This window comes from Polypterus senegalus, chromosome 12, assembly GCF_016835505.1.
Source record: "Polypterus senegalus isolate Bchr_013 chromosome 12, ASM1683550v1, whole genome shotgun sequence".
Lineage (NCBI taxonomy): Eukaryota > Metazoa > Chordata > Cladistia > Polypteriformes > Polypteridae > Polypterus > Polypterus senegalus.
This window is the reverse complement of record NC_053165.1, coordinates 93,030,411-93,102,499: the sequence shown is the minus strand read 5'-3', so window position 1 is coordinate 93,102,499 and position 72,089 is coordinate 93,030,411. Positions and strand designations below refer to the sequence as shown.

Below are 72,089 nucleotides of genomic sequence, written 5' to 3'. Positions count from 1 at the left end.
TGATATTGTGCCCCAGTAGACACCACGATCACCACCATAAACAATCAATCAATAATAATAATAATAATAATAATAACAATAATGATCCTCCTCTCCTCCCAGCAGCTCTGTTACACTCCCTCCCAGCTCCGGCTCAGCTTGCTGGGTTTCCCATAGTCCTTTATACAGTCTTTGGCCCAGAAGTGCTCCTGTCCTTCAGTCCTTGTGATCCAATAGCACATCCAGGTCAGATGAAGATTTATATTTTTCTTCAGCCTGGAAGCACTTCTGTTCTTCCATCCCCATGACTTGGGAGTACTTCCAGGCTGTAGGGAAAATAGAAATCCCTGTGTCTCCCTGCAGCATCAACCGATGGCACCCACAGCACCCAACAGGGCCATGAAGTTGAACTCCATCTTCCACGATGCCCTGCGGGAATCTGGGGCACCTCCATGCTGCAGGGTGGACTCCATCTGGTGGCCAGGATGTGTTGGCTAAGTTGCTGGCCATCTCTCACAGTTGTCCGATTCTGAGTTTGATGCAAGTGATCTGGAGATGGTTAATAACAACAACAACAACAACATTTATTTCTATAGCACATTTTCATACAAATGATGCAGCTCAAAGTGCTTTACATGATGAAGAAAGAGAAATAAAGACAAAATATATAAGAAAATACAATTAGGCAATACCAAAATAAACATAGAATAAAAGTAAGGTACGATGGCCAGGGAGGACAGAAAAAATAAAAATAAACTCCAGACGGCTGGAGAACAAAAAAAAACAAAATCTGCAGGGGTTCTGAGGCCTCGAGGAAGTCAAGCCCCCTCTAGGAATTCTATATAACATAAATGACCTCACAATCAGTCCTCATTGTATTTAGGCTTCACATGGAAGAACTTCATGATAATGGTTATGTGGACTTCTGGCCTTTAACCCCTCAATGTAGGGACATCATGATGCTTTGAACGGGTGGTGGTGGCACAGATCACCACCACAGAAAACCGTAAAAACAAAAGCAGATAACGTAGGGGTTAGTATGGATTTCGGAGCCACCATGAGTGATAATGATAATTAATTGTATATACAGAGCATCAGGATTAAGCTAAAATGAAGCTATGAGAAAGCCATGTTAAGGATATGTGCTCTTAGCAGTTTTTAAAACTGCTCCACCATATTAGCCTGGTGAATTTCTATCTGTAAGCTATTCCAGATTTTAGGTGCATAACAGCAGAAGGCCGTCTCACCACTTCTTTTAAGTGTAGCTCTTGGAATAATAAGCAGACACTCATTTGGAGATCTAAGGTTACGATTTGGAGTGTAAAGTGAAAGACATTCTGAAGTATAGGATGGAACGAGATTATTTAAGGCTTTGTAGAAGATCAGCAGTATTTTAAAGTCAATTCTAAGTGACACAGGTAGCCAGTCTAGTGACATCAAAACTGGAGAGATGTGCTTGGATTTTCGTTTCCGAGTTAAGATTCTAGCAGCTACATTCTGCACTCATTGCAATCGATTGACGTCTTTTTTGAGTCATCCTGAGAAGAGTGCGTTACAGTAATCTAGCCGACTGAAGACAAAAAAGTGAACTCATTTCTCAGCATCTTGCAAAGTTATAGGGTGTCTAACTTTTGCTATATTTCTTGAGTGAAAAAATGGTGTCCTAGTAATCTGATTAATATGTGATTTCAGGTCAGAGTCAATAGTTACCCGTAAATTTTTTACCTCCGTCTTGACTTTTAATCCTAATGAATGAAGTTTACTTCTAATACCCTCATTATATCCATTTTTGCCAATCACTAAAATTTCTGTTTTCTCATTATTTAGTTTGAAAAAATGACTACTCATCCATTCAGAAACACAAGTAAGACATTATGTTAGTGAATCAAGAGAGTCGGGGTCATCAGGCGCTATTGATAAATACAGCTGTGTGTCATCAGCTCATGTTATGCCGCAAGATAATCTGACCTAACGGAAGCATGTATAATGAAATCTAAAGTGAGGTAACAGCATCAGCTGATCTGTCCCCAGCTGTTTGTGGTGTTGAACACGTTTGTGTAGCCGATACGCCATCCACCTGGGAGGACCACCATTTACGATGACAAGAGGTACACACCAGATTGTGTTGCACTACCACTGCCACCATCACCCACCTGCTGTGAGAAGACAGCTAGGCAGGCGGCCCACTGTGCATTCCTGCTGGCCATTAAGCCGCCCCCACACAGCCACTCCCTTCAGAGATGTCGAACAGAGGCGCCGACAGCAGCCACAGCACATTTATGATTTATGTGTGAAACGATTGCTTTGTATGCTTTTGAGCAAACTGAGTTTTTTTTCTGTTAAAAAGGAATTAACCAGTAATTGCTTCATCCCGGGTATGACGTTAATCCACATCCAGCCCTGCAAGCGGGTCATCCAACTTACAGGGAAAACCTGGGGGTCGGTGACAGGATTGGCACTCCAGCCACCGTTAAAAAAACCTTGCACTGTTCCAGTGTAGTGCTGAGGTGTGACCCGTTTCATGGCTGCATTTGGGTCCTAATTTGGGATCCTGAGGTGGTTCATTGTGTGGTGGGTGCGGCGACATGCCATATCAGTGCATGCTCTATAGAAATCTTAATTTGTCCACATATGCTAAAAAGAAAAAACAAAACACTTCATAGGGTGAACTTACTTTTTCACATGACTGTAGGTGCACCATTTTAAAAGTCTTTATGATTTCAGCACCCTGCTCAATGCGATAAATGGAAAATTAGGGATCACATTCAAAGTCGGTAGCTGGGTTTGAACCTTTTGATTTTATATTCTGCCTTTTATAGAGAAAGCCATCCTAAGGTATTTGCAGGCCACACTGCCAGTAGATACTTCAACGGTGAATCACCAGGCTAATCTCAGCCCTTTGGCCTCTCTAATGAAGGCAGCGGTTCCTAGTTGTACACAATCCCTCTAAGCACACCTTTTTCTCTGAGGATCCCTCAGGGGCTTTTTCTATTTGAAGTGACGCCAGGGTGTCAGCGACTGAATCAAAGTTATTTACCATTGCCACAGGGTGGCACAGTGACTACACTGGAACTCTAATCTCTCGCCAGCGGCCCAGGATGGGCTACTGTCAGGACTATCTGTGCTTGTACTGGGGGGGCGGTCTGCCATCTTGCACTTTTTAAAATTTCTCTTCACAAATAAACACATGTTGCTGCACTTTCTAGTAAATGTTTTCATTCAAGCATTTTCTTAGAAGAATCCTGGGGATCCTGTTACAGGTACATAAACTGTACAATTGTGCAGCTAAAGCCCATGTCACATAATGTGACCTCCAGTTATAGGGTATGTCACATTTGTCAACTGTGGTTGCTGATTTCGTCGCCAGACCATGTCAGTCTACATGTCTGAAAATCAACGGGCGTGTCACATTTAGCAACTAATGCCCACTTTCCGGCATGGTTGTGCTCAACTGTTAGGGTTGCCAGATATCCCTTATATATGGGTTTAATAATTTTGTCCCCTGTCCCATTCTGACCTTTCAGGGACATTGAACATTAGTTCATTTTCAAATTTCGTAATAAAAATATATTTTTACTACCTTCTTACTGTACTTAGTTGTAACTTTATAAGTAATTATAGATTCTTTTCACAGATTCTCTTGATGAAAACAACCCAAATTTAACGAGGAAACGAGTGTTTGCTGCCTGTGACTCGTTCAGTTGCTATGGTTGGCTGAGGACAGCAACACTCTTACAGATTTGCTCTAAAGCCGCGCTGCTGTGCAGTTTTGGATCAGCATTGCAACATACAGCGACTGTCAACAAAGCGTGTTGTTACTATTTGCCACGGCCCACTTTTTTTCTAACTGCCTGTATTAAATAATAATAATATTTCTCTCTTGTCTGTATTAAATAAATATTTTCAAATGATTTCACTTTTTTTTTTTTTAGCTTGTATAAAATAATTTTCTAATGATTTTACTTTTGTTTTCCTCATAACCCTTTAAAATCCTTGCTTTATGTTTTTAACTTATGTCTCTACTTTTATATAATATATTGGTCTGGGTGTGTAGGGGGCATGTGTAAATTTTATATATACTCAGCAGAAAAAGAAACGTCCTCTGACTTTCAACTGTTTTTACTTTCAGTAAACTTAATGTGTAAATATTTGTATGAACACTAAAAGAGTCAACACCATAAGACATAAACTAAAAATGTTTCACAATGTGTCCCTGAATGAAGGGAGGCTCAAAATCAAAAGTACCAGTCAGTATGTGGTGTGGCCACCAGCTGCTTGAAGTACTGCAGTGCATCTCCTCCTCATGGACTGGACCAGATTTGTCAGTTCTTGCTGTGAGATGTTATCCCACTCTTCCACCAAGGCACCTGCAAGTTTCTGGACATTTCTGGGGGGAATGGCCCTAGCCATCGATCCAAATCGATCCCGCTCCAGGGTACAGGCCTCGGTGTAACGCTCATTCCTTCGACGATAAACACGAATCCGTCCATCACCCCTGGTGAGACAAAACCGTGACTCATCAGTGAAGAGCACTTTTTGCCACTCCTGTCTGGTCCAGCGAAGGTGGGTTTGTGCCGATAGGCGGCGTTGTTGCTGGTGATGTCTGGTAAGGACCTGCCTTACAACAGGCCTACAAGCCCTCAGTCCAGCCTCTCTCGGCCTATTGTGGACAGTCTGAGCACTGATGGAGGGATTGTGTGTTCCTGGTGTGACTCGGGCAGTTGTTGTGGCCATCCTGTACCTGTCACGCAGGTGTGATATTCGGATGTACCGATCCTGTGCAGGTGTTGTTACACGTGGTCTTCCACTGCGAGGATGATCAGCTGTCCTTCCTGTCTCCCTGTAGCGCTGTCTTAGGCGTCTCACAGTGCGGACATGGCAATTTACTGCCCTAGCCACATCAGCAGTCCTCATGCCTCCCTGCAGCATGCCTAATGCACGTTCACGCAGATGAGCAGCGACCCTGGGCATCTTTCACAGTCGGTAGACAAGTCTCTTTAGTGTCCTGCGTTTTTAGAACTGTGACCCTAAATGCCTACTTTCTGTAAGCTGTGACGGTCTTAACGACCATTCCACAGGTGCATGTTAATTAATTGATTAGGGTTAATTGAACATGCATGGAAAACATTGTTTAAACCCTTTACAATGAAGATCTGTAAAGTTATTTGGATTTTTAAAACATTATTGTTGAAATACACAGTCCTGAAAAAGGGACATTTCTTTTTTTGCTGAGTTTATATTGTAATATAGACAGAGATTTCTAATTTTCTAATCTGGCAACCCTATCGACTGTTATTCTTATAGACAGTTATATTCTACTGAACAAAGTTTTGCTTTATGAAGGGTTAACAGATATATATTGTCTCTTGTTTCATCATTCTGCCATATTATGTAAAACATGAGATATCAGACAGATGAACATCTCTTCTTTTTGTGAGGTTCAAAACACTTCAGCTCATTACCCCTTGGGATTAATAAAGTATCTATCTATCTATCTATCTATCTATCTATCTATCTATCTATCTATCTATCTATCTATCTATCTATCTATCTATCTATCTATTCCTGGTCATTGTGCTACTCATCAAAGACAAGCAATCTTCAGTGTTAACGTTTGCAGTGAACCAACTATTGGAACGTATTTTGTAATACATGTGTTAATAAAGTTCATCACATTTTTCATTCCAACAGATGGTGCATCATGAACATTTGTAGCAATAAAATGCATTACTACACAGGCTTGTGATGTGCCATCTGTTGGAATGACAAACACAATGCATATGTCTCTGTTATATGCCATTTGGTGTAGGATTCATAACAACAATGCTAATGTTTGTGATTGGAAAGACAAAGAATGCATTTGGCTACTACAAATGTTTGTGATGCGCCATCTGTTGTGATGACAGAGGCATAGCAACCAGATGGACCCACAGATACATCTACGCGCATCCTTTTATTAAGGTGGATTGCACTTCCAAATGAGTGCTAATTGGTGGTCATCTCTCATGAAAACAAAGCTCGGACCTACAACTAAAGACGAAATCAAAGCAGTTTGACTTCGCTGCAGCAAATTCCAGACTAGTTGGACTGAGACGCTGGGTATGGTGCCTGGCTTCACAGAAGTGTGTGACACTGCCTGCATTCAGTTCTCTTAGGTTATATAAATGGCGGCTACGACTATTAAGGTTGCAGTATGTGACATGGCCTTTAGACAGAGCAACATCAGCTCAGGTTTGTCTCAGACCAATGACAACAGTGCAATAGTAAAAGCAGACAGTGGAGTCAACACCATAAATGAAATACTTAATTAGATGAGAAATACAAAACAATGTACAAAATTTATGAGAGGTGTAACATTTGGATGTTGTAACTGCTGGTGAGTACAGCAGGATCAAGCACAGGTCAAACGCGTGCCGAAAGACATCTCTCAGTTGAAAAGTTTGTTTTTTAAAAGATTTAGCGAAAATTCAAAGCAAACAGTCCACACAAGAACAAAGAAGAAGGTTGTTACACATGTAGAGTAAAAGGCAAAAAAATGGAAAAAATGTCTCTTCTCTAAACTTGACTTTCCTTGTCAATTGTCAGTTGTTTCAATACTTAAAGATGCTTTACTTCACCTTCAGCATGGTCTGAACGTACCCTGCACATTCAATAGAGCACACTTGGCGTAGCTGGCTTGCTGAAGGCCCCAGTGCAGCACCCTAAGGTACTGTAGACCCCTCCTGTGTAGCATAACTACTAGTAAATTATTCAAAACTAGATCCTAGAGGTCGGCTGGGCAGTGACGTCTGCGACTGAGTTACTGTCATATCACACACTGGTGACAAACAAACTGGCTCTCCTAAATGAAATTTAAGTCACTTTAGTACAGCCGCTGTAAGTTAGCAAAAATAAAATAAATTGTGGGAGGTGTGGGTAGTAGTTAGTAGTACATACTGTGAACTTGAACCCGGACACAGGCAGACAGACATTGTTGGTTCCACCACACACTTGTTTATTTACAATATTTACAAAAACTGTACTCAAACCCCAGTGCCTCTTGCACCGATTTCCCCAATTGTCCAGGCCTCACAAGTTCAATGCCTTCCTGGCCACCTCCTGTCCTCTCTCTCTCTCTCTCTCTCTTTCTCAGCTCCGTCCTCTTCCACCCAACTCTCGTCCCTGACTGGAGGGAGGCGGCCCCTTTTATGGGAACCCGGATGGGCTCCAGCTGCTCCCCGGCCCTCCTCCGCAGACATGCCCTTGTGTGGCGAAAGTGCCGGCTGCGCACCCGGAAGCCGTCCGGGTGTCCCTTGTCATCTTCCCCAGATAATCAGGCACTGGGGCGCTGCCTGCTGGTGGCCACGGGTCCCTACAGGGCTGGGCTTCCAAGCCCTCTACCCGAGGCCTCCAGCATAACCAGGACGGACGCCCCCTCTCGGTCTGGAGGAGGCACAAGCCCTCCTCTGGTCCTCCTGGGCGTCCTGGCCGGGCTCCAGCCCCGGCCGGGGACCACAATACATATATGTAAAACGTGGACCTACTTACTTTTCCAAGACAATTTTTGTGGAAGAAAATGATTAAAATATAATGTAAGCTAAAGTAAAAACTATTCTGTGCTATAAAATCAAGCAAATTCAATTTATAACAAATTAAAACCACAATACCGGCTGACAGGATACTACTACACAATCGACCTGTTTTTCACAAGTTCTGAGAAGATGGACATCACAAAGTGGTCACGCTCACAAATCCTCACAGTAGTGACACTAATGAACAGGAAGCCATACTAAGGTACACAATAAAACAGATTACAGATTTGTTAAACTGTTAAAGCTTACAAAAATGGAACTCGCTGACTAGTCACAAATCATATTATTTCTAATATCAGTAGTACCTTAAAATAATTGCTTGTGTGCCTTCTATTGCGCAGAAGTCTAAACAATGTTTGACACGTCAAGTTGTCTGCCATGTTCGTTTTCAAGCCACTAGATAGATAGATAGATAGATAGATAGATAGATAGATAGATAGATAGATAGATAGATAGATAGATAGATAGATAGATAGATAGATAGATAGATAGATAGATAGATAGATAGATAGATAGATACTTTATTAACCCCAAGGGGAAATTCACATACTTCAGGAGCAGCATACTGATAAAAAAAACAATATTAAATTAAAGAGTGATAACAATGCAGGTAGAACAGACAATAACTTTGTATAATGTTAACATTTACCCCCACCCCCCCGGTGGAATGGAAGAGTCGCATAGTGTGGGGTCTCCTCAGTCTGTCAGTGGAGCAGGACGGTGACAGCAGTCTGTCGCTGAAGCCGCTCCTCTGTCTGGAGATGATCCTGTTCAGTGGATGCAGTGGATTCTCCATGACTGAGAGGAGTCTGCTCAGCGCCCGTCGCTCTGCCACGGATGTCAAACTGTCCAGCTCTGTGTCTACAATAGAGCCTGCCTTCCTCACCAGTTTGTCCAGGCGTGAGGTGTCCCTCTTCTTTATGCTGCCTCCCCAGCACACCACCACTAAGTCTGTCTTGCGACGTGGTGCTTCTGAGGTAAGTTTTAACTTGAAGAACGATCGCTCACACGCAGAAACAGTCACTGGTACAGTCAGCAATAACATGGCACTTGCAGACGTCACTGAAAGTAGACGACAGTGCACAGTGATCTATTAGCAACAGTACAACTACTCTGAAAACAGTTGACTTGGTTGACAGGATGGATAGAAAACTGAGCACAAAACGCCGGTGAAATGTCGGTGCTATAGCATTCAACGAGAAGAACAGCTGCGGCATACAATTCGTCATCAGCCATCGAGGTCAGAGTTGATGTTAACAAGACTGTAAGCAGGAGTTCATGTCAGGAAGTTGGGTTAAAGGTAATTGATGGATTATTTAAGGGAGGAGAAATTTGGTGGGTGGAGTAGAGTAGAGAGAGAAAAAAAGAGAAGTGTTCTTGGGTAGCTTAGTGCTATATTTCCACTGTTGTATTATAAAAGAAATAAAATATAACTGGCAAATAGTCCACAAACAGGGTGTGACTTTCCACACATTGAAGACTCCGTCTGCTGTGCTACCGAGGTCGCCTGCAAGCCAAGAAGAAGTGACGCTGAATTCTTGTAAGGACAGTAGCGAACTCTCAACACTCGCTCTTACAAGACATTAAATGTTAAAGCCACTGCCTCGAGACTGTGAAAGCGCTGTCTTAGTTATTAAAAAATCTGCACAATCCATTGCTACGCCAGTGGCACATTGTGTTACATTCTATTGGGCGCGTTTAAAACTGTGTGTCCTCCCTGATTTACACATTACAAGGCAGGCCACTTAACTGAGACTTATCTATAGTCAGTGTGACAAGAAATAGTTAGAATATACTGATTCAATTCAGCTGGTGGCGGTTATAATTGTACCTCCAATACACTATGCACTAATATATAAGCAAACATTTAATATTACTTAAATAACTAGCAAATGGCTCTTACAGATGTGTTTGGGGATGTAGTTGACTGGTTTGAAAGGTGAAGCACTCTTACATTCAAAGAAACACATATTTTCTTGATTAAATACTTTGATAACAATGAACCATTGAGCTGAATAAAACAATTCAGGTGAAACTGAAACTCAATGTTTCACTTCACAAAAAAACGAGTGCGATAAATTGTGCCAAAAAAATTGTGCAAAATTTGTGCTATTTACAATTTGTAAAAATGCATTTCGTTTCTGCCTGGGGGCATTTACATACATTAATTCCCAATGTGTTTACCTGTCATTTGGAATATAAATAATGATTTCCAAGGAAAAAAAATAATCTAATGACCAGAAATGTGTCATCAGCTACAATAAGGAGGTGCTAGTTAACAATGCTGGCAGGGTCACCACCAGCAGATGCCTGTTTAGTGATATTTTATATAAGTGTAAGTCGTTCGCGCCATTGACTCTATGGCCTTCTGAGTCTACATTCAGACTGCAGTATAAAGTGTTTTAATTTAATTTTGTAGTCCAAAATGACTGCATACTAATAGTTATTCTGCATCTCCAAAATACATAAAAATTAACAAACCGAATACTGTAAGCAAACATGAACACCAGCCACAAGAGGACTTCAGATTCTTTACCAGGTTGAATCTGTCAGCACTCAGTGGCAAGTGCCCAACGATGCTTCAGACCTTCTAAGAAAGATGAACATTTGAAAGAGGACATTGCAGGAAGAAAATGGGACAATTGAGCAGTTTTTTCCTTTATTGCAGTTCACATTTCTGTAAAATGATCGAATCTATGTCACATGAGTGAAAAATGTGCTATCTTCAAATGAGAAAATATATTTCTGGTTCTCTGTTTAACTCACCAGCCTGCAGGGTAGCTTACAGTGATGGTGACAGCGTTATTATATTTTTTTACTATGCTGTAGTCATTTAATTATTGAATTATTGTGTAAGATTTAAGCTAATAAGAAAATTCAATAAAACCGAATCATAATGATTATATCGCTAAACATTTCTCCATGATTCCTGTTTCAGTATCTTCAATCTTCTTTTTCTTTCGGCTGCTCCCGTTAGTGGTTGCCACAGTGGATCATCTTGTTCCATATCTTCCTGTCTTCATCAGATGGATGTTCTGTTACACCCATCACCTGCATGTCTTCTCTCACCGCATCCATAAACCTTCTCTTAGGCCTTCCTCTTTTCCTCTTACCTGGCAGCTCTATCTTTAACATCCTTTTCCCCAATATGCTAATCATCTCTCCTCTGCACATGTCCAAACAAACGCAATTTCATCTCTATGTCTTTGTCTCCCAATCGTCCAACTTGAGTTGACCCTCTAATGCAGGGGTGGGCAAAGTCATTCCTGGAGGGCCGCAGTGGCTGCGGGGTTTTTGTTCCAACCCAGTTGCTTAATTAGAAAACAATCCTTGCCAATAATTACATTTCATGGCTTGTTAGTGCTTTAACTCTGCTATGACAAGTCATTCTCATATCCTAGATTTTTTTTTTTCCATTCTAAGGTTATCATCCAAATACTTTGAAGTGTAAAACGGATAGGTAATTCTCAGTCCTTCACATTTTTCTCTTCTCTTTCCTTCCAAGTATTTAATTAAACCAAATAATGCACAATAAATACACACAGGTGTAAAGGGTAACAAGCAAAAAGGATAACTGCTGGTTTCTTTTGTCTTTTACATCTTATTGCTAATAAGGAGCAATTAAAAACCGAGACTGAAGCTGTTTAAGACTTAAATAAGCAAGAAGGGTTCAAAATCGTAATGAGGGAGACAACTAAAATGAACCAGAAGTCTTTTCTAGAGCAATAAGTGCTTCTTATTAAGCAATTGGGTTGGAACAAAAACCTGCAGTCACTGCGGCCCTCCAGGAATGACTTTGCCCACCCCTGCTCTAATGTCCTCATTTCTAATCCTATCCATCCTCGTTACATCCACTGCAAATCTTAGCATCTTTAACTCTGCCACCTCCAGCTCTGTCTCCTGCTGTCTGGTCCGTGCAACCATCTCCTGCCCATATAACATATCTGGTCTCACTACCGTCCTGTAGACCTTCCCTTTCACTCTTGCTGATACCCACCTGTCACAAATCACTCCTGACACTCTTCTCCACCCAGTCCTTCCTGCCTACACTCTCTTCTTTACTTCTCTTCCACAATCCCCATTACTCTGTACTGTTGATCCAAAGTATTCAAATGGACTTCATATCAGGTAATCCAGCTAAGATGAAGTTAAAAATGTTCGGGTCCAGCCAGTACTTGGAAGGGAGACCAACTGGAAAAAGCTTGGATTTCTGCTGAAAGAGGTGTTGGCGAAGTCAGCAGGGGGCGCTTACTCTGTGGTCTGTGTGTGGATCCAAATACCCCAATGCAGTGCCAGGAATGTTGTGTTGTAAAAATGGTGTCGTCCTTCAGATGAGATGTAAAATTGATGTCTTGACTCTCTTAGGTTATAAAAAGATCCCTGGGCTTTCCCTGTAAAGGGTAAGATTTATCCCAATATCCTGGCTTAATTGTCCATCGTGGTCTTGTCATTCTGGACTCCTAATCATTCCCCGTCTCTGAATGGCTACCTTCTATCACTTTTACCATGCAGCAGCAAACTGGTGTGATATTGACTGCTGTTGCATCATCCAGATGGATGCTACACATTGGTGGTACATTTACATTTATTTGCTTAGTAGACCCTTTTATCTAAAGTGACTTACAATGGAGGTCAACATAATGGTCGATTATGGGGACTTTTTTGAACAAGTGTAGCAGAACAGGTTACAATATTGCACATTAGTGCTGGTTGAAGTAAAGCACCGTGAGTAGTGAGAAAAGCATTATATAAACTTAAAGAATTATTACTACATTTAGGCAAGGTTAAACATTTAGATGTCATGTGTTTGGGTCCTGTCAGGAAAGAGATGACCAGCACACAAATGTTGAAAGTTGCACATTTATGTAAATTGGTTTACTCAAAAGTCATGATTTGAGTCAAAGTTGAATTGTATCATTCTTGTGTGCCTTGAGTGCACTGCAGCCAGGACAATTTTTCCCTTTGTTGATGGGACAGGGTTTAAATAGTCGTCCATTTCATTTTGTCTTTATCTGAGATGTATAGATAAACAAACCTTTGCTGAATTGGTCACAAAATATTTCTTGTTTTCTTGATTGATCTCGTGGGTTCATTACCTTCATGTTGTACTTTTTGAACTACATTTTCATCTTGTCCCTTTCTTTATTGTTTCAGTACTTGTGATCACCTGGTTTTGACCCTGCTCTTCTTTGTCTTTCTCCTGGTTTACCCTTTAAAAACCCTGTTGGTTCCCAACACCACACATATAACCATTCCACTGCCCTAATCTTAACCATAGTATCACCAGGCGTATCGTGCTTACAGCCTGACAACTGTCACTACCAGCATGCAGAATAGACTGTGACGCCTGGGAATTATAGGCGGAGTTAAACACTTAACATGACCCCTGTTTAGCCACGCCCCTTTCTGCAGGCTGCAGCGAGGTGTACTTGTCATCAAGTAATTGACAGCGGTGAATAACAGAGGATAATATTTTAAATGCAGGTATTAATAATGTAAGCCTGATGAAGCAATGATACCATTTTGTAAAATCTTGTTAATTTCTGAAATCTGTTTAAGGTGTATGTGCTTTAAAAGTCATTTAAGTTCACATGGTGCATGTTCATTTAAAAGGGCAGGCAGGCATCTTTTAGCTTGCAGGAGAATTTAAAACAGCCACACTGCTTTAGAGAAGAGTGCAGCAGGAGCAATTACAGCCGAGGTTCATATTATCTTTTTTTTTTCTTTATTTTGCCTTATACAATTTCTCGTATTAGGAATTTGTAAGTTTTCGCCTACCCCTTGGGGTCAGAGTGCAGGGTCAGCCATTGTAAAGTGCCACTAGAACAATTGAAGGTTAGGTAAGGTTAGGTTAATGGTTTTGCTCAAGGGCCCAGCAGAGTAGGATCTCTTTTCGCAGTGATGGGGATTCGAACCAGCAACCTTGCCAGCGCAAATCCTTAACCTCAGAGCCACCACTATGCCCCCATCTTAATATATTTTTGCCCGATTTTCACAGAATGCAGTGTACTGTAATTGAATTAAGTGCATCATGCCTACTGAGGATATGGTGTGGTGGGTGGTTTAGTGGGGCTGGGGGATAAGGCTGGGGAGGGGTCTTTAAATGGGCGGCAAAAATGCACCTTGCATCAGGTGGCATTTTGTAACATGCTGGCACTGCCTGTACACGTTGAGTAGGGAAAAAATTATCTTTAGAGACATATTTCTCTAAAATCAAAAAAATTCTGAAACAAGAAGCATGAAGTATAATCCATACATTTGAAATTCACATATTTTAGTACAAAGAGCTCTGTTTTGGTTATTTTATAAATCAGTACATTAGAATACCATGCTCAGTTTCAAGCTGAGACTTTTCTAATCACGCCTTGTATACACACGTGGACAAGTTTGTGGGTCCCCTTACAGCTTATTAAAAAGTGCTGTATGGCCTCTGAAAGTGATGAAGTGAACCACAGCTGTCCCCTGTACACCTGCATGCCATTGATCTGTCATAAAGTAATGCAAAGCAAATGTGAAAAGAGATCAAGTGTTGCTTATTCTACAAAGATATTCTGAAATGGTCAGCACTCGTTTGTTGGTTCCCCTAGAACAGATCCTAAGTAATTGGATTTGAGTGATTTTTCATACTCGCTGTTTTCTTGAATTCATATCACATACACGTGTCTCCAATCATCCAGTCTGTTATTCCAAGGAGAAAAGCCGTCACTCGGCTGTATGGTGTCATCGTGTGTCCCACACTGAACATGGGGCAGAGAAAGTAAAGAGGAGAGAGTTGTGCGAGGGGATCGGAAAGAAAATGACAGACAAGCATGTGAAAGGCAAAGGCTAGAAGCCCACCTCCAGGTAGCTTGATGTTCCTGTGACAACAGTAATAATATTTTTAAGACGTTTAAGGTCCATGGGACTGTAGACAACTTCCCTGGATACAGATGAAACAGGAAAATCAACCCTAGAATGGACAGAAGGGTAGGGAGAATGATAGACACAAAGCCAAGGACAACTTCCAAAGAGTAAAACTCCAAGGTCGTGGACCCCTACAAGTCCCCAAAGTCCTGACCAACTCAAAATGCCTCACTTCCTTCAGGCCGCCTCCTTGTCTCTCCTCCCGAGCTCCGTCCTTCTTCACTCCCGACTCAAGCCAACGAACGATGGCCCCTTTTTATAGTCACCCGGATGTGCTCCAGGTGCCTCCCGACAATCTTCCGCCGGCATTCCCCAGTGTGGTGGAAGTGCCGGCTGTGCAACCGGAAGCACTCCGGGTGTCCCTGCTCCTCTTCCCCCCAGCACTTCCGGGTGTGGTGGAAGTGCTGAGGTCCAGGGCTCCAAAGGCATTGGGGAGCCCCCTGGCAGTGACCACGGGCCCCCAACAGGGTTGAGCTTCAAAGCTCTGTACCCGTGGTCCCCATAGGTACCAGGGCGGTCGCCCTCACGTGGTCTGGGGGAGGCGTAAGCCCTCCTCCGGTCCTCCAGGGCATCCCGGCCGGGTTACCCCCCCAGCCATCTGCAACACCTGACACCACTGAAGTGAGCCAAACGGCCTGTGGACAGATGCACAGGACTCATGGAGAGTTCCAGGAATTGCTTGTTTGCAGTGACTAAAAACTCTAAAGGTCATGCAACAAAATATTAGGTTAAGGGTCTCATTATTCTGGTCCATGCCATTGTCATCTGTGTTATTATTTGAAATATAAGTCTAATTTTTATTAAATACGGACTAAACAATGATGGGTGCCAAATCCTGCTGAGTTATTTCAAAAACATCTGTGGGATCTTCTTTTTATGTAGAGATGTCCCATGTCTGTATGTATCGTTTGTCACCAATATCTTGTGCCAGCTTCACCAGTCTGCTGTACCAGAGTGTATTTCAGGCACAGGACGGGAGACCTGATTTGATAAATAACTTCTGTTTGTAATGAAAACAAAAAAAAAAGGTTGACAGTCAACAGAATCATTTTCATGGTTTGGGGTGGTGGCTGCTTCCTTGAAAAGTGTTTTGCATTTGTTTTCTGGTTCATCCAGTATTTAAACGACCTGAAAAGATACTTGATAAGAAGCTTGTTTCATAATGAACATTAACCAAGAACACCCTAAATGAGAAATAAAAGAAGCATAGAAAGATTTTCTAACAAAAGCAATTAATGTATAATTGAGTTCATAAAACTGTCAAATGTCCTCCACAAGGAAACAGAAACAACTTATGTGACATGGCAGGGCAGTGGATAATGCTGCCAACTCACAGGCCCAGGCTCAAAGATTTAAAATTGTCAGCATCTCTGTGGAAATTCTCTGTCAACTTGGCTTATTCTCCGTAACCACCAACTTGAAGATGTGCCCCATAATGACTCTAAAAGGTAAATCTAGATGTGCTGGCATGAGTGCACTTGGCTGCCAGAGTAAGCTGTGGCCTACATGAACAGGAACTGCATTAAGCAAAACAGCACAGGCTTGTTAGAGTATCGTGACTACACTGCTAGTGTTACATTTAATTAAATGGATCATATCAATACTTGAAAAGCAGCACTTTAACTCATGTGGCGACTCGACTCTCCTGTTGCATATCCATGCCAATCAGTATCTTTTCACTGCTCCAAATCTTTAAACAATCCGTTCCATTTTGCTCTAAAGATTCCGCTAATCTAATCACCCGACAAAGCCACCTTTTGTGTGTCTCCTCAGGGCCCAGATGGGTCAAGTTAAATATTTTTAGGGTAAGAAAGCAAATCTGCCTTGTCTGCCTCAGAAAATATGTTTAACTGAAATGAAATGAAAATCACGCAATATAAAAAATGTCTTTTTCATCTTTTCACACTTCAATGTGGAGTTGTTGTGCTTGACCAACCTTCTCCAAACAGCTCAGTCCTGCACCTCTTCAAGCCTTTTTCCTTCTGATCTTCTTTTATTTTCTTCACCCACCTCCACTTCAGCCTCCCGCTCCGGTACTTCCATTCCCATAACAACAACAACAACAACAACAACATTTATTTATATAGCACATTTTCATACAAAACAAAATGTAGCTCAAAGTGCTTTACATAATGAAGAATAGAAAAATAAGAGACACAGTAAGAAAATAAAATAAGTCAACATTAATTAACATAGAATAAGAGTGAGGTTCAATGGCCAGGGGGGACAGAAAAAACAAAAAAAAAACTCCAGACGGCTGGAGAGAAAAAATAAAATCTGCAGGGATTCCAGGCCATGAGACCGCCCAGTCCCCTCTGGGCAATCTACCTAACATAAATGAAACAGTCCTCACTCTTTTACCCATACAGAGGGTCCTCAGGTTATGACACAGTTCCGTTCCTACAACAGTGATGTAACCCGAATTTTGGTGTAAGTCGAAACACACTCTAGCCTAAGTCACTTACCTATCTTAACACATTTACAAAATCATAATCCAGAACATAAAAACACAAAATCCAAGCCTCAGAAAAAGGAAAAGGACATAAATATACTGTACTGTACACTGTACTGTAGTAACAGAAAAAATGAGTGTAAAAAAAATCCTTACCTTTATTCCTTCTCATGTCTCAATTTTTTTTAAGGTGTTATAGGAGTGAGCGTTGTAAACTGTTGTATGTCGAGACGTTGTAACCCGAGGACCTCCTGTAAATTCATTGTCTCTCCTCATCACATAATGCAAAAATATAGGATTTGATTCTCTCTGATGGAGTCTGTGCATGACCCTGTTGCAGAAATGAATGCAGTTTCACTTTTTACTTCACCAGACACTGTATAGCTGCCATACCAGTGTAAGCAGAAACTGAAAAAATTCTTAGAAAATTAAAAAAATACATAGAAATCCAGAAACTCACACTTGGCTTGAAAAATGACATCAAAAGTGTGCATCTTGTGGACTGTGGGAGCCCAGTGTCTATCCTGGCAGTACTGGGGTCAGCGCAGTAGCCAACAATGCACTGCATGGCATGGAGTTTCAGCATATAGCCAGGCATCTGTCGTGGCAGGCAGTGCAGTGTAGGGATTAAGACTTTGACTTAGGATGTGTGGTAGATAGGGGGCGCTCTCGCTCCCTTGAACCCCTGTCCACGACTCCAGACACCAGGTAAAAGTCCTCCAATTGACTTTATTAAATCTCCACAGTGTACAAAACACCCTCTCCTCCACTTTACTCATAAATCACTAACAATAATACACAATAAACCAATCCTCCAGCTCCCAGACGCGTTGCCACCCTTCCACCCAGCTCAGCTCGCTGTCTGGGAGCTCCCACAGTCCTTTTATATCTCCTGACCCGGAAGTGTTCCCAATCCCCAGTCCATGTGACTCTCAACCACTTCCGGGTCAGGTACAAGTTCTTTTCTTCACCCCAGAAGCACATCAATCCTCTTGTCCATGTGTGCTTCCGGGGCGTAGGGTAAATATCCATTACTCCTCCCTGAAGCGTCCCCTAGTGGCCCCCATGGCATCCAGCAGGGCTGTGCATAAAAACTCCATTGTCCATGATGCCCTGCTGGTCTTCTGGGGACTTCCATGCTGCAAGGAGGGCTCCACCTGGCGGCTTGGGGGTATTGGCCGGGATAAATGGCCGGCCATCCTCCACAGATGTCAAACCCTGAAGCTGTGGGTTCAAATCCTGCTACTGACTCTGCGTGACCATGAATGAGTAAGACACTTCAACTGCCTGTGCTCTAAATGAAAATACAGAACATTTATATCATCCTGGATAAAGGTGTCAGTCAAATAATAAGTAATACTGTCAGAGTCCAGACGTACTTGGCCTCAGGTGGATTGCTAGTTCTTAGTCCAGGTGGAATTGCTACAGCATATGGATCCCAGTGATGTGGACACTGTGCTGTAAAAAGTGGTGTAGTCCTTCAGATGAGATGTAAAATGTCCGGCCTCTTTGTGATATTTTTAAATGTATATGTGATATATATTGTCACACATGTGCGCATGGGGGACAGTTTACAGGTTCAAATACTGAAATTCATCAGCCATTGGCGCTCTCACCTAATCCTCTCTCCTCTTGCTCCTCTGCAGTTCACCCAAAGACCGGCCACTGTTGACGTCACCACCGGTCCACCCACTGTTGACGTCACTTCCGGCCAACAGTGATGACATAATTTCCCATACCCAGAATCCATCATAAGTTCCTGTTCCGGCCATCCCGACTCCACCTTTTCACTTTGCCCACCATATTTAAGCTCAGTTATTAACAACAACAATATTTATTTCCTGCGGTGGGTTGGCACCCTGCCCAGGATTGGTTCCTGCCTTGTGCTCTGTGTTGGCTGGGATTGGCTCCAGCAGACCCCCGTGACCCTGTAGTTAGGATTCAGTGGGTTGGAAAATGGATGGATGGATATTTATTTCTATAGCACATTTTCATACAAATAATGTAGCTCAAAGTGCTTTACATGATGAAGAAAAGATAAATAAAAGACAAAGTAAGAATTAAAATTAGATAACACTAATTAACATAGAATAAGAGTAAGGGCCAATGGCCAGGGAGGACAGAAAAAACAAAACAAAAAAAAAACTCCAGACGGCTGGAGAGAAAAAATAAAATCTGCAGGGGCTCTGAGGCCACGAGACCACCCAGCCCCCTCTGGGCATTTTAACATAAATGAAACAGTCCTCTTTGTATTTACGGTTCTCATGGAAGGACTTGATGATGATGGTCATGTAGACTTCTGGCTTTTAATCCATCAATGTAGGAACATCACGGTGCTTTGATTAGGTGGTGGTGGCGCAGAAAGCAGGGAAAAGAAACAGAAGAGAGAGGAGAGACCTGTTAGCCCGATCCATTTTGAACTCCACATGTAAAGACGTGTTTTCTTTATTTTTGCAGTATATGGGGTGTCCATCCCCAAACCGTGGATAAGTCGGGACTTGATTTTACCGTATAATTTCTGGTATTTTATAATGTTGGCCGTATAAGTCGAATGAAGAAAACTCTTGCTATTGGTCCAAGAGATTATGATTTGCTAAGCCCACCTGAGAGAGTAACCATGGAGCACACAGCCTTTTTTTTTCTATGTGGGTGTGGCAATTCGCTATATTAGCATGTCCTCCTGACCTCTCTGTCTCTATTGTGCCTATGTGACCATGTGGTCATTTCTTTTCCCAAGCAACGTTAGCACTGATTTGTGTGTTTTGTATCTCACACCCTTATACACCTATATCATAAGAGCATTCAATCAGAAGAAAATATGAAGCTGGTTTTAAATTAAACGTTGTTGAAGTAGTGAAAGAAATTGGTAACTGTGCAGCTACAGCAAAATTTGATGCGTTTGAGAAACTGATGTGAGATTGGAGGAGGCAAGAAGATATATAAAAAAAAATAATAAGTGTTGTAGTTTTGAATGGCTGTATAAGTCGGGGTCTGAATTTATGATCAGTTTTTCGGGTTTTAGGATCCGACATTTTGGTGAGTATATATGGTATACATTGTGACAGATAGGGGGCGCTATCGCTCCCTTGAACCCTGGGACAATACACCAGACACCAGATAAAAGTCCAACAGTTGACTTTATTAACTAAAAACAGTTCACAAAGCACTCTTCTCTCCACAATACTCATAAATTACTACAAAACACTAATCAATAATCAATCCACCACTCCCAGACGCGTTGCCACCCTTCCACCCAGCTCAGCTCAACGCTCTGGTGTTTTATAATCCCTGACCCGGAAGTGTTTCCAATCCCTCAGTCCATGTGATCTCCTATCATTTCCAGGTCAGATAAAAATCCTCTTCTTTATCTCGGACGTACGTCATTCCTCTTGTCCCTGTGACTCGGATGTACTTCCGGGGCATAGGGCAAATAATCGTTGTTCCTCCCTGCAGCACTTTCTAGCGGCCCCCATGGTATCCAGCAGGGCTATGAATAAACACTCCAATGTCCATAATGCCCTGCTGGTATTTGGGGCACCTCCATGCTGCAGGGAGAGCTCCAGCTGGCGTCATGGGGGCATTGGCCGGGATGAACAGTCGGCCATATATCACAACATGAACATCTTATATATAAACTTCTACGTGTGGAGGTGTGTGTGTGTCTCTCTGTCCGGCCCAGAAGTGTGAGGCTACAGCATGAAGCTCAAAGAAAGTGACTCCATCACCAAAGTGAAACCGCCGAGGAAAGACAAATGAGGGAGAAACTCGCTTACCTGCTGATAGACAAGGGGGATGAGCACGTCCACTAAACAAAACCGCTGAATCTACATTTCAGTTTTTTTGTGACAACATAGAAGTTCCCACGATTCACACTGCACGTCAGGACAGAAACCAAGCCAATGAAATCCAAAGAACTCTCTGTAGACCTCTGCAATCAAAGATTGGCGAGACAAAGGGATAAAACCATTTCTAAAGCATTGAGTGGCCTGATGAGCACAGGGGGCTCAATAACTGAAAAATGGTAGAAGTCTGAAACCAGCAGGACTCTTGTTCGAGTTTGCCTCTTGGTCAGGTGAAGTTACTGGTCTACAAGTTTTCAGTGAGGTGAACAAGAACCCATTGGTCAGTCTTACTGTACAGAGCTTCAAATGCTGAATTAGGAGAACCTGTCAGAAGGAAAGCCATCTCAGCAGCATTCCATCAATCAGGAGTTTATCCATCCATCCATTATCCAACCCGCTATATCCTAACTACAGGGTCACGGGGGTCTGCTGAAGCCAATCCCAGCCAACACAGGGCGCAAGGCAGGAAACAAACCACGAGCAAGGTGCCAGCCCACTGCAGATCAGGTGTTTATGGTACAATGAAAATCAAAGAATCTGAGAGGTAAAGGAAAAGGAGTCTCTGGGTTGATGGGACAGATTATGAATTGTAGGGGTAAGCACTCGGTCTGGTGAAGGTGAGGCACTGCTCGTCACCTGTCTAATGCCATTGCTACAGTTAAGCATGGTGGTGGCAGCATCATACTCTAGGAGTGCTTCTCAGTGGCTGGGACAAAGAGACTAGTCAGAGTTGGGGTAAAGGATGAATCCTGAGAGGTCCTTGATTCACCATTCAACAATGACCCAAAGCATACAACCAAGACCACACTGGTGTGGTTTTGGGACAAGTGTCCTACTATCCTTGAGTGGCCCAGCCAAAGTCTAGAATTACACCACACAGAACAGCTGTAAAGAGATCTGAAGATGGCAGTTTACAGACACTTCCCACCTGGTCTTACAGAGCTTGAGAAGATCTGCCAGGAAGAATTGGATAAATTGTTGAAATCCAGGTGTGCAAAGCTTGCAGAGACTTCCCCGCAAAGACTCAAAACTGGCGTGACTGCTAAAGTACAGAATAAGTGGTCTGGATACCTGCATGAATAACAGATTTCAATTTCTGATGTTTAAGGAATTTGCAAAGCCTTCTGAAAACACAGGTTTACTACGAGTGTAGATTGCTGGACAAGAAATGGCAAAGGTATCTGTTTAAAATGAAATTGGTAATGCGATGAAGTGTGCAGAAAGTGAAGGGGCCTGAATAGTTATTGTATATTATGCCTGACATTCAAATCAAAATCTCCATCAGTTTAATGGAATGCTAACTGCATTTAGACGTTACCTGTCTAGAATCAGCGGGTTAAGAAAATGGATGGAAGGACTGAGCCACCAAGTGATATTTTTTCCCCAAACGGCATAGTAAAAGAGTGACATGAAAGCACAGGCAGCTTTAACAACAGCGCCGTTGCTTTTTGAATTCTTTTTCCGTGTGTGCGTGTGTGTGTGTGTGTGTATGCGCGCGCCTGGATTAAAGCCAAGAAAATTTCACAACGTCTTTGTTCTCTGGCGATAGCACGAGCCAAGCCTTTTATCTGTTTACAGCCTTAATGTAAATACCGCAGGAAAGCTAAATCTAAGTAAATCAATTAAAATAGAGCCGAAAGCTGTGTGAAGTGGTGGCGATTGCTTTTTCTCCATATGAGTAATTAACGATAAGCTTAAGTGTGCCCCTAAACTCCACTCTTTCTCTGGTCTAAGCGACTTCTCGGATAAAACGTAAAATCCGTGTTATTCATTTTTTATTAGCGTGAAGTTATGACAGATATATGTAATTCAACAGAAACCATCATTAACGATTTGCACTTCTAATTTGTTTTTATTTCCTTCCCATTTGAGGAGCATTGTCGGCTCACAGATCCAGTGTCCTGTTTTGTGCTGCCACGCGTGATGGCGGTTTGTGTGGAATTCTCCCCGTGCTTTCTGGTCTCTAAAGACGTGCAGGTTGGGTAGACTGGCGTCGCCACATTAGTCCGAGTGTGTGTGTGTGAGTGTGAATGGGCGTGTACTTGCGTGGCCCCTGCCAGGGAGGTTTCCCGTCTTACACCGAATGCTGCGGACCCCTCACGACTGTGAAAGCGAGTTAGAGAGTATTACGTGATTGTTTTTTTTTTTTAATCAATTGTATTTCTTTAACTACCTCAACTGGTTCAAAGTTTCCGCGAGCAACCATCTCGGATAGTCGCCAACTCCAAACGGGATGTTACTCAAAGACATGCGAGTCTCCTTTTATAATTAAGTAAGTCCACGCGAAATATAAGAGGCTCTACGCGCAACATGAGGTGTAGAGCCGCTGTCTTCACTATTTGTTCATTAAAAATAACTCCACTAAACAGAGCAGTTTGCAATTGATCTACATTTTGAAACGGGTTTCTTTGACGGCTTAAATCTCAATTATCTTCTGCAATTATTTCTAATTCACAGCCTCCTTTTCGTCGCACAGGCTTCGTCCTGTGTTATGTTAGAAAGCCAATTTTTAAAGTAATTCTCACCTCCAATAAGTAATTTCTTTGATGAACACTATTTCTTATCTGCTGAAAAATAATTGTTTTTAAATATTATGCTGCACATTAATTGCAACTTAGAAAATGCCCGCAGTTTTAAACTGCAGCTTGCCACCAACAGTCGTCTAAACTGCGGTTCGCATGGTGTTATTAAAGAAGTGCTTCTAAAGGCGCCTTCCTCTCGTTGTCCGACTCCATCCACCCGGTAAGCCCCGCGGCATGGGGGCGTGGCTATACAGCCAATCGCTTTGCAGCAGACGGGGCGAGCTGGTTGCATATATAGCGCACTGACATCCCCGGAGCTCTCACTGCCGATTGCTCACTGATTGTCTTGTTTTGGTAGCCTCTCCAGCTCTGAACCATTCCTTAGCTCAGACATGGCACTAAGAAGAGGACAGTTCTCCAGCTTTTCATCCCATGGCGCCATTGGTGGTGGTGCTCGTTTTTCTGGTGGCTCTGAAAGAGTGCAAAGATCCATGGCATCTTCATCTTTTAGCAGCTACGGTGGTGGTTCTGGTGCAGCTACGGGCTTTGGTTTGGGTGGCGGAGCGATGATGGGCAGCGGCAGTGCACTTAGTTCAGGTTATATGAGGTCTGGGAGCGGCGCAGGAATGGGCTTAGGTTCCGGTTTTGGTTTTGGGAGTGGTGGTAGTTTTGGAGGTGGTGCCGGTGGTTTTGGAGGGGGTTATGGAGATGGTGGTGACAGTTCTGCTGTGCAAATTGTCAATGAAAAGCAGCAAATGCAAACCCTGAACGACAGACTGGCTACCTATCTCGAAAAGGTGCGCACCCTTGAAGCAACCAACAAGGACTTGGAGGACAAGCTCAAGAATTTCCACACGAGCAAAGTGGTCACCAGGGATTACACCTCGTTCGAGGACCAGCTGCAGCCCCTTCGTGACCAGGTAATCCTTGCATAGTGGGTGCAATGTTTAGATCCAAGCATCACAAACAGATCATACATAGGAGTTGTGGGCTGGTGCAACCTTCTCGGGTTTCAGGTGAATTGAACCTTAGAATTAGTGACCGGAACCCTAGAGGACAGACGCAAGTATCTACTGGTAGGCTCCAGGGTTGTATAAGTATTAAATGTGTAATCCCAAAGATATCTAATACTTCATATTCTACAAAAGATTTTATATGTCTCCGACTTTTTTCCCTCTGTATTGCCATTTTTTCATGTATTTTGATTTTTCTAGAATATATTTTTAATATCGCTACAACATCCACGAACAGTCACCGATCCACTCACAATGCGTTTACTATCTGCCTGAATACAAGCAAACACAGTACATCCATCTATTTTTAGATCTTCTTCCTGCAGTGCAGAGGCGTGGAGAGTCAAATAACTGTTCTAGCAGCTTTGAGACAAAAGACAATGTCAGTCCATGAATGAGCACAATACATGGAAATATCAGACCATCAAGATCCAGCCAACCATCCATTATGCAACCCGCTATAACCTAACTACAGGGTGACGGGGGTCTCCTGGAGCCAATCCCAGCCAACACAGAGCGCAAGGCAGGAATCAAACCCTGGGCACGGCGCCAGCCCACCGCAGGAACATCAAGTAACTTAATTGAAGCTGAGGTATACCTTCATCTGCGCGCATATCTGAATAACGATTTGGACCTCAAACCCTTTGGATAAAGGCGTAAACCTAATAAAATAATAATAATAGAACGGTGCGAGTAACCGAAGCTTATCCAAGCCTGACCGGGCGCAGGTGCATGGGAACCAACCCTGCACTGAAAGACCATACACGAACACGACGATAACAGTCAGGGTCCATCCGGAAGCCACACCCGTTTAAAATAAGGAGGAGGTCTGTCCACTCGTTGACCCCCGGTGCCAACTCCCCAGGCATATTCAGCAAATTTAAATTATTTGTTACTACTGAGCTCTTAAAAGTTGGCTGAAACCGTACAGAAATGTGGGAAAAAAACTTTTAAATACAACCCGTATTATAGCGAATAAGTTATAGCCTTTCCTTATGGATGTCAAAAAAAAAGAATCCTCCAGCAGGAATTACTTGATAATTGAAACCTTCAAAAAGTTTCAAGTAATCAGAATGACACGTTTTGTCCCCCGGCCGAAAGTGTTGCTTTTCTTCTGGAAAATGATCATACAGTAAGTTTGTAATTTAATGAGTAATCCAGATACTTAAAATATGTTTAGAATTCACTGTATTTTGTAAAGTTGGAAGGTGTCGCGTTTAGTATTCTCTTGTAACTGGAAGGGAAAGGTTCGCTATACTCGTTTTATAATTACGCGTGTGCGCGAAATGTTTGACACGTTTATGCAATTTAAAAGATTTGCACGTAACACCACACTAATCCGTTCATTACCTGCATTTTTTATCGTCATTTCTGCAGATCACCCGAGTGACAGTTTACTTTTTTTTAGTTTTCAGACAATTACATCGCCTCTGGGAGGAACTCATGTTGCCGCAAAATAGTAAAATTGCTTCACGAATGATTTACGCAAATAATACAATGAGCGAATACATTAACGGCTGTGCCAACGCTCGAAACTCCAAACTGCCAAGCAGTTACAGGCAATTTGCAAAAACAAATTACAGAATATAATTTCAACAGCGTGAGTGTTCGTCTAAACACGAACGCGGGAGCATTAAAGCAAATTAGTGCACAAACAAGCCAATCTCCGTAAATCCAGAAAAAAGGCGTTTTCAAGATAGGCTCGCGTGTCCTTTCCGCAGTATAAGATGATGTGGCCGTGGTTTTCAGATTATTCTATGGCAGGTTCCTGATTTGAATTTGTGTAATTAAAACTGTCCTAAAACGCAGCTAATTAAAACCGTTTGTATAATACTGTATACCCGAGTGTTTTTCATGGATTTTTCAAGACGGGGTGTTCGCACGGCGGTGTTTATGCTGGCTGTGTCACTGGCAGGGCGTGAGTTAGCTCTGGACGGGATGCCAGTCCTCTCTCTCTCTCTCTCTCTCTCTCTCTCTCTGTATATATATATATATATATATATATATATATATATATATATATATATATATATATATATATATATATATATATATTTGCATTTGCACCGAACGTAACACGAAATTACACCTAAACGAGACCTGTCACTTTCTCTCGTCACTGTTGAGAGGGCGGGATCTAGAGAGAACTCCTTTTTGATTGGTGAATTTTCGGCAGCGGGGCTATGGATTTTCCTTCATCTTGCGCCACATTCTCAGCGGACGGTTCAGTTGCAGACCCCTGACGATAAATTCAGTGCTTCTTGAGTTGAAGTCTCCGCTTCGAGCAGAAGTTCTTTGCAAGTCTTTCTTGCAATTCTTTTCACTCCAGTCGCCAATACACTGAGGTCGCGTTTTTACTGACAAAACACCAAATCAAAACGCACACCCCACTTAAAGCCCTTCCTCTCAACTTTGAATGGTGGAAGTGACAGTTTTGATTTCAAGCCGCGTTTCTTCATGTTGTGTTAGGTGACACTGAAATAACTGAAGAAATAATTAAGTGAGTGTTTACATAATTTATGGTTAGATTTTTTTTATGCGTTTAGTGCCAAATTCGACAATTTATTTATTTGTCCGAATATCCCAACCACATTCAGAGGCCGTTAACATGAAGAGTGACGATGCTGAACTTGGCTACTTTACTTATTCGGCTGGCCAAACAAGCCATCCACTCAACGTTAACACTAAGAAAAAACGGTCTGCAACGTAAGTTTTAATTTGCATCATTAGCAACAGCATTTATGTCTATAACACATTTTACAATGTTGCTCAAAGTACTTTGCAACATGTCAATGAAATAGTTACCAGAAAACAAAACTAAATTAAATTAGCTAGGAATAATAATGAATAAGTAATACAAAATAAGCCAGTAAGAGTCTAAAATCACACATAAATATTTACACTGTGTATGTTTATAAATTAGTAGACAACAACATATAAAATATAGTTTTCCAGTTTCTAAAGATGAGTACAATGATAAGGTCAAAAGGCTGGGTGGGTAGGAAAAAAAGAAAAAAAAAGCCTCTAGTTAAGATGGAGGGGTTCCAAGGCCAAAAGACCACCTGTTCCCTACTAGCCCTTTTACCTAATAGACATGTTCTTAAGTCATTTCTCATTGTTTCCAGGCTTTGTCCCCGAGGTATCGACAAAGTTGGTCTATAATACAGTATATTATAAATATTAAAATGGTTTCATTAGTTTAAAAAATACCAATATGCTACATTTTAAGCTGTAGCAGGTGCAATGAGTTGCATTATGTTGAGCCACCTTCTTTATTACGGTTTATGTGGGCACCAGGGTGAAACTGGCGGCAAAGTTGGCACACTTTTTTTTTTTGTTATTTTTAGGGTGTATGAAAATCGAGCTCTGAAATGAGGAAATGCTGGTGATGTCTTAAATCTGTCATTAAATCTGTTGCTTTCATTTTTTCAGAAAGCCCATTTAACAGGATATAATTTATGAGCTTAAAATAAACTGCTTGCACAATTTTTTTAAGGAAAAAAAACGAAGAAGGAATGCAGTTATGCAAAATAACATGACTGAGACTCAATTTCATCATGACTTTCAGAACTGGGGCCATTGCAACAAAATGCTGGAAGTGGCCAATGAAATGCAACCCAATATATGTGGCAGGGGTTATAACAAAGGGTGGAGGAGTAGAAAGATTCATGCATCCCACTATGAAGCTGGGATTGTGTGGAGTCGCCATGTTCTCCCCTTGTCTAGTGGATCCCCATAATTTCCAGGTTAGCCTCCATTACAACTCCAAATTGGCCCAATATGGGTGTGTATGTTCCCTGTCATGGCCTCGGCCTTCCTGCTCAGTACCTGCTGCTTGTAGGATTAGCTTTGTCTCTTTGGGACCCTGTAAAATAAAAAGTGACTCAGTAAATGAGTGTGCGGTCTTTAATGGCAGTGCTACAAACCATACATTAAAAATAAAATGGCTAAAGCTAAATGCTGCCGTGTTTTTGGTGACTGACGTTTTAAGTATACTAAAGGAATATTTAGTTTGAAAGTGTTCAGTGTGAGCACAGTCTGTTATTTTATTTAGACTGTTTTAGTAGGAATGAGAGTTTCATTACAAGGTTTTCATATATTTTATGCTACTTTTAAATATAATTAACAATGCTCGTAAAAAAACCTTCAGCTACAGACACCAACACCTCTTGTATTGTTAATGACTAATTTTTCTTATTTTCTAACTCATGTCAGATAATTGCTGCCATCATTGAAAATTCCCGCGTGGCCTTGGAGATTGATAATGCTAAGCTGGCTGCTGATGACTTCAGAACAAAGTAAGCACCTTAAGGCTTCTTCCTTAGTTGTTTATTCATTTACTGCTTGAGATTTTCCCCTAAAGGCAAAGATTTGTATTTTTTAACTGTAGCTGTATAAATTCACATTGTGGTAAATAATATTGTAACAATCTCAAACTTGGTTAATTGAATTCAGAGGGTCCCTGGAGCATCTTATGTCCCAAATAGAAAAGAACCCTGGATGGGGATTTAGTGCATCGCAAGGCCCACTCATGTACCAAACTCATTATTTATAGCCAGTGTGTGGAGATCTGCTCTAGAGGGGAGAGGAATGAAGGTCAGTAGGACCACCACGACAGAATACATGTGCGTGAATGAAAAGGGAGGTCAGTGGAATGGTGAGGATGATGCAGGGAGTAGAGTTGGTGAAGGTGGATGAGTTTAAATACTTGAGATCAACAGTACAGAGTAAAGGGGATTGTGGAAGAGAAGTGAAGAACAGAGTGCAGGCAGAGTGGAGAAGAGTGTCAGGAGTGATTTGTGACAGACAGGTATCAATAAGAGTGAAAAGGGAAGGTCTACAAGATGGTAGAGAGACCAGGTATGTTATATGGGCTGGAGACGGTGGCACTGACTAGAAAACAGGAGACAGAGCCTGAGGTGGCAGAGTTAAAGATGTTAAGATTTGCATTGAGTGTGACGAGGCTGGACAGGATTAGGAATGAGGACATTAGAGGGTCAGTTCAGGTTGGACGGTTAGGAGACAAAGTCAGAGAGGCGAGATTGTACTGGTTTGGACATGTGCAGAGGAGAGATGCAGGTATATTGGGAGAAGGGTGCTAAGGATAGAGCTGTCAGGCAAGAGTAACAGAGGAAGGCCTAAGAGCAGGATTATAGATGTGGTGAGAGGACATGCAGGTGATGGGTGTAACAGAACAAGATGCATATGACAGGAAGATATGGAAGAAGATGATCCACTGTGGCAACCCCTAACGGGAGCAGCCGAAAGAAGAAGAAGAATTAGTGAGGAAAATGAAAACCTCACATACACCGAGGACATGCTGAGCACAGAAAGTCAGCAGGCACTCAAGATGCCAGATCTGTGAGGCAGCAGTGCTAACATCAGCACTATCATGCTGCTCAGCCTTTGACATTCTGATTTTATTTGTTCAACGCTGATGCTTTGTAGATGTTTAATGCATACGTTCTGTGAAACATATAAATTACTCTTTATAGCCTTCATAGCCCTTTTCACACCAACCCTATGACAATACCTCTTTCTTCTTCGCAGATACGAGTCTGAGTACACCATTCGCCAGTCAGTGGAGGCTGACATCCTCAATCTGAAGGGTCTGAAGAAAGAGTGTGAGATCAACCACACCAGTAATCTTCAGGAAATTGAAACATTGAAACAAGAGATTGAAGAACTTAAAAAGCAACATGAAGAGGTATGCTTAAAACAGAACACTGTCTATAAATCAACATCAACTTGAAAACAGCATCTTGGCTTTCATATGATTTTAGCAAAAACATTTTTTCGGTGTTGTCTCATTTCTAGCTTTCTTGTGTGTGCTTCCTCTTCTAGGCCCATTTCTACATGTACATGTCTCTCTGTTGCTCTCTTTGGACTATTCAAGAACATAATAGGTTTGACAAACGAGAGGAGCTCATTCAGTCCATCAAGTCCATCAAGCTTGTTGGTCTAGTGTGGAATACCAGGGCGCATACATCCACCCTAACCCAACACAGACGGGCAGAGACACAAATTGCCACACAGCACGCATTTATTTATAGTCGGGAAGCTTTCTTCTTGGCTCCCCAAAGTACAGTACAGTACACCCAGAACCACAACACAGTCCTTCCTTCAGCTGCCAGTTCCCAGTCCTTCTGCCTTCACTCCTCCCTCACAAGCTTCATCCTTCTTCCTCCCAACTCTGGCTCCCCAAATGGAGTGAGATGGCTCCTCTTATGATGGCCCTGGGAATGTTCGAAGTGGCTCATTAATCGGACCTGGTATCACTCCCAGGTGTGCTGAAAGCCCAATGTAAGGCTCTGCAGCTCCCCTTGGCGGCCCCCATGGAATTCAACATGGCTGTGCCAAACTTCAACTCCCAGCATACCCTGTGGGAATCCGTGGTGCCACAGCCGCCCAGGGGAGCTGCCCTCTAGCGTCCCGGGGAAGGTATTGCCCTGCCAATGCTCTCTCCCCTGGTCCTACCATGTAGTTGGTGTCCTGGCCAAGTAATAGCCATGGCCGCCTGTCGCACTAGCTAATAGCTAAGCTGCTCCAATATCTCATTCAGATGCTTCATAAAGGTTGCCAAAGATTCTGCTTCAGCTTCATGGTAGTTTGTTCCAGCATCTCACAATTGTTTCTGTAAAGAAGTGCTTCTTTGCCTTCAGTCTTATAAGCACTTCCGCTTAATTTCCTCTAACGTCCTAGAGTATATTATTTGCAGTTTAGTTGGAAAAATTTGGTTGGATCTACTTTATTTATACCTTAGATAAAATGTAAGAATTGGATTAGGTCCCCACAGAGTCACCTCTGTTTGAGATTAAACAGGTTTTTCTCTGAGTCTAGGACACATCCTTACATCCTGAGATGCTTTGGGTTATTCTATTCTGTGCAGCCTCAAGTGCTGCTATGTCTGTTTTAGTCTATGGAGACAGGAACTGTGCATGATACTCCAGAAATGCTAGTGCATTATACATGCTAAGCATAACATTCCTACATTTATTTTCAGTAGTTTTTGTGATATAATCTAGCATGTCCTCCATTGCTATTTCAGAGTTTGCTCCCTTGTTGTGCCAGTAATTAGGAAGTAACTCTGTAATTAAATCCAGTGGTTTGGTGGACACTCTTTTATCTATCTATCTATCTATCTATCTATCTATCTATCTATCTATCTATCTATCTATCTATCTATCTGTCTGTCTGTCTGTCTGTCTGTCTGTCTGTCTGTCTGTCTGTCTGTCTGTCTGTCTGTCTGTCTGTCTGTCCTTTTTAAGTGCAAGTTCATCATTTGCTTCCCATCTACTACTTCCTTGGTGTATATTAAAACAAGGGATTCGCCAACAATTAAGGGAGCAGGTATATAGTCCAAGCCAGTCCAATAAAATATGCATTGATTGTGTAGGATTAGGGTCATTATTGTCACATACTGTATACACAATACATTGAAATTCATACTTGCATGTGCTAATCCATATGCAACATGTCACCAATCTCTGGCACCGTGACCAGTACTTTTCTTCAGTGCTTCTGTCTCTGTATTCATGTACAGGACCTACATTTGATATATAATATAAGCATATAATAATGTACCAGCGTTAATGTTTGCAGTGCACTCTCCATTGGAATGTGTTTTCTAATGTGTAAAGTAATAAATTGCATTGTATTTTTCATTCCAACAGATGGCTCATCACAAACATTACCAAAGCTTTTACAAATCCCATACCAAATATTTGTAATGCATGCAAAATGCAATTCATTTTTCATTGTAACATCGGTGAAGCACAAACATTAACACTGCTTTTACAAATCCCATAATAAGTTATTATTCACACTTTTGAACTACACTACACCTGTGTATTTTAACCTGGCTATTGCTAAAATAAATAGGTGGGAGTAAATGTTTAAAATTTATGGCTAATGTTACTAGATTATGACACATTACTAACTTGAAATGACACACATTTGTCCAGGTAGACATCGTGGATGTGATCATAATGCTTCCCACTTATTTTGTGCTCTCTAGGATATGGGAGGTCTGAAAGAAGAAATGGCTGGCACTGTAAACGTGAATGTCCAGGCTTCTGAAAGTCCCGATCTGGCACGCATTTTGGAAGACTTACGGGCAGATTATGAAAGCATAGTTCAAAGAAACAAGCAGGACCTTGAGAGGTGGTTCAACAAGCAGGTAAGCAGGAGACAAGTCCTTACAATCCTGGAGAACATTCTGGGGTGGCTGTTCGACACATGTTTTTGGGAGTTATTGAATGGAGGGCTCCATAGAAAGTATGTTATTGTTTACTTCAGCAATGTTTCTGCATTGCCTTCATCATGACAATTCCTCTGGAAGAGGAAAGCACCATTTCATTGTCAAATGAGAGGTGGAAAAAATTAACTAATGTACATAGTCTCATAAACAAAGGGAAATGTGAAGCAACACTGAAAATCTTCTAATAACATAAAGTATGTATGAGAACAAACAGGCCACCATAAATAGATGGGGCACCATCTTGGCGACACCATATGATTTGAAGTGAAACAAATCACATCACAAAAAAGTGTGCAGCGATTGCACAAATGTTTTTCCAGATGCTCGTTCCCAGTTGAACTGCTTCAAGATGGTGGATCTCCTGGTCTTAATTCCTTCTGGCAGAAAGGGGCAGGTCCAGGTGGCCGGACACCAGAAGTAATGTCAGTTGTGTTACATTTGTTAATCTTCAGAGGGAATAAGAAAAAAAGCATTAGGACACAGTACCAATCCCTGGTGTGGCAGAGAATTATAACCACCAGAGTCCTTAAGCTCTCCCCTATCACATATAAAGCTGAATGTCTGTTTGTCTGTTTGTCCGGTATGGAAATCAACACCATTGAACCTGTCTACTCCGAAATTCCCAAATATTTCCCATTTGTACATTGTTTTTAAATGTTCTCCTCTTGGGAAACTTTATGTAATAATCCCACTTGTGTTCTATTAGGGATACGCCATAGGAAGCATTTTTGAGGCTAAAGCAACATTCTTCCCCACGATGGGTTAATTCAATGGAATTTTGTTTTTTGGCCAAAATTTGCGCTTCTAGTACATTTATTTAGTTACTGTACCTGTGCTTTATTTGCCCCTAGGAAGTGCCAGGTACCATTAAAAGTACAAAAATACAGGAAAAATCACAATGGCACATACACTCACCAGCCACTTTATTAGGTATACCTTGCTAGTACTGGGTTGGACCCTCTTTTGCCTTCTGGACTGCTGTAATTCCTCGTGGCATACTGTAGATTCAACAAGGTGCTGGAAACATTCTTCATGGATTTTGGTCCATATTGACATGACAGTATCACGCAGTTGCTGCAGATTTGCTGGCTGCCCATCAATGATGCAAATCTCCCATTCCACCACATCCAAAAGGTGCTCTGTTGGATTGAAATCTGGTGACTGTAAAGGCTATGTGAGTGCAGTGAACTCCTTGTCATGTTCAAGAAACCATTTGCAGATGATATGAACTTTGTGTAGTGGCACATTATCCTGCTGGAAGTAGCCATCAGAAAATGGGCATACTGTAACCATAAAGGGATGGAAATGGTCAGCAACAATGCTCAGTTAGGCTTTGGCATTTAAACGATGCTCAGTTGGCACTAAGGGGCCTGAAGTGTGCCAAGAAAATATCCCCCACATTATTACACCACCACCACCAGCCTGAACTGTCTATACAAGGCAGGATGGATCCATACTTTCATGTTGTTGACGCCAAATTCTGACCCTGTAATCCGAATGTTGCAGTAGAAATCGAGACTCATCACATCAGGGAACATTTGTCCAGTGTTCTATTGTCCAATTTTGGTTGAGCCTATGCAAATTGTAGCCTCAGTTGCCTGTTCTTAGCTGACAGGAGTAGCACCCGGTGCGGTCTCTTGCTGCTGTAACTCACCTGCTTCAAGGTTGAACATGTTGTGCGTTCATAGATGCTCTTCTGCACACCTCGGTTGTAATGAGTGGTCATTTGAATTACTGTTGCCTTTCAACCAGCTCAAACCAGTCTGTCCATTCTCCTCTGACTTCTGCTATCAACAAGGAATTTTTTCCTAGAGAACTGCTGCTCACTAGATATTTTCCCTTTCGTCAGACCATTCTCTTTAAACCTTAGAGATGATTTTGCATGAAAATCCAGGCTGATCAGCAGTTTGTAAAATACTCAGACCAGCCTGTCTGGCACCAACAACAGTGCCATGTTCAAAGTCACTTAACTCATCTTTCTTCCCCATTCTAATGCTCAGTTTGAACTTCACCAGGTCATCTTGACAAGGTCTACAAGCTGAAATGTATTGAGTTGATGCCATATGATTGGCTGATTAGATATTATGTTAACAAGCAGTTGAATAGGTGTACCTAATAAAGTGGCCACTGAGTGTATATATCAAGGGTGCCCACACTTTTTTGGCTTGCGAGCTACTTTTAAAATGACCAGGTCGAAATGATCTACCTACATTAAAAATGATATATACAGGTATATATATATATATATACATATATATATATATATATATATATATATATATATATATATATATATATATATATACACATACATAACATTCAAAGTCACAATCTGATTGTATGGGTGGTTACCTACCAGGTAATGCGTGTGGTTGGTCTGCAAGTCGGCAAACATCCGCCACGGGTTGCGAGAAGCAGATCATAGTATGTTACACAGTTAACTGTCAAATAATGCAAAGAGTATGCTACACGTGTTTCGACCTATTTTGGGCTCATCAGGCGTACACACTCCACTGCACCCCTCATCGGGGATCAAACCTCGGACGTCAGACAAAAGCACTTCGATTGTGACATTGTGAGAAAAAAAAATCCTCTTCCAATTCCCCATCCAGCCCATACCCTCTCCAAACAATTTTTTTTTTCATTTTTAAATTTTTCTTTAGTTGATATAAATTGGAAGGCTAACTAGATCACTTAGATAGCTGGAGTTTTGCAGTAGCTCGTGCGTTTCATTGTGCGTGCGGGATGACCAGTGTGTTAGAAGAAAAGTGATCTCAGACTGGCCGCCCTGTATGTCAATCAAGTGGCAAATGCCATAGGGGGGATATATGATAGACTAACGTTTAAACAAATTTTTTTTGCATGCAACGCGATCTACCTGCACTACCTTTGCAATCTACTGGTCGATCTCGATCGACGCATTGGGCACCCCTGTTATATATAAAGTAGAAAAGAAATACAAACACACAATGATGCACACTGTCAAGAAATGCTACTGGGGCTCTTTGATACCAACAGCAGTATGCCTGCATAATCCATCACTGTGACTGGGACTGCCAAGTCATTTTAATTTTTCTTTTTAGTCATACTGGTGTATGTTCAAACCATTGTGTGTGTGTGTATGTGTGGTTATGTATATATATAACTATATAAATCACCCCTGGGAAAATAAAGCTTTGTATCTATCTGAAATGCACATTCAGTTTCATCCCCACTTGCAGGGTGCACATCCATATTTTAAATATCCATTCTGATGATCTTACATATGAATACACACACAAAGTTCCACTAACAGAAAGCTGGACACTAGCTATGCCAGGGGTCCTCAATCATAGTCCTGGAGGGCCGCAGTGGCTCTAGGTTTTCATTCCAGCCAGTTCCCCAAGTAGAACTCAGCTCTTGCTATTTAACTGTAGGCCTTGTTAGCGCTTTCATTCGTCAAAGACAAATTTTAGTTACGTCGTTGATCAGAGGTCCTCAATAACAGTTCTGGAGGTCCGCAGTAGCTGCATGTTTTCACTTCAACCATTGTCTTAATTAGAACCCATTTATTTACTACTAAAGCAATACAGTTCTTGGGATTTTAGTTATCTGGCCTGTTACAATTCAGAAAGCTTAGTTGCCTGTTTTAGTTCTTAGCAGCTGCATTTAAGTTTTAATTGTTGCCTGTTTAATTAACCAGACATTACTTAATAATGAAATGCAGATAACCAACAAACCGGCAGCTCTCCAGATAAAGGGCTTCCTTTTAAACCTGTGCATGTGCCCAATGAAGTATCTGTGTTAAAAATGTTTAGAAATAAATGAAAGGGGAAAAGGAGAGACCTTTAAGTTTAAATCTATTCTTGTCCAACAAAACACATGTTCTCAAACTCTACAGTGCAATTCAAATTTCTTTTGGACGAATGAACGCACTAAGAAGCCAAATAGTTAAATACCAAGTTTCATTATCAGCAAGTACCGTCTTCTAATTACGAAACTGGTTGGAAGGAAAAACTGCGGCCACTGCGGCGCTCCAGGATCGTGACTGAGGACCCCTGAGCTGTGTTAACTGATGACTCAATGGCGCCACCTCCTTGTGCTCTGCAAATCCTGCACTCCAACTCAGTTTTTTTTCTGTTTCTTTTTCACAGGTGGAAGCCAAAGAAGCTGAAGCCATCCAGAAAGCAGAGGCTGCTGGAGGCACTGAAACCACAAAGACAGAAATGACAGATCTTCGCCGTCAGACTCAAAGCCTACAGGCAGAGCTGGACGCTTTGCGGGCCACTGTGAGTAACAGCTGTTACAAATCTCATTTTCTGGTCCTGCTTGTGATGAAGGACATGTTCTTGACTGTCTAAGAGAGCCCATTATTAAGATGGGTAGTCACCTTTAGAGAACTGGGTGCAGTACACTGGGCTTTACACCATAAACTGATGGTAACATTCATCCCTGTGTGACCCTGAACAAGTCAGTTAATGTTTCTATGTGGGTGTTTGGATACGATCCCTTGGGTAAAGGCGTCAGTTCAAATGTACAATAATAATTATAATAAGATTAATCCCTTCTGATCACCAGCATTAAGAACATCATGCAGCTTTGTTTTTATAAAATTTAAATGAAGTCCTAATGGACCCCCATAACGCCTCTAGTTTTTGACAATGTCACTGGCCCAGTCCAGGACACAGAGCTTCATTTATTTATATCTTTACTGTCTCTACAGAAAGCCTCCTTGGAGGAAAACTTGGCAGGGGTAGATGGCCGCTATCAGATGGAACTTCACCGTATCGCTGCCTTGGTAGCCTCCTTGGAGGAAGAGCTGATGAACATCCGGGACAGCATGACCTCACAGAACGAGGAGTACAAGAAACTTCTGAACATCAAAGAACAACTGGAGCAGGAGATTGCAACATACAAGCAACTGCTGGAAGGAATGGAGCTGGGCGGTGGCGGGGCCTCGTCCTCCACGTACGTGAGCTTCTCTTCTGTCGCTCTCGTCTTCCCGTCTCCTGCTCTCCTCTGCTCTCTTTTCGTTTCTTGGATCAAGTTAGACATAGAAGGCACAGAGATCATTTGGGGGCACTCTTCTAAACACTGCTCTTTTTCTTTAGAGATTTACAACTTCATGAAAATTGAAAAAAGAAAAAATATACAATTGATATATTTTTCTTTAATTCAATTCCAGGGGCTCAAAGGCTGATGCTACATTGAATATGGTTATAGAAAGGTACTATACATAATATTAAAAATCTGTTATTTCTTAAAAATTTCTCATTAATGGTACAAGTGGCAGGGCTCTCTACACAACCTTTCTCATAAGTCTTGCTTTGGGAATTCCCTTCCTCTGGAGATATTCGGAGAAGCATAGAGATGTTTTCCTTGCTCTATTTTCACATTTGTTTACACCTCCTGTCAATGTTCACTGAGCACACCGTGACCTTTCAGGTGTCTAAATGTTGATCCATTGCCCACCAACCACACGACTGACACACTTGAGATAGCTAAAGTGCCATCCAATACCAAGACAGCACATGTCATCCATTCACTTTTACCCGACACAGAAGAACTTGTTTAGATAGTCAGATTTTTGCCTGCTCTCCACTCAGCACACATCAGCCTTCGGAGTGTTACGCTCTCATCTGCAGTCCATAAATCAGACAACACCCTTGAAGTAGCTATATGTCTGTTTATTTTCTAAAAAACACAGAGTAACCCCAAGACTACCAGTCTTTCATCTGATGCCCCAAAAGCTCAAAAAACAAATGCCAAAATTTACACAGAAAAACACCACACCCATATTCTATGTCCATAGAGCACATATCATCCACTGGAATGCTAAATGTCCACTTAAAGATTATATTACACAGCCAGACTCTTACCAGTGTCCAGAAAGCATATGTTATCCATTCAGATGGCTAATATTCACCCAATGCCCACAAGGATCCACTCAACAGGAAAACTTTGAACACATGTCCACATGACACACGCAACATTAATTGACACAATACGCACAACAACCTGTACTACCAAATGCTCACAAACCAACCATTAAACAAAACTTCCATCCAGTGCCCACAGTTCAACAAGCCTCCTGGTCATTTATCTGATTCTACAAAATCCACAACCATCAACCAGTCAACCTGTCAGTCCAGCCCCATGAACTTTAATGAACATGCATGTTCCTGCTACTTTATCTCATCATCCAGTTGATCAGATGAGACAGCACTGCAGTAGGCTATATTAGGGACGAATGTTTGGTTACCTTAATGTGGGGCTACATGTTTTTACAACAGTATGGCATTCTGAATATAACCCAACAAATCCAGAGCTCTTCTGATCCTGGACCTGCTTGTCGTTTATGATTCTTCAGCATCTTCCACTGGCTGACGTGGGAACATGTAGTGTGATATACAAAAAAAAGACATTTAAATAAATAAATAAGCACATTTACACAGACACCACAGTGATGTTCCTGAGCCAATCTCCGATTCTCTTCAGACTTTTCTTGAATTCAACTTTACACAAATGTTTATTTTTGAACCCAGACCTCAAGAACCCAACTTTTCACCAATGAATTGAATTTTTAAAGTTCCTTCAAGCAGAGTTCTTGACCGGATCATTCAATATTTAGTTACAAAGTAGGCTGATATCTCTGAAAGTGGATAGTGTGCAGAAACAGAGAGTCTGGGTGTAATGGACATCGAATGAGCCTTCAAGAGGTTACAATACAAAATATTCCCTTCACATTAGACTTGGCTTTCAAAAGGAGATGTTATACGTACAAAATGTACAGTGAATGTTCTCTCCTACTCTCTCTCAATGTATGTTTGTGTACAGTATATAATATACTCTATCTATCTATCTATCTATCTATCTATCTATCTATCTATCTATCTATCTATCTATCTATCTATCTATCTATCTATCTATAACTGCAGTATAGTATATAAGTGTATGTGTGTGTATATCGTATATCATATAATATCTCACCAGAACTACAGCCTTTGACTAAATGGTGATAATCTGATATATTTTAATTTTTTTTTTGTTTTCCATGGCAGTGTTTCACAGACTACAGTGGTGACCAAAGGTAAGACTTGTGTTCAACTCTAAACTGCATATTGAAAGTAAAGAAAAAGTTATTGAAATGTTTTCAATTAAAGAGAAAAATTCAAGGACTTTGAAGTTCAAGTAGCAACATTAATAAAGTGATAAAAACTTACTATTCATTTCAATGTTCAGAATGAATCACCACAGGTTCATAAACTTACTGTAAAATGAGACAACAAATATCAATCTATAAAATAGTTGTCTGTACTGTGTGTTTCAAATCTAATTTAATCGGTTATGACTAAGGCGCAGCGGATGGTACTGCTGCTTCACGAATCTGGCATCCTCAATTTCTCACCTGGTCATTGTCCACATGGTGTTTGCATGTTCTCCTTCTTTACTCTACAGTACATTCTCCAGTTTTCCTCCCTGGTCCCCAAAGAGACACATGTTAGGTTGCTTATTGTTTCAAAAATGTCTCTGATGGTACATGAGTGGGCTCTGTAAATGATTGGCACCCGGTTAAAGGCTGTTTCCTGTCTTGTGCCCAGTAGTGATGTGATTGCCTATGGCCCCATAGGAATTACATTAAGCAGGTTTTATAATATAATATAATATAATATAATATAATATAATATAATATAATATAATATAATATAATATAATACATTAAGCAGGTTTTATAATAATATAATATAATATAATATAATACATTAAGCAGGTTTTATAATATAATATAATATAATATAATATAATATGATATAAGAAATCTGACACTTCCTCTTCTAGGCCCTTTTCTACATATACATCTTTGTTACTCTCTTTGGACTCTTGAATAACATAAGAAGTTTGGCAAATGAGAGGAAACCATTCGGCCTATCAAGCTTATTTGTTTAGCTAATTGCTAAAATGTTCCAACATCTCATCCAGACACCTCGTGAAGGTTGTCAAAGGTTTCTGCTGCAGCTCCATGCCTCAATAGTTAGTTTCAGATTTCCGTAACTCTTTTTGCATAAAGAAGTGCTTTCTGGCTTCAGTCTTAAACGCATTTCCCCTTAATTTCCACAGGTCTTTCAGTTGACACGATTCGTCGTTCGGACAAACAAATTCTGCTGGATTTCCTTTATCAATTCCTTTGGGGATTTTGAAAAAAACATTATTAGGTTCAGATATTTTAGCCGTTCTAAATCATGGCAGCCAATGGCTTTAAGGAGTCTAGCAGCAATGTTTTCATCATTTCATTCATCTGTTAATAGCAGAGCTTTCTCAGGCCTGCTTAATTCAGTTGAGGGTCGTAGGTCATCCATGTTAATGCAGGAAATTCATTCAAGCAAAGTAAATGGTGTAATATTTAAGTGGTGCACAACACAGCATAGCATAACACTGTCAAATGTAAAGTAGAAAAAATCGGGAGTGCTCTCCCCTAGACTTTCCCATATGCTCAGATATGGGGATGGATATTTGAGGAGCAAACCTCAAGACAATGATTCTATTTTTATATTATGTACATTAAAGAACCATCAACAACAAGTCAAATCAAGTTAATAATACTTTGAACATTTCTTATAAAAGTAAAGTTGAATAAATTGGACTGCAAGAATAAAAAATCAAATACAAGTATGTGTTCAGGTAAAGTACCACTTCCGGTTGATGGATTTGGCCCAAAAGTTAATATTGATGTACAATTTTGGTGTAACAACCACATTTCAAATTTCATTCATCTATCTCGTTGCGTTTTTGAGTTATCGTCGTCATACACACACACACACACACACAATTCCAAAAATGGTGTTTTCGGACTCAGGAAGATCTAAAATGTTGAGGTTCATCAAAATCTTGGTTGAATTTTTTCATAATTACTACACTTTCTGTATACTTGGTATACAAGAAAGTAAAAATAATGTAAGGAAGGATCAAATAAATTAAAATATAAAATAATGACTGAATAATTTAAAGAGAAAAAGTAAGATAGGTATGCTATGTATGACGTGTATGCAGAGCCTAATGTGTTAAATCAACAATAAATAAATAAACAGTCAATATTTATTTGGTAAAGTGCTTTAGAGCAAACCCCTAACTGTAGAAATTGTTAATTAGAAAAAGACAAATTAAACCAATATATTTATTATGCAGTACTGTCCTGCCCAGCCCCTCTCTGTTTACCCCTTTGACGTCTTGGCTGCTCCTCTAACGTTGTCTTTCTCTCCCGTGCACAGAGGTGAAGACCGAAGTCAAGAAATAAAGCAATGGAGACCTCAACCCCATCACTGGGGAGAAGAAGAGGCTCAGTGGGTGACATCTTGGACCTTTAAAACAAGTCCATTGCGGATGGAAAGAGAAGCGTCTTCACTTGGCTTGGGTTTTTAGATCCTGCTTGGTTTGGGGAATTTTCTCTGCTCTTGTGCTACTTGGGAAGGCAATGCTAGAATCCTGTTTGACAATAAAGAATTTCACAGCAGATAATGTCCTCTCTGTGTATTTTTTTCTGAACAGTGCTGAGTTACATACTTTGTGTTGTATAGCCTTCTTTTAAAGCATATACACTTCACATGAACATTTGACATTTTGGCTGATTTTGTAAATAACTGTGGAAGTGGTGGCCTTGTTTTCAAATCCAGCCCTTATGCCACTAGGCTCCTGTTGGTGATAATCTCAACAACTTTAATATTGGTGTAAAGACAAGATTATGATCCAAACGCAGAGGACTTCTCAAGTTCTATTAGAGTGATCTTTGGGTTCTTGGTCACCTCCCTAAACCTGGGCCTTTCTTACCCAGTAACACAGTTGGTCTGGCTGGCCAACTCTTAAGAAGTGTCCTGGTGGTTCCAAACATCTTCCATTTCACAGAGGCCACTGCACTTCTGGGAACACTCAGAGCTTTAGAAATAATTTTATACCTTTGCCCTGAACAATGTTTGTGTTCTAACCTGCAGTGAGGATTATTATGTGTTGTGTACACAGCTGTGTGCCTTTCTAAATAATGTCCAATCAATTTAGTTTGCCACGGCTGGATTCCAAGTAAGTTTTAATGCACATTTCAAGGATAATTAAAGTAAACAGAATGCACCTGAGCACAATTTGGAGCAGCAAAGGATCTGAATGAAGTCATAAGGTTTTTGATATTTAATAAATTTATAAACTTTCCTGAAAACACATATTCACTTTCTCATTATGGGTTTGAGTGTAGATTGCTAAGAACATAAGAAACAAGGGGAGACCATTCAGTCCATTAGCTCACCTGTCCAGCTAATAGTTAAGCTGCTCCAGCATCTCATCCTGAGACTTCTTAGAAGGTTCTCAAGGTTTCTGTTTCAATTACATTGCTCAGTTGTTTGTTCCAGATTCCCACAAATCTTTGCATAAAGAAATACTTTCTGGCTTCAGTCATAAATACACTTCTCCTAATTTCCACTAATGTCCTCGATTCGCTCTTAACATGAAAGAATTCTGCTGGATGGATTATATCAATGCCTTTGAGGATTTGAAATACCTGCATTAGGTCCCCACACAATCTCCACTGCTTAAGACTAAACCAGTTTAATTCTCTGAGCCCGTCACAGTATGACATGTCCTCAAGTCATGGGATGCGCTTGGTTGCTGTCCTTGTCATAGCTTCAAGTGCTGCTCTGTCTTTATTGTATCATAGTGACCACAACTTCACATAATACTCTAGATGAGGTCTCAATAGTACATTATATTGTCTGAGCATAACGTTCCTCAATTCATATTCAACGGTTTTACCAGTTTTATTTACCTTTTAGACACTTCTGCTACTTTAATACTACTGCTACTACTACTACGAATAATAATACACTACAAATAGTAATACTAATATTGCTGCTACTTCTACTGCTACTACAGCTACAACTACTATCAGTACTATTACTAATACTACTAATAGTAATATTTCTGCTACTTCTGCTAATACTATGAATATGACTGGTACTATTGCTGCTGCTAATATATTATTAATAATTGTACTAATACTACTGCTACTTCTACTACTACTAGTACTAAAATGACTACACCAACTAGTACCAATACTATGAAAAATAATATTTCTGCTATGATTTTTTACTACAACTACTACTAGTGATACTAATAATGCTAATTAAAATTGCTAATATTACTAAAGTTACTAACTAGTAGTGCCATGGACACATTTTTTCCTGAAAATTAGTATTAGAAAATCAGGTGTGTGTCATACACGAGGAAATGTAATAATAATTATTTATTATTCTGTAATGTTTACCTCTTCTGCTTGGGATCGCTCTCCCTCGCTTACTCGCGTACTCGCGTTCTCTCACTCTCTCGCACTTCCTCTCTCTTTCTCTCTCGCTCGCTTGCTCGCGCACTCGCACTCTCTCTAAAAGCTTCCTATACAATCACAATGTGTGTTGTACACGGGGCAAAACGATTTTCGCGATTTTCTTTGTAAAAATTAGGGTGCACGTCTTACACGAGGGCGCGTGGTAGCCGAGTAAATAATAAAAATGTTAATACTACTGCTACCACTCCTACTGCTGCTAATTCTAACAATATGTCTGCTATACTTCTACTATGATTATGACTACTACTGCTAGTAATACTACTAAGAATAGTAATAGTAATACTGCTACTATGAATATTACCACAACTCACATTAGTAGTAATACTACTACTATTATTACAACTACTACTAACAGTAATAATAATAATAATAATAATGCTAATTCTACTACTATGATGAATATGACTACTACTACTAGCAATAATAATAATAATAATAATAATAATAATAATAATAATATGCTACTTGTACTTTTAATGCTGCTAATACTATAATAATAATACTAATACTGCTAGTACTACTACTTCTGTTACTTCTACTATGATTATGACTACTACTAGCACTTGAACACTACTACTACTTACTACTTAGAATAATACTGCTACTAATAATACTAATAACGATGCTTATACTACTACTACTACTACTACTACTAATAATAATAATAATAATAATAATAATAATAATAATACTGCTATTAAGACTACTACTATACTATGGCTACTTGTACAGTTACTATAATTATGAATACTACTTCTGCTACTCATACTAGTACTAAAAATACTAATACTACTACTACTACTACTGCTATTTCTTTTTATATGGTAAAACAATAAGGTGTGTTTGATTCTCCTTAATGTCTGTTCTCAGAATAACAGTGTTAAGAATAACAGACTTTATTTGTTCACTTTGTGTAGCTGCAATATTATTCTGTAAATGCTAAACTGGTGTGTGGTGTGTGTTTGCCCTGCAACAGACTGGCACTCCATTCAGGGACTGCTCCTGCTTTGCACCTGATGCTTGTTGGGATAGAATCCAACAGCCGTGTGACCCTGCCAAGAATAAGGAGGTTAGGAAAATGGATGGATTCATGGACAGAAACACAAATAATTTGCCTATCTGATTAAAGTGTTACATTTCCTATTACTCTTCAACATCGCACACCAAGCAAGTAACATTGCTGAATGCAGAAAAGCAAAGTTTTTTTTTTTTTACTTACTATTAAATCAGGACTGGCATCCTGTAGAAAGGTTGTCCCTGCCTTGTGTCCTTTGCTCCAGCTTCCTCACGACCCTGCTCAGGATTAAGCAGGTTTAGAAAATGGATCAATGGATTTATAGATGGGTGGCACAGTGGTAGCGCTGCTGCCTCGCAGTTAGGACACCCAGATTTGCTTCCCAGGTCCTCCCTGCGTGGAGTGTGCATGTTCTTCCCGTGTCTGAGTGGGTTTCCTCTAGGTTCTCCGGTTTCCTCCCACAGTCCAAAGACATTTAGGTTAGGTGCATTGGCGAATCTAAATTGTCCCTAGTGTGTGCTTGGTGTGTGGGGGTGTTTCTGTGCCCTTGTGGTTGGCTGGCGCCCTGCCCAGGGTTTTTTTCCTGCCTTGCACCCTGTGCTGGCTGGGATTGGCTCCAGCAGATCTCCATGACCCTGTAGTTAGGATATAGCAGGTTGAATAATGGATGGATGGATTTATAGATGGGTGGGCGTGAGAATGTTATGAAAAATAAACAATTAAATATATTTAGTTTAAAGTGTTATACTAATGTACCTCAGCTCTAGTTGTTCAGTTTAAATGTTATTTTTCAATGTAATATTTTGGACTAAATTTTAAAATGTGTTTCAAATGTGTGATTTCAGTATGCTTTAATAAAAAATCTATTGAGGTTGTGTGGCTGTAATAGTATTTTGTAAAGCATAAATGTTTTCTGTGTCTGATTAATGGATAATTATTTCCATTTTTGTTCATCTTTGCGAATCACACAGCTAACAGTCCTTAAAGTACTAATGTGCTGTTTCTTCCCACACCTTATTAAATTAACATAACATGAAAGTCTTTGTTGGTTGACTTAATTCATTTTTGCTGTGCCTTAAATAAACAATCCTGGCAGGATGGTCAGCGGTGCTGCCTCATGGCTCCTGTGGGTGGCATGGAATCAGGTTCCTCATGTGGACTTTGTATGTTTTTCCTCTGTCTATGCCAGTGCCTACAGCAGCTTTTCAAAGACTTGCCAAGTAAGTAAATGGTGCCAGTGTGTGCATTGAGAGCTCATTGACAGACACAAATCCTGTCCCAGGGTTGTTCCTGCATGCCTTCCACCTCCTGGCTGCAGATCGGGTCTTGTCACAGTGAATTTTCTATTATCAGCATCCTAATTTGTGTCCCAGACCTGCTCACTATTCATGTGGAGTTTGTACATTCTACCTGTGCTTTCTCATCTCCAAAGACGTGCAGGTTAGATTGATTGGTGATTGGTGTGCGCCTGAGTGGCCCCTGCCATGGCTGTTTCTTCCCTTGCATTCATTGCTGTTGATGTAGACTAATGAGGACTTTGTGTGTTATTCCTGTTTTTGTGCCAACCCCAGGAACTTCTTACCTGCCTCTTAAATAATAAATTCTGTTTAAATCACACAAAGAACATAAATTGTAATTTACAAAATACTGTTAGCTTTGAAAATGATCAAAAAAAGGGCTTAGTAGTTTCTAAAGTTGATTTCTACTCGGTGTCCGACTAGATCCACCCGGCGTGCCCTGCGAGATCAGGGCGCGGCTGCGCAGCCAATCACTTTGCAGCAGACGGTTGTACGTATAGCTCCCTGGCATCCCTTGGAGTTCTCACTGACGATTGCCGACGGACTGACTTGTGTTGGTTGCGTCTCCATCTCCGAACAATTCCTCATCTCAGACATGGCACTAAAGAGAAGGCACTTCTCCAGGTTTTCCTCCCACGGCTCCATTGGCGGTGGCTCTGGAGGAGTACAAAGTCCTGTAGCCTCGTCAATCTTATAGCAGCCACGGTGGCGGTTTTGGTTGTAATATTGGAGTTGGTCTAAGAGGTGATTTTGAAAGTAGAGCTAGTACAGGTTTTACCCTTGCCAGTGCTTTTGGAGATAGTTCCGGCAGTTATGAACGTGGTGTCTGTTGTGTTAGAGTTACTGGCATGAGTTTTGGCGTGGATCCAGTGGTTATAGTTGCGGTTTCGATTATGGTGCCAGTGCTAATGGTCTTATTTTTAACGGTGCAGCCCCGTTTATGGTAAATGAAAAGCAGCAGATGCAGAGTCTGAACTCTTGAAGCTATGGCAAGCCGTTTTAACAATTTACCCAATCTTTTTTAGTTCGGTAACTGCTTTCAAAACGTTGAAATCAAGAGTTTTAAATTTGATATCAGCACTTACAAATTTGATATCACGCTTTTAAAATTTGACATCGCATTTTTGAAATTTCATAACGAGCTCTTAAAATTTGAAATTGTGCTTTTAAAATCTGATATCAAGTTTGAAGATGTTCAAATTTCAAAAGCGTGATATCAAATTTTGAAAGTGTGATATTAAATTCCAAAAGATCAATATCATGTACCAAAAGTGTAATTTTATATTTTATAAACCTGACATCAACTTTCATAAAAAGGACAATTGATTAAGTGTTAAAATGGCCTACCGTAAGTTTCCAAAACCACAATATCAAATTTCAAAAACTTGCTATCAAATTGCAAAAGCTCGATGTCAAATTTTAAGAGCATGATATTAAATATTAAAAACTTGATATCAGAATTTCAAAAGATTGATATCAAAATTTAAAAGCGTGATATTATATTTTTAAAAACTTGGTATCCAAATTTCAAAAGCTCCATATCAAATTTTAGAAATTGGATATCAAATTTAAAAACCTCGATAACAAATTTCAAAAACTTGATATCAAATTTTAAAAGTTCAACATCAAATTTTGAAAGCTTGATATCAAATTTAAAATCGACGATATCAGTGCTGTAACTGCTGATATCAAGGAAAATGGATTAAATGTTAAAATGTATGGCAGGCCGTTTTAACATTTAATCCATTTTCCTTTATATTAAATTTGATATCAGGCTTATAAAATGTAATATTACACTTTTGAAACCTAATATCGAGCTTTTGAAATTTGATATAAACATCCTCAAACTTGATATCAGATTTTAAAAGCACGGTCTCAAATTTCAGACACTGGTTATCAGATTTTAAAAGCGTGATATCGAAATGACAAAATATGATGTGAGAGTGTAAAATGCATATATATTAGCATTTAAGCTCTCATATGAATTTTCAAACGCGTCATATCAAATTTTATGAACCGAATATCAAATTTTATAAGTCTTGATATTAAATGTAATCAACGTTTTGAAAGCAAATTAAAGGGATTAAATGTTAAATTGGCTTGCCATAAAAACGGCCTTCCAAACTATGAGCAAGTCCTGCTAGGCGCGCGCATTAAGCGCTGCTGCACGCATCTTCATCCTCCCGATGCTTTAATTATGAACAGCTACGTTAAACGATCTTACTAGAAGTAAACTTTTAAAATACAAGCAAGGAAAACAAAGCGTTACCTACATATAAACGAAGGACGCTGTGACGTGTAATCCGTTATGCTGTGAGCAGATAAACATTTTGTTTGAACCATTTACCTTACAATGAACCAAACGCACAGTTCACTTATCTGCACATTAAATTGATTCCGTATTTCACTGTCACTAGGATGGCGAGAGGTCCAGGGAGCAGGGAGAGTGCCTATTTCTGGCAATGCGTCCCGATAAATAACTTCAGAATATCACATTGTTTAAACGGGAGACTGGAGTGCCAACCCGCGCCCAGTCCAAACGGGGACCCACAATAACGCTAAAGTGGTCAAAACACCGACGGGGAAAGCTTAATGAAAATCCTGTGTTAAATTTGAACAGCATTGCCAAGACGACCTAGAACACGATAAAAATAGACAGTAATGCCATGTATTTGTTTCCACTTCGAGCGCTGTGTTGAATTCTATTTGTTGTTTTGTGAAAGTCCTACCATTTTCTAACACTTTTAATCCAGAACAGGGTCGCGGGGGTGCTGGAGCCTATCCCACTTTGCGTAGGGCGCAAGGCAGAAACAAACCTTGGACAGAGCCCATGTGTTAAATGACATTAGATAAGTAAAGTGAACAATACCGTTGGTTAATTTTCTTTTTCCACGCTTCTTTTAACTTCACCTGTTTGTTGTCTGGTACAAATCTTGTAATTGATATTTAACCCACTTCCTATTGTCCAAATGACTTGAAATTTTGCACACTTACTCACTTCCGATGACAATATATGAATCAATAATTAGTTTCACTAATTGTTAAATTAATCCATGTTAATTAAGAAGTGAAATTGTCATATGAAGAATAGTTCAAGATTTCACCTATAGATGGCGCAAGTAACGGAGAGAAACATTAAAGTAAGTGTTAAAATCCATCCATCCATTATCCAACCCGCTATATATATAGTCTGTTTCTTACGGTTTGTATTTCCAAAACTTTTCTAATGCAATTAATTTAATTGACTGCAACCCGCTATACCCTAACTACTGGGTCACTGGGTTCTGCTGGAGCCAGTCCCAACCAACACTGGGCACAAGGCAGGAAACAAACCCCGGGCAGGGCGCCAACCTACTGCATTATATTGTGTTGGATTGTGTTTTATTGTGGTAAGATCCATCCATCCATCCATTATCCAACCCGCTATATCCTAACTACAGGGTCACGGGGGTCTGCTGGTGCCAATCCCCGCCAATAAAGGGCACAAGGCAGGAAACAAACCCTAGACAGGGCGCGCACGCACACACACACAAAGCACACATAGGGACAATTTAGAATCGCCAATGCACCCAACCTGTGGGAAGAAACCGGAGAACCCGGGGGAAACCCACGCAGACAAGGGGAGAAAAAAGGGAGAACCCGGTAAGCCTAACTGCGAGGCAGCAGCGCTACCCACTGTCCCACCCACGTACTAAAATGCCCAGTTGAATTATAACCACAGACTTCAGATTAATTCATTGATTTTTCAGCACAAGTTCGCTCGGGGTCGCGGTGTTAGATCTGTACGGGATGTCAGTCCATTGCATGGCATGCAATTCCATAACAACAGTAATTTTAACAGCGCCAGTGAAACTAACCTGCACACGTTTAGGGTGTTTGAGGAAACAGAAGGAACATTTCGCACACCATTAAAATATAAATAGGCAAAAAATAAAATTATTGTAAATGTTGACAATAAATAAAAAAATCAAATAACCCGGATATGGAGGAATATTCGGAACAATTAAATACGTGGATACATGTATTGTAAAACGCGACACTTAAATAATTATATGTGTCGTTTAATGTTTATTGCCTATATCTTTATGGATTTACTTACATTTTTTTCTTTTACCTGCATTTCTTTCTGAAACTCCGCAACAAACATGAAATAGAGAACTGTCACTTTCACCAGTCAAAACGGATAGGGCACCATCTAGATCTAGAGAGCACCATTTTCTGATTGGTGAATCGTCCGTCGAGGGCTGTAACTCTTCAGCCACATTTACAGCAGACACTTTAGGTGCAGACTCCTGACTGCTTCTTGAAACAAAGTCTCCGCTTTCAGCAGTAATTCATTGCATTTTTTTCTTGCACTCACATCCACCAAATACACGGCCAGACACAATTTTGAGCATGCGCTAAACTGACAATAACCCAATCAAACAATAGACCACGCTAGAGTCCGCCCTCTCAACGTTAACGAGTGAAAATGACAGTTTTGATTTCGAGCCGCATCTCTTCGTGCTGTGTTCAGTTTCACTAAAAAAATAAATAGATGTAGAAACAAATAAATAAGAATACACATTACATTTAATTATATTTTTTTAATTTTTGGATTTGATCATGAATGTATTTGCGTCATTATTTATATTTTTCCCGAAGTATAGCCTGAGAACAGAAACGCGTAGAATGACGAGGCCGAACTAAGATACTTATGCGCAGCTACACTCTTAAAAATAAAAGTGCCAAAATGGTTCTTTAAAGTGGTGGCAATAAAGGATCCATGAATAAATGTAAACAGATTTGTAAAATACTGAAACAATTTTAAAAGGATTCTTGCTGCATTTATTAACGCAGGCTACGTTCAGGTTTTCTTGATCGTGTCCTAACTATACACGTTGAAGATCTGCTATTTTGTTAAGAAATCAGGAATATTTTCAAAGTCGAAAGAACCAATTGAATATACAAAGAACCCTTCCCACACTGAATGGTTCTAGGCCAAATAATGGCTATACGAAGAAGCACACAACCCAGTAGTTCCATTTCAGAACATTTTTTTTAAGACTGTATAGAGTCGGTGAAAAGCTTGTGATGACTTATTATCATTTACCCCTCCCTATCTGTTTATTTTATTTTTCAACAAAACCCATTAAACAGGATGCCATTTAAGATTAAAAAAAAAAAAAAACTGCTTATTTGATTTTTGGAAAACACTAAAGAAGGAATGAGATTACGCAGAATGACACGACTGTGACTAAATTTAACATGACTTTCAGAGTTAGAGCCATTACAACAGATAATAAAGTTCGATGTCATCTTACTTATAAAATTCAAGAAGTGGCCAACTAAACACAACACAAACAGCATATGTGTTACAGGGTTGTTATAAAAGGTGTGCCCTGCCAGAATGAAAGCACTAATGTCTCACCTGGAGCTGGAGTCATGTGGAGTCTACATACTTGACCATGCCTATCATCTCCTGGTAGATCCCAAAGATTTCCTAGTTAGGAATATTGACAACTACAGTACAAATTGTCCCAATATGTCACATGAACAGTTGAAATATTGGCTGATTTAGCAAATGATGTGCTAGTGGTGACAATTCAACCCATGATATGGTGTCAAATCCAGCTCTTGTGATATCAGGGTCATGTGCATGCAAAACTGAATCATTGCTCTAACGACAAGATTGTGAATGAAGAGCACAGGGCTTTTGAAGCTCTACTAGAGTGGCGATTTGCATTCTTGGTCACCTTGATGACCAAGGCACTTCCTGCATGTTTACTATTTGGCTGGATGGCCAACTCCAGGAAGAGTTATGGCAGTTCCAAACTTCCATCCATCCATTATCCATCCCGTTATATCCTAACTACAGGGTCACGGGGGTCTGCTGGAGCCAATCCCAGCCAACACAGGGCGGTAGGCAGGAAACAAACCGTGGGCTGGGCGTCAGCCCACCGCAGGGCGTGCGCGCGCACACACACACACACGCACACACACCAAGCACACATTAGGGACAATTTAGAATCGCCAATGCACCTAACCTGCATGTCTTTGGACTGTGGGAGGAAACTGGAGTACCTGGAGGAAACCCACGCAGACACGGGGAGAACATGCAGACTTACACAGCTGGACATGTGCCATTATAAACAATGTCCAATCAATTCAGCTTACTACTGGTGTACTCCGTTCAGGTCATGGAACATCTCAAGGAGGATCAAAGCAAACAGGATACACCTGAAAACAATATGGTGGGCCACAGGGTTATATATACTGTATATATATATATATATATATATATATATATATATATATATATATATATATATATATATATATATATATGTTGCATAGTTTACTGTTAAATAATGCAAAGAGTAAGCGACACGTGTTGCGCCCTCATTTGGGCTCATCAGGCGTACACACTCTACTGCTCCCCTCTCTGGGATCGAACCTCTTACGTTAGCGTCAGAGATGAAGCCCCTTTACGCTGCGCCACGGCGTGTGGGAGCTAGGCCAGCGTGTCTGTGTGTGTTTGGGGTATTGTGAAAATTTATTATGAATATGTTCTTAAGTTTGCATATGCTGGGTTTATGTCCCAATGTCTGTTAATGGTGTTTTTGTCTGATATCCAGACAGCTCTCTGGCACTTTTAGTATTGGTCTTAAATCTTACTCGTATTGTTCCAGTTAAATATATGTCCTGTTGATTTTGTATGCATATAGATCAGTGATCGTGAGTCCTAATTCTAACGGCGTTGCGGTGTTCCTGTACCGTATGTGTTGCGATTCTTTTTGATATTTGTCCTATAACGCTGGGCAAGAACTGGAATGCTATAAACTGCGTTTCGTATTTCTGCTGTCTATTTCTTATTTTTAGCATTAAAAATGACAGTGCGTAGATTGTTCACAGGCTTGTGTGCTATTCTGATGCCTGATTTCGCCAGGATGCGTGCTGCCCTTTCAGACACTCTGTGATGATAAGGAAGTGTGTACCAGGTGGGGTGGGGGGTCTCGTTCGAGTCGGTTGTTTGCCGAGTTTTTTGGCGTCTCCTGCGTAGGCATTGTTTAATGAATGTCTTTTGAGTATCCGTTTGAAGTGAAAAGATGGAAAAGTTAGAGTCTTTCGTTCATTTTTGTTTCATTTGTATTACAATGGGTGTGGACTCTTCTGAATAACGTTTTAATACAGCTCCGTTTATGAGATGCTGGGTGATTACTGGTGAAGTGCAATATCTTGTCTGCATAGCATTCCTTGCGGTAAACGCTTGTGGTTAGAGTGGCGTCGTTATTTCTTTTTCTTTTTCCATGGTGAATTGGATTGCAGGGAATATCGTGTTGATGTGGTCGTAGAAATCGTTCAGCTGGCCATTTTTCAAGGTGGCGAATGTGTCGTCTACGTAGCGTAACGACATTTTGGGTGTGAACTGGGATAGAGCCGCACTTTCAAATCGCTGCATTACCAGTTTCGCTAGAAGTCCTGATAACGGCGATCCCATTGGCATGCCAGAGACCAAGATCCCTGGCGGCCAGAATATTAGTAAAATCTGTAAATGTACAAAAGCAAAATTATTATTTGTTGGAGTCAAAATCACGAAATTCTATAGATATGTAAAATAAAAATTAAGTATTATTTATCGGAGTAAAAATCATGAAATGAGAATAAAATATTTACTCTATTACCGATTGGAGTATTCCCGTTAAACTGAGGTACACTATGATCGATGAGTATTTATAAGAGACTAAATAAACGATCCATTCGTTTTGACTGACATTTGTATAGGTAAAAAATAAACCATTTAATTAAATAACAGGAAAAATTACGTGAACAAAAGTGGTATGCAATGGGTCATCGTAAATCGACCTTCAGCTAACTAAATCACCTCTGATTAGATCATTTTTTTAATAGTTTGTTCCTCTGAAAGAAAGTTTACTCGATCAAAAATAATGTGCTTTATTGCATTAAATTATTAAAATAAATTATTGAAATAATAATAATTTTTTGGAATTAAAATCTCGACTTTCTTGATATTTAAAAAATCGTACGTTTATAAATTAAAAACGGAATAAGAATCTGAAAATTTAACAACATCACATTTAAGTTCGATAATTTCTAAAATAAAAAGATGCCACACATATATATGTAGGTTTTAAAATAAGTCCGATTTAAAGCGTGACAAAAAGCGTCGCGTAAAATCGTTGCACTTTTAGGCTAGGGAGTTTATTTATATATATAGTGTATGCATATATATATATATATATATATATATATATATATATATATATATATATATATATATATATATATATATATATATATATATATATATATATATATATATATATAAGTAAATTAAAGAATACTTTAAGGTAAACAAATTAGGGGCTAAAAGGGAGATACAAGGGAAAAGCAATGTGGCTTTATAAGATGGATGGGTGGTTGGATGGAGATGCAAATCTTCCGCATGTCTGTGAAAAGGGTGACATGTCAAGTTTTACTCCATCTTCACACAACTAACAGCAGTAAAGGTAGAGTAATGTTTTACATGCCAAATAAGAAATTAATACAATTTAAAAGTCACTGTTGGTTTGACTTAATAAATGTAACCGCACCCTATGTAAACAATGCTAGCAGGATGGTTAGTGGTGTTGTCTCATGGCTCCTGTTCCCATGGATCAGATTCCCCATTAGGACTTTGCATGTTATTCCTATTTCTGTGCCAGCACCCCCAGCAACTTTTCACAGACGTGTTAGTGGGTGTATTGACAGCTCAATGATCGACACAATTCCAGTCCAAGGCATGATCCTGCCTATCACCTCATGGTTCCTTTAAAGGTTCCATCTCACAGTAACCTTGAATTAAATTAAGCAGGTTGGTGAATTTTGATTAATCAGTGGGTAGCGTTGCGGACTCAGAAATTCACTATCTTGCTTTCCCTGATCGCTGGTTATGTGGAGTCTGCATGTTCTCCCCGTGCCTTTGCATCTTCAAACACATGCATTTCAGATTGATTTTTGATTCCACATTACCCAAGTGTGGGTGTGTGTGTGAGTGGGCCCTGTGGAGATCTGTTTCCTGCCTTGCATTCAATGCTGTCGGAATAAACTCAGGTCACTGAACTGGATTTAGCAACTTTGAGAATATTACATTAATATTCATTGAGGTGTTCTCTGAAACGACATTACCTGGTACAAGGTTTCAGAGAGCAACAGTCTCAGATAGTAGACAATCCAGACGGTCACTTCTGAAAACTCAAACGAATTGCGCGACCAGGATCGGCACTGTGTGCATTACTGTTAAACAACCATGAATAAAAAATATACAAAAAACATTACTGGTACCACAACGACATTTTTTTCTTGCGACTCATGCAACTGAACTACGCCTGTAAACGTTTAGCAGTTTACATCTCGATAGTCTTCTGTCCTTGTTTCGGTTCTGCACTTGTATTTGTAATCCTCAACCTCCACTTCGTCACTGCATCCTGTGTTATTTACAAGCTTTTTAACGTTACATGTCAGTCCACAGTAAATCATTTCTTGAAAGGAGTTCATGTCATACCTGCCTCTCAAAAGCAAGTTATGTTTAATTCGTATGCAGAAAAGGCAGTTTCCAAAGATATATCAAAGAAGCGCTTCGTTGTTTACAAAGCCGCCTTTCTCTCGGTGTCCAACTCCGTCCTCCTGGTGCGCCCCGCGACAAGAGGGCGTGGCTGTACAGCCAATCGCTTTGCAGCAAACGGGGACAGTTACTTGTATATATAGCGCCTTGGCATCCACAGAGTTCACACTGCCGATTGCCGACCGATCGACTTGTACTGGTAGTCTTTCCGCACTGAACTATTCCTCATCTCAGACATGGCACAAAATAGAAGACAATTCTCCAGATTTTCCTCCGGTGGTGCTCGTATGTCTGGTGGCTCTGAAAGAGTGCAAAGTTCCGTGGCGTCGTTATCATATGGTGTTGGTGGTTTAACTTCTCCCGGTGTTTTTGGAAGGGGTGCACTTGGTGCTGGTTTTGGTTTCGGAGGTGGTGTTGATGAGGGTGTTGCCAGTGCTTTGGGAGCTGGTGGAGATTTTGGTAGTGGAGGTTATGGTGGTGGAGTTTTTAGTACTGGTGGTGGTTTAAGTGCTGGCGGTCATTTGGGATATGGTGGACTTTACGGTTCTGATGGTGCAGCTTCTGGTAGTGGTCTTGGTTTTGCGTTAAGCGGTAGCGGCAGTGCTGCCCCGTTTATGGTAAATGAAAAGCAGCAGATGCAGAGCCTGAACGACAGACTGGCTGCCTATCTCGATAAGGTGCGCACCCTTGAAGCAACCAACAAGGACCTGGAGAACAAGCTCAAGAATTTCCGCACGAGCAAAGTGATCAGCAGGGATTTCACTTCGTACCAGAAGCAGCTGCAGCCTCTCCGTGACCAGGTAACATATACGAAATGTTTGAAGCCAAGATTTATAAACAGACCTGACAGAGCCACGGCAGGCTGCTGCGACCTTCTGAGGTCTCAGGTGAACCGAGACTGACAGTCGTTACATGACATTAATGACAATAACTCAGGAGAACAGATGTAAGCAGTGATTTTATAATCACTGGCCGAGTATGCAATAAGGGTTGTATAAAGATTAAATGTATGATCCGAAAGATATGTAATTTAGTATGTTCAACAAAATATTTTAAATGTCTTTGGAAACTACATACTGTAAAAGCAGATCATTCTTCTAGTTTTATTTAATATTCGGTATATTTTCTTTAAGATCGCACCAGCAGCCAATAACATTCTTGAATCTGTTCGGTTTGCATTTATTCTTTACGTCAAAACAAAGTAAAACATACACTACATCCAACCAAGTTTTTACCTGTTTCCTGCAGAATTCAAAATCTGATCTAGGGGTTTTGAGAACAGGACATCAGACAATGTCAGCCCAGAAATGAGGCCACTCTCGCGCATGCGCTCATTGGCAAACACCCGTTCTGCTTGGAAATGGCAGACCAACAAGATTATAACAGTACTTGATGGAGAAGAACACCTCCACCTGCGCCTTTATTGAAGGGTGTGAGGAACCCGTCCTAGATAGTGTATCGGTGGTCGTGGGAAAAATAATTAGCAAATTATATTAAGGAAAAGAAGAAAGAAGTTTAATCAAATTGAGATATATATAATTGAATATGGAGGGTTTTTTTTAAATACATTGTTCTACCTCAGATACTTAATTTTAGGAGGATGACACTACATTATTTCAGAATCATGGAGAAGCCACTTGAGATTAAAATACTGAGTAAAATATTTGTAGGTTATTAATTTATACAGTTGAATGTTCATTAGTGCAAAGTGATTTCAAACGAGTTCTGCATGGATTTATTTTATTATTATTATTATTATTATTATTATTATTATTATTATTATTATTATTATTATTAAGTAGGTACCTCAGGAGAAGTCAGTCAGTCATTTTCTAAAGCCGCTTATCGCTGACCAAGGTCAAGGGGGTGCAGGAGCCTGTCCGAGCTATCATAGGAACGGGCTCCACTCAGAGAAGTGGACATTTTATTGTCCACTTCTTTTTCAATACAGAGAATCACCAAGCTAGACAGTGTCATTTGTGACATAGTTGATCTCATATAAGATTCTTTTCCAAATACCCATAAAATAAGCTGTTAATATATTCGCTACAATATACGGACTGTATATTTCTATAGCACATTTTCATACAAATGATGTAGCTCAAAGTGCTTTACAGGATGAAGAAAGAGAAAAAAGACAAAATATAAAAAATAAAATTAGGCAATACTAATTAACATTAACATAGAATACAAGTAAGGTCGATGGCCAGGGAGGACAGAAAAAATATTAAAAACTCCAGACGGCTGGAGAAAAAAAATAAAATCTGCAGGGGTTCCCAGGCTACGAGACCACCCAGCCCCCTCTAGGTATTCTACCCAACATAAATTACATCAATCAGTCCTCACGGTATTCAGGGTTCTCATGGAAGAACTTGATGATGACAGTCATGTGGACCTCTGGCCTTTAATCCATCAATGTAGGGACATCACGGTGCTTTGATTAGGTGGATGTGGCGCAGATCGTCACCACAGAAAATCGGAAAAAGAACAGAAGAGAAAGTAGGGGTTGGTACGGATTATGAAGCCACCAGGAATGATAACGATAATTAATGCATATACAGAGTATCAGGATTAACTAAAATGAAGCTATGAGAAGGTCAATGAGTTTTTAGCAGTTTTTAAAGTGCTCCACCATATTAGGCGGGTGAATTTCTATCAGTAAGATATTCCAGATTTGAGGTGCAGAACAGCAGAAGGCCGCCCGCCTCACCACTCATTTTAAGTTTAGCTCTTGGAATTCTAAGCAGACACTCATTTGAAGATCTAAGGTTTCAATTTGGAGTGTAAGGTGAAAGACATTCTGAAATATAGGATGGAGCGAGATAAGGTTTTATAAACTATAACCAGGATCTTAAAGTCAGTTCTAAATGACACAGGTAACCAATGTAGTGACATCAAAACTGAAGAGATGTGCTTGGATTTTCTTTCCTAGTTAAGATTCTAACAGCTGCATTCTGCACTTGTTGCAGTTGAACTGTCGAACTGTCGGCTTCAACTGCTTGTGGACTGAGACAACAAGTTATCCCGTCAAGCAGCACATTGGTATTAGGGGGCATCGTCATTTAACTTTTTTAACATTACAAAATAATAAAACAAAAACGTTAAGTGTGTTTCAAAAAAATTGCATAAACATCCAGTGCCTTCTTTATATAAAACCAGTAAAATTGTGAGAAATACCAGAGCGATGCAAGAAAAAATGCTGGTTCAGTAATTGCACATTACTGGGTCGAATAGTTTCTCGTATATCCATTGCTTGATAAAGAACCTTTTTATTCTGAAGAGAGTTCTTTGCATATAAAATTAGTTTATTTGGGCTTTGAAAGGGTTCGTTATGTGGATGAAACAGAAATCTTTAATGTGTAGTCGGCTATAACTAGCAGGATAATTACAGATAAAGACCACTTGTGTGACTGTATATGCAGAGTCATTTAAAACTCGGGAACCGACAAATCTTTTAGCATCTCCTCATGGACATTTTATAAATCTGTTTACAAATCTAAATAAATGAACTGATCTTTCTGAAAACTTCATGTGGGCAGTTCTTTAGGGAACCAAAAGTGGTTCTCCTGCGGCATTGCTCTGAAGAAGCACTTTGGTAGTTCTGTTTCTATAAGAATGAAGTGGTCATCAGGCCATTGAAAATGGGGAACATCAGAGGGTGAGATTTGTGGAGTTTTAATGCAGATTTTAAAAGACGCCCATTTGACAGATGCTTACTTGGACGAAAATCATTAGAAATGTATTCAAAGTCTACTGTTGCAGTAGTGTTTGCCATGTTGATTATTTAATTTTACTTTGCCACGTCTCTGTCTCCTATGCTATGTCAATAATAATAATAATAATAATAATAATAATAATAATAATAATAATAATATGTGGTATCCTATACTGTTTTTGTCCCATTTCACCATATCATATCATCATATCTAGTCCATGCCTATGCACACTGCATTGCATTTTAATGATCTGAAGAGCCACCCTCATCAAGTCCGGACCCAGCAGCGCTACTGTATAAATACTGATTATGTCAACTTGTAAAATTGTGTTAATTTCTAGAACCTGTTTACTCTGTGAGTCACAATTTCTGTTAAAATTCTGTAACATTTATATTGCACGTGTTTAGTTTAAAGGGCAGACACCTTTTGGCTAGCAGGACAGTCTGAAACAGCCAATCGATTTGGAAAAGCAATCGGAAGGAGGAGAAAGCCAAGTTTCATTTCACATTCAATGTCGTTGAGTACATTTTATTGGTTTTATACCAATTTCATCCATCCATCCATTTTCTAACCCGCTGAATCCGAATACAGGGTCACGGGGGTCGGCTGGAGCCAATCCTAGCCAACACAGGGCAGGAACCAATCCTGGGCAGGGTGCCAACCCACCGCAGGACACACACAAACACACCCACACACCAAGCCCAATTTAGAATCGCCAATCCACCTAACCAGCATGTCTTTGGACTGTGGGAGGAAACCAGAGTGCAACATGCAAACCCAGGTCTCCTAACTGCGAGGCAGCAGCGCTACCCACTGCGCCACCGTGCCGCCCTACCAATTTCATTTATTTTATTATTCAAAAGGTATTTTTGTTGTTTGAAATTTTACTCCAAAATATGATCTATCTATCTATCTATCTATCTATCTATCTATCTATCTATCTATCTATCTATCTATCTATCTATCTATCTATCTATCTATTTTATTTTTTCTCCAGCCGTCTGGAGTTTTTTTGTTTTTTCTGTCCCCCCTGGCCATTGAACCTTACTCTTATTCGATGTTAATTAATGTTGATTTATTTTGTTTTATAATTGTGTCTTTCATTTTTCTATTCTTTAATATGTAAAGCACTTTGAGCTACTGTTTGTATGAAAATGTGCTATAGAAATAAATGTTGTTGTTGTTCTATCTATCTATCTATCTATCTATCTATCTATCTATCTATCTATCTATCTATCTATCTATCTATCTATCCAGTTAAGCCTGTAGCGGAAAAACGTATTGTTTGTGAATTAATCGTATCATCTCATACCTGGGGGTGGCATGGTGGCGCAGTGGGTAGTGCTGCTGCCTCATAGTTAGGAGACCTGGGTTCACTTCCCAGGTCCTCCCTGCATGGAGTTTGTATGCTCTACCTGGGTTTCCTCCCACCGTCCAAAGACATTCTATATTGTGCTTGGTGCGCGTTCCCTGCGGTGGGCTGGCACCCTGCCCGGGGTTTGTTCCTGCCTTGCACCCTGTGTTTGCTGGGATTGGCTCCAGCAGCCCCCATGACCCTGTAGTTAGGATACAGTGGGTTGGAAAATGGATGGATGTCGTGCCTAATAAGATTACACTGGAGTTGTGATGAATGGGCAGCAGAAGGAGAACTCCTTTTCTATCACACAGTATTATTGATGTGGAAGAATACTTATAGAGTAACATAGAATTCATCTTAAAGAAATAGTATAAATGAAAAAGCTTAATAAATGTGGGAAACCAAATAAAGTTCAAGTGAACAACAAAATGTACACTGAAATATAAGATTTGGTTTAGGAAATTACTGAGATGGTCAAGTAAATAAAGAATGTACCAGAAGAAAGGTTAATATAATATACAAAATTAACTGAAGGATAACTAAGAGATGACTAAGCAGATGTCCTATAAATTAGAATGGGCAGTTGTTATATACACAGAAATTTCAAGGGTGGTGGTGCAACTCAAAGAAGAACCAGAATATAATATAACAGACTTTTATCTTATATAAATCATTTGGGTGTAAACCATTGAACCAACCAGAGTAAAATGTATGCATTGATTGACACTGTATGTAGATTCAATAGCTTATAAAATGAAAACTATTTTTTGTTTCTCTGACCATTCTGACCATACTGTAACAGACTGCTTTTGAAGAATGCTCCCTCCAAGGCATTTTGCTGAGGAGTCATTAAACGATACAATGAACAGCTTTTGTCCTGCCTGATTACTGAATTGTTCTGTTAGAGGACATTTCTTTCTTTAATAAGATGTTAAATTTCTACCACAGGAGTTTTCATTTTCTCCCCTTGTCATTGTCTATCATCTCCTGGTAGGTCACAATGGTGTCCTTGTTAGGCTAATCAACAACTCCAGACGGGCCCAGTGTGGGTGGGAATGTTCTCTGCTGTGGTCCTGACCTGCCTATATGACACCTGCTGCTGGTGGGATATGATTTGCACTTTAGGACCCTGTAAAATCCAAACAGGTTCAGTAAATGAGTGCCTGGTCTTTAATGGTGGCGCAGTATGTTGTACATGAAGAGTTAACTAATTCCAGCTGGTGTGTTTTTCAAGACTAACATTGAAAGTACCCTAAAGGAGCATTTAGTTTAAAAATGTGTCATGTTAGGAGTGCACTGTTATTTCAGACTATTTTTAGGGGTAATGAGTTTTTTATTCCAAAGTTTTACAGTTTTTTATTATTTTCTTCATCTGCTGTAGCCATTGACTGTTTTTTCTTTTTATCACTCTTGTCAGATAATTGCTGCCATCATTCAGAATTCTCGCCTGGCCCTGAAGATTGATAATGCTCAACTGGCTGCTGATGACTTCAGAAAAAAGTAAGAACCCTTGAGGTTTATTCTTCTTAAATTGTTCATTTACTTACTTGATGCAATTTTCTCCTGAAAGTAAAATTTAATATTTTTTTTAGCTGTATCTGTAATAATTCATGCCATAGTGTAAAATACTGTAACACCGTCAGACTTAGTTAATTGAATTTAGGGTCAAAGGGGGCCACAGTCTATCCCTGCAGCATCAGGAAGGGGCTTCAGTCCACTGCATGACCAATTCTTGTACAAAACTCACTCACACAGGGCCAGTTTATGTAGCCGGTGCCATGTGGGAGTTAAACTGGAGTGAAAAGAGAAAAACCTTCACACACATACAGTCCACACAGATGGAGAGCAGACCTGTGAGGCAGCAGTGCTGACCACTGCACTACCATACTGTTCAGCCATGAACATGCAGAATTTCTATACAGAAAGTTGATCAACTCTGATTTGCATATCTTAATGCATATTTTTATGGAATCTGTAAATTAATCTTTATGGCTCAGTTTATTTTCTCACAGCCATTCTTAAAAGCAATCCAATGGCAATACGACTTTGTTCTTCTCAGATATGAGATCGAGTACATCTTTCGCCAGACAGTGGAGGCTGACATCCTCAATCTGAAGAAGCTGAAGCAAGAATACGATTCCCACCAGGCCAGCAACAATCAGCAAGTTGAAGCCCTGAAAAAAGAGATTGAAGAAATGACGAAACAACATGGAGAGGTATGCATAACCTAGGAAATAAGACTATAAATCCATAATGTAATCTCTTCTTGATTAATTTTTTATTAAGAAAAGCAGCGTCTTGGTTTTCATATGATTAACAGTATCAACATATTTTTCTGTATTGTCTCATTTCTGGCTTCATTTTCTACCTTATTTTCTACACTTACATTTCTCTCTGTTACTCTCTTTGGACTCTCGAATAACATAAGAAGTTTGGCAAACAAGATGAGACCATTCATTCCACCAAACCTGTTTATTTAGCTAATAACTATGCTGTCTCAATATGTCATCCAGATACTTCTTAAAGACTGTTAAGGTTTCTGCTTCAATTCCATGACTCAGTAGTTTCTTCCAGATTCCCACAACTCTTCAAGTAAAGAAGATTTCAGTCTGAAATGCACTTTCCCTTAATTTTTTAAGGTGCCATATATACTTTTGATGCCATTTGAATTCTGAAGACCTGTATTAGGTGCTTACGTAGTTTACTCAGTTTGAGACCAAACAGGTGTAATTCACTGAGTCTGTCACCATAGGACATGTTCTTAGCTCATGGGCTGCACTTGGTATCTTGTTGCCTGGCGGCCAGAACTACACATGATACTCCAGATGCAGTCTCACTAGTGCATAAAATAGTCCAAACATAACATTCCTCGACTTATTTTGAATTGTTTTTATGATAAAACCTAACATGTACTACATTGCTATTTCAAGGTTTGCTCCAACTTGATGCCAATAACTGGGCTGTGACTCAATAATGAAAACCAATGGCTTAATTTGGTTTTTGTTCAATTTAGTTTGTAAACACGAGCCTGGATTGGCAGACCAGTGTGTCAGTCAAAACAATTTTTAAGGGCTGGATGGCATTTCTACTTTTGGGGGGCAGTCCTTTTGGTGTCCTTGTGTACTGCTGGAGAAGTGGGCTGTCTTGTCAGCAGGAGGTTCATCCTGACCTGGAAGTGCTTCCTGGGTGCAATTTGATAGCACCAGAAATACTCCTGGGTCCAGTTATAAAGGGAACTGCTGCACTTCATCCAGTTGGGGTTGGGAGTGAAGGACGGATGAAGCCCACCTGGGAGGATTGCAGGAAGGAACAAGCGAGAAGAGACTTGTGTTTAACTGTGATTGTGAGAGAAGAAGCCTTTGGATGGGATTTTAAATTGTATTAAATTTTTATTTGAACCCAGGACTTGTCACTATAAATGTGTCTGTGTACAGTATGTACTTGTGTGTATATACACACACATACATACAATACAATTTATTTTTGTATAGCCCAAAATCACAAAAAGTGCCGCAATAGGCTTTAACAGGCCCTGTCTTTTGATAGTCCCCCAGCCTTGACTCTCTAAAAAGGCAAGGAAAAACTCCCCAAAAAAAACCAATTGTAGGGAAAAAAGATGTAAGAAACCTTGAGAAAGGCATTTCAAAGAGAGATTGACACATACAAAGGTATTATTCAAACCTTTTAAGAATGGACGTCAACATCCATCCATCCATTATCCAACCCGTTATATCCTTACTACAGGGTCAAGGGGCTCTGCTGGAGCCAATCCCAGCCAACACAGGGCACAAGGCAGGAAACAAACGCTGGGCAGGGCACACACACACCCACACACAAAGCACACACTAGGGACAGTTTGGGATTGCCAATGCACCTAACCTTCATGTCTTTGGACTGGGAGGAAAGCAGAGCACCCGGAGGAAACCCACGCAGACACGGGGAAAAGATGCAAACTCCACGCATGGGGGACCCGGGAAGCGAATCTGGGTCTCCTTACTGTGAGGCAGCAGCGCTATGCACTGCACCATTGTGCCGCCCTGGAAATCAACAACGGCATATAAATATTCAAAAGTTAATGTTCATTCTACTAGATGATGGCGTAAGTTGGAACTTTGCTTTCTTATTGAGTGGATCTTTTTGTTTAATATCAGCATTGAGAAAACATTGCTAAGTTTAAATAACAAACAATTTTCCAAGATGTCATCATAATGCTTCCCACTTTTTCTCTTCTCTTTAGAGTGTGAGTATCCTGAAAGAAGAGATGTCCGGCACCGTGAGTGTGGACGTCACCACCACTGAAAGCCCAGATCTGAAACAGATTTTAGATGACTTACGTGCAGAGTATGAAGACATCGTTCGTAGTAACAAGGAGGAGCTTGAGATGTGGTTCAACAAGCAGGTAAGTGGCAGACAAGTCCTCACAGTCCAGGTGTACATTCTGGGGTGGTTGCTCCATTTTGATAGATATTGCTGATATTTTTCAAAACTATATATACATATTATCAGAATATTTGAACTGTTAATAGAGTGACAAGTGGTGACAATATTGCTTTGCAGGAGCTTATGCTCTTGCCACAAAATTCAATTAGATACATAGATAGATAGATAGATAGATAGATAGATAGATAGATAGATAGATAGATAGATAGATAGATAGATAGATAGATAGATAGATAGATAGATAGATAGATAGATAGATTAAGAGGCTTCTGAGGATCACGGATCCACAGGTAATCCTATCCCATTCTGTTTCTGCTTTGCACATGCTGCTATCAGGATAAGCTCCAGTTCTTGTGACTCTTAATTGGCTAAAATGGGTTAGAGACATGGAGATATTCAGAACTTCTCCCCACACTGGGTTTAGACATTAGATATTTTGGTTTACGTCTAGATTTTCTCTTATTTAGTGATCGTCCCTGCACTTTGTTCTACCCCAAGCAATTACAGGTACCTTTACAATAACAAAAATACAGGGAAAGTTACAATGTCACATACATATAAAGTAGAAATAGAATACTGAGACACAATGGCACACACAGTAAAGTACATTCAGTATCACCACTCGTACTCAGTCATTTTCTGTATGTTGCCCTTAGGTGGAGACCAAACAAGCTGCAGCCATCCAGGAAACAGATGTCAGTGAAAAATCAAAGATAGAAGTGACGGAGCTTCGCCATCAGAACCAGAACCTACAGACAGAAATGGATGCTTTGCTGGTCTCTGTGAGTAACTGCTGCTAAGGATCTTATTTTATGATACACCACTATGATGACGGAGCTGTTCTTCTCCAACTATAAGAGATGGAGCCCCTCATTTACTGTAGAAGGGTATACATTTTTATAGAACAGTTTGCACTACACCAGTTTGGTATACGGGTCAAACTAAGGCAGTGGATTTTAAACCAGAAGGTGCAGGTGCAATTCCTCACTTTGTGACCCTGAGGAAGTCATGTAATCTTTCTATGTGAAAAAAGTGCGAAACGTTTGAATACATTACCTTGGATGAAAGTGTCAGCCAAATGTGCAATAATAACAATTTAATAAGATTAGTACGTTCTGATTATCAGCATTCAGATCAAAAAATTATACAAAGTCTTAGTGGACCCCATAACACCTCCAATTCTTGTATATGCCACTGGCCCATTCCAGGACACAGTGCTTCATTTATTTATTACTTTATTTTCCCTCCAGAAAGGTGCCTTAGAGGATAACCTGGCAGCAGTGAATGGCCACTATCAGATGGAGCTTCACCGTATCGCTGCCTTGGTAGCCACCATGGAGGGGGAGTTGATGAGCATCAGGAACAGCATAACCTCCCAGTCTGAGGACTACAGGAACCTTCTGAATGTCAAAGAGAAACTGGAGAAGGAGATCACCACGTACAAGCAGCTGCTGGAAGGAGTGGAGCTGGGCGCTGGTGGAGCTTCATCTGCCATGTGAGCTTCTCTTCTGTTGCTGTCCTCCCTCTGTCCCCTGCTCTCCTCTGCTCTCTAGTCCTTTCCTATAAGACATTAGGGATAGAAGGCATATAGATTATTTGACGACACTCATCTCATTATTGCTCTCTTTTGTATTAAAAAATGAAAAAATATATATAATTAACATTCTTTTCTTTGATTCAGTTCCGGGGACTCAAAGACTGATCGTTCACTGAATATGGTTATAGAAAGGTAATATACATATTGTTAAAAATCTGTTGTCTCTATACTTTGTTATTAATTTTAGAAGTTCCAGGTGACAGGGTTAGCCCATCTTTTGTCATAAGTTGGATTTTTGGAATCATTTTCATCATTAGATCTTTAAAGCATAGACATGTTGTCTCCTTGTTCTGTTTGACATTTTTGGTTTCACCTCCAGTTAATCTTCACTCCTACACTATGACCCCTCAGGTGTCCACATTTTCACCTGGTACCCGTAAAACACATGACAGACTAAAATGGCTAAACTATCATCCAATGCCCACACACAGCACACATCACCCGTCCACATTTATATGACACAAGAATTTGTTCAGATCCAGTTGGCCTGCTGCCAACTTGGCACACATTACCCTCCTGTAGATGCCAATTAATACAGACTACCTTGAATTAGCTAAATATCTCTCCAGTCCTTAAAACTACAGGACACCCCTGAGACGGTCAAAAAGAAAACCTCAGCTGATTAAATTTCCATTTGATTTACAAAAACACAACCACCGTTGGAATTTCTTAACTTTTATCTGATGTTGACCAAGCACACATCACCCACTGGAATGCTAATTTTCCATGTGAGGATTACATTACTCAGCCAAACTTATCCAAAAGATATCCAAAAAGCATATGTCACCTTTTAGGTGGCTAAATTTCACTCAATGCTGACATTAACCAAAAAGATGACATTACCCAAAAAGATCCACTCAATAAGAAAGCAAAGTTCCAACTTATGCCCACATGGCACTCAGTACACATTACATGAAATCCCTCTTTAAACACAAAAACATGCAATGTCTAATGGCACTATAATCATTAGTCTGCCATCAAATGCTCACAAAATCCACAACATTCATCAGACAGCCAACCCACCAGTCTTCTTCAATAACCTTTAATAGCCACCTATGTTTCTGCTCCTTCATCTCATCATCAAGTCAGACAAAAGGGACAGCGCTGATGTTGGCTTAAATTGGACTGAATTTGGAAGGAACACTTGGTCATCATAATGTAGGGCTACCTGTCTATGTAACAGTGTGGCATTCTGAAGGTAACCTCACAAGCCCACTGCTCTTCTAAGCCTCAACCTGCTTGTCATTTATCCTCCCCAGAGAATTCCTCTTACTTAGCTGAGAACAGTGTGATATGTTAAAATCAAACAAGTGTGTATACACAAAATTCACAGTGCAGTGCATAAGCTAGTCTGAAATGTCAAGTTTGCTTGGGTTCACATTTAGAAAATGTTTATTTTTGTAGCCTCGGCACATAAACCTGATTTTCCACTAAAGAACAGATTCTTTGGAGGTAGAGTTCTTAATGGGATTTTTAAATATCTATCTATCTATCTATCTATCTATCTATCTATCTATCTATCTATCTATCTATCTATCTATCTATCTATCTATCTATCTATCTATCTATCTATCTATCTATCCTGCCTACTATACTAACATTAATATTTATCTATCTATCTATCTATCTCTCTATCTATCTATCTATCTATCTATCTATCTATCTATCTATCTATCTGAGTAGTGGTGGCCTTTGTGTTATAATGAAATGTCAATTTTTTTTTAATTTTCTTATTAATGTGAGGAGTAGGAGGAGTGTAAAGGGGGAGTAGTGGTGGTCTTTGTATTATAATGAATTGTTAACTTTTTGATTATATTATTTATGTGCAGAGTAGGAGGAGTCTGAAGGGGGAGTAGTGGTGGTTGTCTGATATATACCTTTTTGTTTTATCTTGAATATTGGGATTGTTTGTCTTATGACTGTGTATGTTGTTAATGTTCATAATAAAGGTCATTTTAAAAATAAAAAATATCTATCTATCTATCTATCTATCTATCTATCTATCTATCTATCTATCTATCTATCTATCTATCTATCTATCTATCTATCTATCTATCTATCTATCTATCTATCTATCTATCTATCTATCTGAGTAGTGGTGGCCTTTGTGTTATAATGAAATGTCAATTTTTTTTTAATTTTCTTATTAATGTGAGGAGTAGGAGGAGTGTAAAGGGGGAGTAGTGGTGGTCTTTGTATTATAATGAATTGTTAACTTTTTGATTATATTATTTATGTGCAGAGTAGGAGGAGTCTGAAGGGGGAGTAGTGGTGGTTGTCTGATATATACCTTTTTGTTTTATCTTGAATATTGGGATTGTTTGTCTTATGACTGTGTATGTTGTTAATGTTCATAATAAAGGTCATTTTAAAAATAAAAATATCTATCTATCTATCTATCTATCTATCTATCTATCTATCTATCTATCTATCTATCTATCTATCTATCTATCTATCTATCTATCTATCTTTAACTACAGTAAAGCATTTAAGTGTACATTTGTGAGAATCTCACCAGCACTGCAGCCTTCCACTGAATGTTAATAATCTCATTCATCTTTTCTTTTTTGTTTTTCATGGTAGTGTTTCACAAACCACAGTGGTAACCAAAGGTAAGACATATGTTTCATCCCTACATTGTACACAAACATTTCAAATGTGTTTAATGAAAGGGAAAATTTCAAGTTCAAGTAGTAGCTTTAATAATAAATTAGATATGCACTTATTGTTCATTTTAATTTTTTTGAATTAAGGTTTGGATACTTTAAATGAGAGGAAAAAAAACAATGTGTAATAGTGTTTTCTATGCTGTGTGTTTATAGTCTAATCTAATATAAATGATGATGGCACAGTGGATGGTGTTGATGCATCACAAGACCAGCATTCTGGGTCTGAATCCCTCAATTTCTCAGAATCCATGTAGTGTTTGCATATTCTTAACATATCCATGTGGATATTCCCTTAGGTACTCCAGTTTTCCTCTCCACATATTAGGTTACTTAGTCTTTTTAAAATGGCTCTGTCTGTAATTTAATTGCCCTGTCCTTTGTTGGTTCCTCTCTTGTGCCTAATAATTCCAGGACATACTGTAAACCCTTGAACCAAAATGCAATAAGCACATTTTAAAATAGATTGATAGACGTTATAATATATCTGACTTCTCCACTGCTCCTCTAATGTTGTCTTTCTCTGCTATGCACAGAGGTGAAAACAGAAGTCAAGAAATAACAAAATGGAGACCTCAACCCCCCATCAGGAGGGAAGAAAACCAAAAAGAAAATCAAATGGAACTGAACAACTAATTTATAAATCCAGACATCATTATTATGAACATGGAGAGAAAGTTAATAAGCTTTTAGCTCAACAAATTCACAAGCAAGAAGTGAGCAACACAATCTCAGTAATCACCAACAAGAACGGAGATAAAATCATCGACCACAAAAATATAATGCACACTTTCAGAGACTACTATAAATCCCTATATACCACTGAGTTTAAAGAATATAATACACAATCTAATGCATTTCTGGATACATTACAGATACCACAAATAGACACTTTTAGTGTGGAGGAACTTGATAAACCTCTGGCGTTATCAGAATTACTAGATGCTATAAAGTCACTTCAAGGCGGGAAAGCAGCAGGCCCTGATGGCTACCCTGAAGAGTTTTATAAGAAATTCTCTGCTCAGCTAGCCCCCCTTCTATTAGCAACATTTACAGAAGCCAGAGACAACCAAACTCTTCCTCAAATTTTTCACCAAGCACTAATCACCGTTTCTCCAAAACAAAATAAGGACTTATTACAATGTGCATCATACAGACCAATTTCACTTCTGAATAATGACGTTAAAATACTCTCTAAAATCATAGCTAGAAGGATGGAGAAAGTGCTCCCCTCGTAATATCACAAGATCAAACTGGATTTATTAGGGGCCGACACTTATCTTCAAATCTTCGACGCCTGTTTAATGTAATATACTCACCAACTAAATCAAACACCCCAGAAATATTATTATCATTGGATGCAGAAAAGCATTGACATGATTGAATGGAAATACCTTTTACTACATTGGAGAAATTTGGGTTTGGCCCGAACATTTGTGCATGGATTAAATTACTGTATACCAATCCAGAAGCTTCAGTTTGTATCAACAACATTTGTTCAGACTACTTTAAACTAGAATGTGGTACTAGACAAGGATGTCCCTTCTCACCGCTACTGTTTGTAATTGCCATTGAACCACTGGCAATACATTGTGAAATACTGATCAGATAAAGGGGATTATCAGAGAAGGACTGGAACAGAAAATCTCATTATATGCAGATGATATGGTACTGTATATATCAGACCCAGAAAATTCTGTGCCTGCAGTCTTAACAGCACTCACAGAATTTCAAAAGATCTCTGGTCTCAGAATTAATCTGAATAAAAGTGTACTCTTTCCAGTGAATTCTCAAGCATATAATATTAGATTAGATACCCTACCTTTTATCATTGCAGAACAGTTTAAATACCTATGGGTAAACATCACAAATAAACATAAAGCTCTTTATCAACAAAATTTGCCGTCTGCATGGAAAAAATTAAACAAGACTTGCATAGATGGTCAACCCTTCATCTCACTAGCTGGAAGAATTAACACTGTTAAGATGAATATTCTTCCTAAGCTCCTTTTTTTTATTTCAAAACATTCCAATATACATCAATAAATCATTTTTAAGCAATTAGATTCAACAATAACCTCATTTATTTGGAACTCAAAACATCCTCACATCCAAAGTGCGACTCTACAAAGACAAAAGGCAGAAGGCGACATGGCTCTACCTAACTTCCAGTTTTATTACTGGGCAGCAAATATACAGCTATAAAACCTGGACACAAATAGAAGAACATACACAGGCTTAGTCCGCAATAGAAGAAAAATCCTGCAGTACTTCTTTATATTCCTGCTCTGTGCCCAATAAACAAGTTATCGGCAATATACTAATAACCCAATTGTGCTTAAATCACTTAGAATATGGAACCAATGTAGAAAGCATTTTAAGACGGAGAGGCTTTTGTCTGTGGCACCTCTTTCAACCCTCGCGAACATATGCAGTTTTTAATATCTGAAAAAAATTTGGAATTAACTTGCTTAGAGATCTTTATATAGACAACG

General features: G+C 40.0%; 2 protein-coding genes and 1 long non-coding RNA gene across 5 annotated transcripts; 2 read left to right on the top strand and 1 right to left on the bottom strand.

The window, feature by feature from the left end:
- Positions 1-23,583: 23,583 nt before the first annotated feature.
- On the top strand, positions 23,584-42,034 carry LOC120541371 (keratin, type I cytoskeletal 15-like). 2 transcript variants are annotated; one of them, XM_039772927.1, is made up of 9 exons: positions 23,584-24,189; positions 28,498-28,580; positions 29,833-29,989; positions 32,300-32,461; positions 36,676-36,810; positions 37,245-37,489; positions 37,707-37,748; positions 39,583-39,611; positions 41,788-42,034. In XM_039772927.1, the coding sequence occupies exons 1-9, from the start codon at positions 23,662-23,664 to the stop codon at positions 41,811-41,813; spliced, it is 1,407 nt and encodes a 468-aa protein (XP_039628861.1). In that variant the 5' UTR covers positions 23,584-23,661; the 3' UTR covers positions 41,814-42,034. The 2 variants fall into 2 exon arrangements, with proteins under 2 accessions (XP_039628861.1, XP_039628862.1); XM_039772928.1 differs by lacking the exon at positions 37,707-37,748.
- LOC120541372 lies at positions 40,274-50,515 on the bottom strand. 2 transcript variants are annotated; one of them, XR_005635992.1, is made up of 3 exons: positions 50,314-50,515; positions 45,121-45,194; positions 40,274-40,704 (listed from the first exon to the last, which is right to left on the bottom strand). It is a non-coding gene; the product is annotated as an uncharacterized LOC120541372 (long non-coding RNA). The 2 variants fall into 2 exon arrangements; XR_005635993.1 differs by having other exon boundaries at positions 50,329-50,515.
- A 5,470-nt stretch (positions 50,516-55,985) lies between these two features.
- On the top strand, positions 55,986-70,264 carry LOC120541370 (keratin, type I cytoskeletal 47 kDa-like). Its single transcript, XM_039772926.1, has 9 exons — positions 55,986-56,618; positions 62,309-62,391; positions 62,951-63,107; positions 65,129-65,290; positions 65,988-66,113; positions 66,582-66,826; positions 67,013-67,060; positions 69,512-69,540; positions 70,131-70,264. The coding sequence occupies exons 1-9, from the start codon at positions 56,055-56,057 to the stop codon at positions 70,154-70,156; spliced, it is 1,440 nt and encodes a 479-aa protein (XP_039628860.1). The 5' UTR covers positions 55,986-56,054; the 3' UTR covers positions 70,157-70,264.
- Positions 70,265-72,089: the final 1,825 nt, after the last annotated feature.

Excerpts from the sequence above, each read along its gene's own strand:
- LOC120541370 (XM_039772926.1), top strand. The coding sequence starts at position 56,055 with ATGGCACAAAATAGAAGACAATTCTCCAGATTTTCCTCCGGTGGTGCT. Across the intron at positions 65,291-65,987 it reads AGATGTGGTTCAACAAGCAG|GTGGAGACCAAACAAGCTGC; the intron begins GTAAGTGGCAGA and ends TGTTGCCCTTAG. Across the intron at positions 66,827-67,012 it reads GGTGGAGCTTCATCTGCCAT|TTCCGGGGACTCAAAGACTG; the intron begins GTGAGCTTCTCT and ends TCTTTGATTCAG.
- LOC120541371 (XM_039772927.1), top strand. The coding sequence starts at position 23,662 with ATGGCACTAAGAAGAGGACAGTTCTCCAGCTTTTCATCCCATGGCGCC. Across the intron at positions 29,990-32,299 it reads TTAAAAAGCAACATGAAGAG|GATATGGGAGGTCTGAAAGA; the intron begins GTATGCTTAAAA and ends TGTGCTCTCTAG. Across the intron at positions 36,811-37,244 it reads TGGACGCTTTGCGGGCCACT|AAAGCCTCCTTGGAGGAAAA; the intron begins GTGAGTAACAGC and ends CTGTCTCTACAG.